Source organism: Ictalurus punctatus, chromosome 4 (genome assembly GCF_001660625.3).
Source record: "Ictalurus punctatus breed USDA103 chromosome 4, Coco_2.0, whole genome shotgun sequence".
NCBI lineage: Eukaryota > Metazoa > Chordata > Actinopteri > Siluriformes > Ictaluridae > Ictalurus > Ictalurus punctatus.
In genome coordinates, this window is record NC_071284.1 from 28,658,559 (window position 1) to 28,730,647 (window position 72,089).

The window sequence follows — 72,089 nt, forward strand, 5'->3', positions numbered from 1 at the left end:
ATATGAGTCTTATAATGGAGTGTGTGCATGTGTGTGCATGTGTGTGCATGTGTGTGCATGTGTGTGCGTGTGTGTGTGTGTGTGTGTGTGTGTGTGAATGTTTGGTTTGTTTCTGTGATGATGCTTCATAGAATGCCTGACTTTTTTTTTGCGTAAGCTTTAGTTAATGCTGTGGGTAAAGCCCGAGCAAACAAATACAAGCCAAGAATTAAATGAAAAAAAAAAAGGAAAAAGGAAAAAAAAATCTGTATCTAAAATATGTATTTGTATTCTATTATATATTTTAGAATTAAACAAGTCATAAACAGAAAAGTATAAGTATGATTTTCTTTGATTAAGGTCATTTACATCTGCGTTTACATCCATGATTAATATTGATTAAGGTCATTAACATCATAAGTTTTTGGGGTTCCAGAGTCCCCAATACAATATGTGTAGAAAAAAAGTTTTCATTTTTTCTCTTGACCTTTTTTATAACCATGTAGATAGAAAATGACTCATGCCATAAAAAATATTTTCTGTGTTAAAGAAGGTGGTGAAATCTGCAAATCTACACCAAATAATTAAATGATTCAAGGTTTATGTGTTACATGGGCTGTATACAGGCAAAGCTGTATTTTATATGTTTGCTAAAAATAATGCATAGAAATGTTTGGCCCCCGAAAGAACGTACTATATTTGCTATATTTGGAAATATGGCAAATCCAATGAGATAATTTGCCTGTCTGACCACTCACAACATTGTTATGTACAAATCTACAAAATACTGTACATACAACTCCCTTGAATTTAATCCTCTGTAGCTGGTGTCTCAGTCATACCAAACAAAACATCACGGAATGAAATATTAGAAAAATAACCTGATAAGACAATGTTAAGTATGTTTTTGAGATATTAAAGCGGGTCTGGGGTGTCCAGAAGCCCCCAAAATTTAAATAGTGTCAAATGTCATAATTACAAATGTATAGATAGACTCTAAAGTAATGTAATCAAGAGCAGAAATAGTCAGAGGGCAAAAAGACATACAGAGAATATTTTCTAAATGATAAAGCAAAAAATCAATAAGAAAATATTTGCAATAAACATCCCAGAAATGTTTGTGTGATCTCTTAGAGATATAATAAACTCGAAGCAGCTGAGTATATATTTTATAAAATAAATAATGATTAATATCATAAAAGAATTTCATAATGATACTCGAAATACATCATGGTGCTGTGATGCTATAGCAATAAAATTGTATTTCATTCTGTATGATACAGTTGTATAACTTGATATTTCCTCAGCTCCTTGATTCATGCTGATGATTTACCAATTCTGGGTTTATTCATGTGTCCGTCCTAAAAGGCCATTGTTTTTTTGTTCTCAACTCATGAGTATATCAGTGCTTTGACGATTGTCTGGGATATTGATTAGATTAAACCTTCATGTTGGGTGGGAGGAGCACCTAGTTTTATTTTCTCTGAGTCCTCGCAAGGCTCCTCAGCCCCCATTTCATTGTACGTTTATCCATAACAATGTACAAATGATGCAGTAATCCACTTCAAGGTTAAAAGCCTTTCTCAAAGGCTCTTGGGATTTGAATTCGTGACCTTCGCCTCACTAGTGCAGAACCTTCACAGCTGACCTGCCCCTTATTCTAGAAGATTTTAGAAGCTTCTTAGCAGTGTGTGTGTGTGTGTGCCAGTATAAATGCCCTCTCAACCGTTGACTGAAAATTGAGCAAAAGTGGAGACTAATAAGCAGCATTGATGGTACAGCAGTTTATAAGCCCAGAACAGATGAAATGTAGGGATGAGCTAGATGTTAATATGTTGTAAGTGTATTAAGGGCATTATGAATGGTTCTGAGAAAACAAAATCTTGTTTTGAGCCTAACCTTACTGTAATCTCGGCATAACAGACTCTCAACAGTAAATTTCAGTGAAAGGTAATATAGCCTACAGTAATAGTACTCCAACCCTAAATAATGACGCTGTTAGGGTATTGTCGAAATATGGAGTTTATTTCTGCTTCCTTTCTAAATTAAACCTGCTATATGGATTAGTTTGGCTGTCAACATTAACACACACTCATGAAAATACATTGTGTTGAAAGATGAAAGCTTTGTTTTGCAGTAATCTGTCTTACATAATAACGTGTGTGTTTGTGTGTGTGTAAACAGATGAAAAGAGTTGGTCTGTGAGCATAAAAGTCATTTTCAGTGTATACTGCCCTTCAAACTTTAATGAGGATTGTGTTTGTCTGCAATGATCTAGGGTAAAGGTTTTCTAGGTTTATTTTGAGGAAAAATATATTCATTCATTCAATTTCTTTAAGCACTACAGTGAATCCGTAGCCTATCTCAGGAACACTGGCCGTCAGTTGGGAATACACCCTGGATGGGACAGTTCAGTAGGAGATTCAGTAGTCAGTCTATTAGAAATGTATTTTGGGAGGTGGGAGGAAGAAGAGAACCCAGAGGAATCCCACATGGACATAGAGTACTGTAGGGAGAACATGTCAAACTCCATATAAACAGTAACCCGTGAATAAGATGGAACCGGGGATGCTGAAGCTGTAAGGCAGCAACGTTACTGACTGAAACAGTGACACATGCAAATATCTGTGGCAATAACTAACATGTTAACCCTTTCATTTCTACGTAAGGGTCTTTTTCAGATTTTGTACAACTTCAGCTAAAGTAATCTAATTAACACCCTTTTAGATGTGTAAATATAACTGAGCCAAAAGATTCGACTTGGTGTCTCTTTCTCTTTCCTTCTCTCTTTGCTGACGTCTTTGCTGACATTAATGCCACGTCTAGATTCCAGAATGTAAATCATGTAGAAAAGACAACTGTTGCGGTCATGTGCAGTACAGTACAAGCTGTCATTGTTAAACTGGACCACAAAAAGAATGTGTATTTAGGGGTAAAATCAAGGCAAACCAGGACTAACCAAAAATAGACCAACATTTTATGGGTTAGACTGACCTAGTTCTGTTTCCATCCTCTCCAAACATCTATTGAGATGTATTTTGGGTTTGTTGTTCATCATTATACTCAATGCACATCCAGATTCAAGTCAGTTATCCAGCACAGGGACACATGTGAAACTCCATACAGTCAGGAACCCAAGCTCAGGATTGAACCGGGGACTCTGGGACTGTGAGGGGGCAATATTACTCACGTTCTCAGCATAATGAAAATGATCTCATCTTTTACCTGAATGTATCTTTGATGTGACTTACTTGATATGTGTTGATTATTTGTGAATGATACAACATCACAAAATATGAGTTTACTGAATGGCATGGCATATCAGGTCATTCTGAATATGGGGGTGGATGTGTGAAAGAGAAAGAGGAGATTAAGATGCAGAGAACATCTCATAACTGAGCTGCTATGTGAAAACAGGCTTGATCTATAATGCTTTATAAACGTGAGTCATGTGGTATCGACATTTCCAGCTTATTGCAGCACATGTCCTTTGCTGCAACACACTCAAAATGTGTGTGTATGCATTTAACCATGTGACAAGTCAGTTAGCAATCAAATCAGAACAGGTTATATTACCAGCTAAAGGAGGAAAGTAATGCTGTGTGTCATTTTCATCCATTAACATTGCTGATACCATTTAGGTAATGACTCTGTGCTGTATGAATGAATCGAGACACAATGACAGCTCAATGCTTGATGACCAATGCTCTCAGTGAAATGTTCAATCTGCTTGATTACAAGATTAAAATAACACACACACAAAATACAAAGCATTCCTGGGGTAGATCAGGTATTGTGGGATCTTTGTGGCTGAGAATGAGCATGGCGTCTGACCAGTGACATGTGACACATCACATGACTTGTTTATTGAACTGTTTGTTGCAGTCACAAACTCCTCTAGTTTCACCAAAAATCTATAAACAAATTGATGTGTGCTGCAGACCCTCTGTGAGTTTTCATCATTGCAATCCAATAAAACTTTAATAAACGTATTGGGGTTATTGCTTTTTTCCGCCTTTTTTATTTTTGCCTGGAAGCAGACCTGTGTTACCGCTCATAGCTTCACTGGAATGTTGTATTATGTATATGATTAATGCAAGGGCTAAAAATGGCTAAGCTTAACTTTCAGCTTTACGCTTTCAGTCTGGCATAGCTGCCATTTTCTTTATCCATCGATTTTCTACTTATGCGCTGATGCTCTGATTCTGTGAATACGCTGGTGTAATAGTAAAAACTAAATTAGAAAGTAATACAAAATACAGCTACATAATCATTTATTGGCAAGATTGAGATGTGAAAATATTGCGGTACCAATGCGTTCATGTTATGGCAGATGGGAACTGTGTTTCACACGGAAATCTGAACTTATTTAGAAGCGAATGTCTGTGCATTGGATAATCAAATAAATATCTGATTATAAAGCACTGTTTTTTTTTGTTATATATATATTTGTGGAATTTATGCAGGCTATATATTTAGGTGTCATTTTCTAACCGTTGCATTATAGTGCTCTATATTCATGTGTTATATTGTGGATTAATCCCCTCTTTCCTTTATAGTGCACTTTTCTTTAATCTTTCTGTCACTTCCATGATCTAACTATCTAGTCTCATCTTCTACCATTACATAATTTATACAGGCACATGGCATGCAGTGCTGCAGGCTGTGTGCATTAGTGTGTGTCAGTGTGTGTGTATGTGTGTGTGTGTGTGTATGTGTGTGTGTGTGTGTATGTGTGGACACATACTGGCAATTTTTAATGAGCTTCTTCATTATTGTCGCTTAAAAAAAAATGCTGGTCTTTGTTTTAGAGAGAGAAAAGACTGGAATAAAGGAATGCTGGGAGGAGGAGAGGGAAAGCCCATGCACTCATTGTATGCTGTTAAATTATTGTGTGGTTTGAAAATTACCGTAGCAACGACATGTAAATTGGCAACCACTTTGGAATTCATCTCTGTAGTGCAGTTTATGTATATGAAAGAGGAGCATCAAGCGCTCTTGAAATCTCACTCCATTACTTTTCCTCTGCAGAGTCGGCATTACTTACTGTACTAAATAACTCGCCACGTGTTATTAAGCTTACAATTATTACATGCTGTTTAATATGGTAAACTGTAGATTAATTGGTTAAATGTTTTGGATGATGAATGTGTAACAGCACAGTGGGTTATGTTTATGATGACTTATAGAGGAGAGAATACACATAGCACATGTGTTCTATGAAATTACTGTCTTGAAACCCTAGATGAAAGTAGGATGAGTCAGCGAATGAGCTTGTACTGGTAGGATGCAGTTGTCATGGTGACAGCTGTTAAAGGTGACCTCACCCTACTTAACAAGACCAAACCCTCTGTGGGATTTTCTGCTAATGGTGTGACATCACCCCTTATCTAGCACCCACTGCCATGGCAACAGCTGATGGCGGGCAACTGATGTTGCATTGCTGAGTGCTGAAAAGGTCCTGCCGACTGTAATAAGGATGGTGTGATAGGAGGTTTCGGCGGTGGGTCACTGCAGGGACTGATTTTAGGGGGGGTTGAGAAGTGAGAATCTACTAAATATCATGTTGTTGTCATATGACACACACACACACACACACACACACACACACACATGTTAGCACACACATTAGATTTTAGCCATTTAGCACAGAAAATTGGGAAGTTATTTTTCTTATGTATGGATCAGTCAGGAAAATTGAACTATGAATAATAGCTAGCTGTGTGCTACCATATGACCAGTAAACTAAACTACCCTGGATGGACCTTATTGATCCATTGATTGATTCATTGATTCTGTAAATAGCTTCTTGAGAGCTAGGCCTGATTTTTTATTTTATTTTACCAAGGTGTATTTCTTAGAGATGTGTGTTCTCTTTTAATATTACGTAGGACTGTTTGTAATGCCGCTGCAACCCGCTTTGAAGGAATTGTGAACAAAATATAAACAATTAGTACCAGGATAAAGTCTTTCCAGAAGATGAATGAATGAACACAGTAATGTATCCTACAGCATCACATTGAGTATGCTCCTATGTTAATGAATGTGGACTTTTGTTGTCCTGCATCTGTATACCTGACAAGTGACAGTAAACATTTCATGAAATAGGTACATGAAATGGGTACTGTTTGCAGCACTGTATATTTTTATATAGGTATATATTGTGGATTTGCTGAAAGATTTTCAGAACACTGCAGCATTTAATAACATGTAGAGGTATGATATAACATGTTAACATGCTTCTTGAAGTATGAATATATTTGGTGTTCTTTAGTCTTAGATTATGTCCTTCAAAAAAAACAAAAAAAACCTAGATACCTAAAGGTTTTTATTTTTTTTATATATTACTTTAGGCTTCAGAGACTTTGGTGGAGGCTTTTGTGATTCAGTTGATGTGATCATTACAAATACTATGGTTGAATTCTTTGACTGAGTAAATATAGGAAGTGATAGCAACTCTGTATTTCTCTTGATTATTTGCCAGTCATGTTTTGGATGCTAAAGTTCATTGTCAGGATGATTTTGGATCATTTGTATGCATCGACCTGCCAAGCAGATTTGGACTTCTGTGGGTTTGAGGTCAGGCTCAGCGGTTTAACTGGTTCCAGGATGTGCAAGTGAAGAGATGAATAACCTGATTACATGCTTGTATACAGTCTAGTAGGCATTTGATTAACCCTTCATGTTCTGCACCTTTACATAGAAACAATAATAGAGATGATTTGTGCATGATTTTATTTTTTAATTGAAAGATATTTTAGGTTGAAAACAATTTGACACCAAAACACTTTATTCAATTTTCTTTTAACTGCCAATCTTGAAATGGAAAGACAAAAGAGATTCCACTAAATAGCAGTCTACTACAGAGATCTTACAATTTCCATGTAATTGATACAGGTATTAATGAAGCTGTGGAGACCATAGCTTCTGTTAGAGATTTCTTTGGAGTGTTGTTAGTGGTGTTCAGGCAACCTGGGCAAAGCCCACCTGGTTGTTTGCACGGTCAAACACAGAGTAGTAGGCCCTGAGGAAGACGTCACCGAAGATCCAGAGAGGCTGGTTGTTCTGAGAGGGCAGGTTGGTGGGAGTGATGTCAACAGTGCAGTAGCCACTCTGGTTCTGTTGTGAAGGTACACACAATATAATCAGGCTTTGGAGTTTCTCACTGTTTATCTCAGTATTTGTCAGATCCTGTTGGTGTATCAATATTTGGAGAGAGGAACTTACCTGGATGTAGGCAGAGGGACCCAGAGGGAAAGCCACTCCACTGATGGTGAAGGTCAGAGTGGGGAGACTGCTGATATTGTTACAGTTCACAAAATACTGTAAAAAGATATGTGGAAGATGTTCAGGCAGATTTGTTCATACATTCTCTAAAGATATTCAGGTCAGCTGTCTGTAATAAGGCATCAGTAACACTGACAGATTAGTACAACTGAAAAGATGCTCTGATGCTCTCACAGGACTAATAACCTCTGGAGAAATATCAGTCATGGAGCAATTTTTTGAACATCTCACAGAGCACCAATAATTTCATTATTTGAAAATGGAAAGAATATGGCAAAATCATGGCTTAGTGGAGGCTGTCCACCAAAATTTAGTGACTGGACAAAGAGGAGATGAGGCAGAGAAGCAAACAAGAGGCCATGGGTAACTCTGGAGGAGCTGGAGTGATCTGCAACTCAGTTGGGAGAAGGTGCTTATAGTACACCTATAGCCCAACTGTTCATTGTACAACTATAGCCCATACATTCTGCAAAGGTGTTCTTTATTACAGAGTGGTGAGCCATATTTAATAATGTTGAAGACTCAGAAAACTTGTAGATTGTCTGGTCTAATGAGACCAAAATTTAAGTGCTTGGTTTGGTGGAAACCCAACAGCGATGGTGGTATTATTAAGTTAAGAGCTACCTTTGGTCTCATTTCTGACTGATGTTCTTCTTACTCATTCACTGACTGTTGGAAGCTGGCCTCATCTAGAGAGAACTGTGGTTGTTACATATTCTCTCCATTTTTAATAATTGATGTAATGGTGCTTATGTTGGATGTTCAAAGTTTGGGATATTTTCATTGATAAGAACTTTGTCCAATTTTACAACAACATAGTGAATATTTACATAATTACCTTATAACGTTTTACCTCATTTTAGCTTTGACATTTTTTTACATTTACATTTTACATTGCAAATAATTTTACTAATGTTACAGATTCCCCCCTCAATTTTATTTAAATTTGTTTATGTGAGTACCTCGCCGTAACTGTCCTGCTGAGCCCCAATGTATTGCATCAGAGAGGACATGACGTTGCTAGGGGCAGTAAGGCTGGGGGTACCGGTGTCCACAATGGCCTGGCAACCACCATACTGAGAGCACCAGCCAGTCTGCTGTCCTGAAACCTGGAACCTGAGCCATATTAATGTTTATGATTAGAAAAACATTCCAAATAATTTTAAACTTGACAGTAGAGATTGATTTAGTGATGAATACTGAGATTTCAGAACTCAGACCATTCTGAAAACTTGTAGTTTTCAGAATGGTCACTAATTATGTTGTTAGTAATTCATAAGAAGCTAATTATGATGAATGGCACTTACTCCTGAATGCCAATCTGCCAGTAGGTCTCAGCAGTTACTGGTGTCCAGGAGATCTGACCCTGATACATGTTGGTGTCCACAGCACCAAAAGCCGCCTCACTGCCAGACCCTCCAACCCTGAACAATCAGAGCCATACAGGTTTAGCTATTAATCCATACCAATGCAACAACAATTAATAAAATTTATGTCTATATATATATATATATATATATATATATATATATATATATATATATATATATATATATATATATGAATGCATGGTCAAATTCACATTTTAGTTATATCATTAATGTTGCGATGCTGTTTCTGTAATTTTTGAATAATAGCTCTTGCTTACGGGCTCAGATAGATCCCAAACAGGTTTTGTTCGAGGAGACCCTGCTGCATCATGTTGTCCATGAGGGGCATGGCATTTCCAACAGCAATAGATTGGTAGGCCAGACCAAGAATTCCATCAAATGGAGCCTGTAGGAAGGGCTGGCTTGGCTCGTTAGTGCTCAGACCGATCTCCTGATTAGGGACTTGGATTCCAGCCAGCTAACAAAAGTAAAAAAGACAAATGCTGTGTTCTAGGAGCTCACACATGATTTACACCAACAAAAGTGCACGTGAACACAGAAATCATATTTGTTGGAATTTATATCAGTCAGCTAAATTCGACCACTTAAATATCAATGATAAAACACGTCATTGCAATAAGGTCACTCTGCCGAATTCTTAAAGTGAACGAGGGAAAATAATTTGATTGGATATCACCTAAACACACCTCTTGATATTGTATTCATTTTAACCCAGACCCTTTATACCATCACAGCAATATTGTGCCCTTTTTTTTTGATAATGGTGAAAATAGGGACTTTCGTCTCTTATAGATGTATACCATATGCAGCATGGAACATAGAATAGTCATAGTCATAGTATATCGTTTAGGTGTATATGTGATAAAATATGAGCTTGAACACTCACAGTGACAGTATCATAACCAAAGACGCCATTGAGAGCTCCAGCTCCGTAGGACAGGTAGAAGGTTTGGTTGGTGCTCTGGTAGGTGGAGGACTGCTGAGGGTTGAACTGTGTTTGTGCCGCTGAGGAGAGAAATGCACAAAGCTATGTTATAAATATATATTTTTGCCTAATTGCACACACAGTATGTCTATAAAACTCCCTGGTGTCAGTGTTTCTAATGCAGTACTGTAGTGGTGTGTATAGATACAGTATGAACTTACTGCATGCCTGGGTGCTGCAGTAATTAGAGTTGACCCACAGATTGGAAGAGCCTGTGTCGAAGAGCACTTGGAAGGACTGGGGTGGTGTGCCTACACTGATCACGCCAAAGTAGTATGACTGAAACACAGGTGTTAAACTTATTAGATTAATGCATCTGCTGGTTTAAGAAGTAAGATTGGGATTGGACTTACATCAGCATAGGTCATGGAAGCAATAGTGGAAGTGGCCAGGACCTCCGGGGGCTGATACTTAAGGGCTGGATCAGTGTAGGGCAGATGGATGCCCTTCTCCCTCAGACGCTCTTTGATGGACTTACCCTTTATCAGGGGAACCCTGCACAGACACACAAAGCCTTGGATAAACGCAACATAAATCCAGCACTATTCACAACTGGAGACTAGTGCATAAAAATTAAAAAGAGAGATGAGAGACAACAACTAAATGGTAAAGACATAGAACTTACCTGATAGCTGCCTCCGAGAGTATGAGGCAAGCCATAAGGATGATTAGGCCCTTCATAGTGATTCTAGTTCTCTCTTTGCCCGAATGAACACACCGACCATTCGCACAACGCAAGCTTTTTATACACACACCAGTCGCATATCATTATGCATATAAACTTTTCTTTACATGCGCCAGCACTTTTCTGTCTGATGGAAACACTCACCTAATGCCAGGCTTTACTGATAAGACACACAAACAAGATTTTTACCAGTAAAGGGATGGAGCCAAATCTAAGATGGAAAGCACTAAAAAAAATGAATCTAAATACATCCTAATTAGCTATATGTATCCTTACGTTGTTTTTTTTTCTAATGTAGTTCCTTTGAAAATATACCCAAAAATCTGAACATTATGTATTGAAGTACTGTATATTATGGTTACTAAGTTCTGGTCCACTGGCAAAAATAATCGTAATTTTACCATTTATTCAGTAAGGAATAAACCATTTCAGGGTGTGCTGTTATAGGAAATTAATCAATCAAATGTTGTATCCTGACACAAAGCAGAGTTCCTGTTACCACCCTGAAGTTTATCATGCTATGTATGTATAACAGCATGTTCTGAATTGTTTCATTTCACTTATACGAATGGTACGTGAAACTATTTAATCATTTATAGTTACAGTTAATATTGTGGAACATGTGTGAGGCAGGTTAGTTCATAACAGTGTATACGAGTAAAGAGTGGCACAAGAAAGTGCCATGCCAACAGCTAGACAAAGGAAAGGGAAAGAATCAACTTTAAAATATCTCATTAATTTTCAAAATATGAAGAAAAATTGAACTGAATGTGTTTTTTTAATTAAATTTTTATGACATGGACCCAGTGCTTTCCAATATGAGGCTATTTTAAAAATTTATTTTATCTTTCATATCTCTGTGGAAAATCATTATATGTTGATCTCTTCTATGAATACATAGAGCTTTATCAAGGTCACTACATCACTACATCATTTCTTAAATGTCTTGCCAAAAGTAAAAAGAATATTATTCTCTTATCTTCATCGTAAGGGAAAATTCTGTCTGTTATCAGAAACAACACGAAATAGAAAGCCCAAGGTTACTGTTGCTTATTTAAATTTCTAGATTTAGCAGGTATTAATGTTACTATAACTGCACAGTTGTAGAATAATTTTTAAAAAGTTTGATAACCAATGGTGGATCATCCATAGTGGTACAGTAGGTGTCCCCTGTATAAAATCAGTCATTCAACAAAATGCTAATCGTCATAAACGCCTCCTTCACAATTCCATACATTTTAAATTTCATCAAAATAATAATCACCCCTTTCGCATGTCCATGCATGCTCACTGCCCCATTTAGCACCATAGATTTATTATTGCACTTACTGGTTAAGAATAGGAACCAATAGCAAAAAGCACTTATAGGGGCCCATTGTGGCAGAAATCATGCTGCCCCATGTGTAGGGGAGAAACAGCGGACAGGAAAGTTTTGCTCGATTCTGTTTGTTTAAAACCACTTTGCAGCTGCCAAGATCTTGTTTTATAGCAAATCGTCAGAATGAAATGTAATTAATTTTGACAAAAGACAAAGTGTAAGTGCAGACAGTGTGTTCATGATGTACAGAACCAAATATATTGTAAGATATGTTGTAAAGATTGGGAGATATGGATGTCCATACAACAGAAATATTGTACATGTGGAAAAAAGTCTTCTTTTCCCAGTGCTCAAATTGTTTAGACAAGTGTCAGGTCTTTTAATGTTGTTTTGGAGCTGCTAGACTGTATGCTTTATGTTCACAAATTTCAACTGCCTCTCACAGGGTTACTATGCACTGATGCTCATCGTTAAGTAATATTATTGGTTATTATACAAATGATGATGAGGGACAAGGACCGTGTGACTCCGTAGTCCGTGTTCGTCTTCGTTGGGATTTCACTGCCAAATATCAGGAATGTTAATAGGCTGAGAAAAGTAAACGTGCATATCCTGGATCACCCAAGCCTGCATCAAACTGACAGTAAACCCTTCATGCACAGTAATTCTTTTTATTCCTGGTGGATTTTTTTTTAGAGCAGTCAAATCGCTAACATGGCATGGGGACTGTTAGTAGCTCGAATTTATGTTTCCTGTATTTGCTGTAAGACTATAACTCTCCAGCATTAAATAAGATGCTAACATGGAAATACTTGGTGTAGTCAGAGTAGACAGAGGAAATGGTAGCAACTCTGTATTTCTCTTGGATGTTTGCCATTCAGGTTTTTGACTTTAAAGGTCATTTTCAAGATGATTTTAGACCAGGAAGCAAAACCTGTGATTTTTAGGTCGGCTAGATTTGGCCGAGATGAAACAATAAATAAAAAAGATGTGGTTCAACTATATCCAGGCCAGTGGAGTCAATATGCAAGTGAAAAGATGAATAGCAAAATCTACTGTGTGTTTGATTAACCGTTTGTATTATAAATGCTTTTACATACAATCAAAACTAGTGACTGTAAGATTTGCTTTGTCGTTTGCTTTATTTGAAAGATTGTGTTATAACACCTAAAGTGGGGCGACATTTTTAAATATGCATTTTCAGTAAAACAATTGAAAAACAAAGTACAGTATCGTGTTTGCTTATAACAGAAAATTTAGAAATGGGGTAAAAAAAAATCAACGGCACACAAATAGAAAACTTTTGGCTAATCATAGTCTACCATAGTGATCTTTCAATGTCCATGTAATTAATACAGGTGTTGATGATGCTAAGGTGACTGATGCTAAGGTGATCTTCCATTAGAGATGCCTTTGGTGTGAGTTTTTGGGAATTTGGTATCACTGGTGGTGTTTATACACCCTGGGTAAAGCCCACCTGGTTGTTATCGTGATCAAACACAGAGTAGTAGACCCAGAGGAAGCCTTCACCAAAGATCCAGAGAGGGTGGTTGATCAGATAGGGCAGGTTGGTGGGGCAGATGTTCACGGTGCAGTAGCAACTCTGGTTGTTCTTTGAACATACAGTATGCACAAGATAATCCATCTTTTGAGTTCCTCACTGTTTATCTCAATATTTCTCGGAACCTGTTGGTGTATCAACAGTTTGAGAGAGGAACTTACTTGGATGTAGTCAGAGGGACCCAAAGGGAAAGTCACTCCATGTTGATGAAGGTCAGAGTGGGGAGACTGCTGATGTGCTTACTGTCCACAACAGATAGATATATATATCTATTTTGTACTCACAGTATGCCTATAAAACCCTCTGGTGTCAGTGTTTCTAATACAGTAATGCATCAGTGTGGTAGAGACAAACTTAATGTTGATTCACAGATTGGAAGAGGCTGTGTCAAAGAGCAGTTAGAAGGAGTGGGGTGGTTTGCTGATGCTGATCACGCCATTGATGGATGACTGAAACACGGGTCTTAAACTGATCACATGAATACTTTGGGTGGTTTAAGAACTAAGGTAGGGATTTGACTTACATCAGCATAGTTTAGAAATGGATCAGTGCAGGGCAGATAGATGCTCTTCTCCCTCACTCTCTCTCACACCCTCTGATGGACTTAACATTTATCAGGGAACCAAATGTTAAAGACATAGAACTTATCTGATAGCTGCTTCTGACAGGATAAGGCAAGCCAAAAGGACAACTAGGCGATCTCCATGGAGATTCATGTGATCCATCTAGCTGAATGTACACACAGATCATTTTCACAGTGTGACCCTTTTATACACGAGGCACATATCTTTATACACTCCTTTTCCTGTGCCAGTGCTTTTTTTACCTCTGATGGCTGTAGGCCTGTAAAAACACCCAGCAAATGCCAGGCTTTACCCATGATAATACTGACAAACAAACAAGATATCACTCCTTAAAAAGAAAGCGCTACAAAGCAATAAATACATCTTAATGAGATAAAAAGTATTACCAAGAATCTAACCATTATACAGTGGTCCCAAAAAGTATTTGGAAACCACAATTACAAATGTATGTAAAAATATATTTCAATGCATTAGAAAAAATGTAAAACCAAGTGGCATTTATTGTAAAGAAATACAATAATATTATACAGTATAAAAATACAATAATACAATATACAAGCACAAACGTCAAGCAAAACATTTCCCAAAAATAGCTTGTTATGTTCAAAAAATAAAAGATATACTGTTCAAAATTAGAGGAAGTGTTTGTACACTTAAGATGATTCAGGTTTTCACAGTTAATCCATAGTTAATGTGATGCACTATATATGTTGTTACTCTGCTAGGGGGGCCTGTAGGAATTAGAAGGTAATTGACTACATACATCCACTGGAAATTACCTTGGGACAGCTGTAAAAGAAACTGAAGAAATGGCTAAGAAGAGGGAAAGAAGTTTTGATAAAAGGTTACTTAGCAACACTTAGCCGAGAGAAAACAGTCAAAGGCTCTCTCAAAGCAAGAGAAAAAAATGGTACATCAGCCTATCAGAATTTAGGACAGGCTTGCTGGACTTCAAGCCCTTCCTAATACTTTTTGAGACACTTTCAGGATGGCAGAGATTAAGGAACATTCTGGGTCAGCGCATTGGTGCAGCGGTCTCGCTGCTGAAGAAGCGCATATGTCCAATAGAGTGGTGATTGCACCACATGGACATAGAGTACTGTAGGGAGAAAATGTGAAACTCCATAGAAACAGTAACCCGTGAATAAGATGGAACCGGGGATGCTGAAGCTGTAAAGCAGCAATGTTACTGACAGAAACAGTGACACATGCAAATATTTGTAGCAATAACTAACACCTTAACCCTTTCATTTCTATGACGTCTTTGCTGACATTAATGCCACGTCTAGATTCTAGAATGTAAAACATCTGTTGCGGTCATATACAGTACAGTACAAGCTGTCAATGTTAAACTGGACCACAAAAAGAATGTGTATTTAGGGGGTAAAATCAAGGCAAACCAGGACTAACCAAAAATACACCAACATTTTATGGGTTAGTCTGACCTAGTTCTGTTTCCATTCACTCCAAAGATCTTTTGAGATGTATTTTTGGTTTGTTGTTCATCATTTTACTCAATGCACATCCAGATTCAAGTCAATTAGCCAAACGAGTATTTCAACAATACTACAACATTGCTTTTTTTTCTTCTGCTGAATGGACGTTAATGAACGTCTGGGTTACGCATGTAACCCTATTCCCTGATAAGGGAACGAGACGTTGCGTTTAGAATAACACTATGGGAAGCACCTCTCGCACGTGGCCGGTATCTGAAGCTTATGTAAAATCATGCATATTTATAGGTCTTCCATGATCTGGTGACATGGCAATTAAGCACATAGACCACTCTGCAGCAGCACACACATCCTGAATATAATCCAGAATATAATCCGGCATATGGTGCAGGAAGGCCTTGGCTAAACCAGGGGCAAAGTCAAGGTAGGAAGGGGCAACAGAGAAAACCTGTAGGCCTCCTACTCGCTTGAGAGATGTCAGGGCCAGCAGAAGAGCTACCTTTAGAGTCAGAAGCTTCTCAGAGGCTGACCCTAAGGGCTCAAATGGGGTCCCTGACAGACCTTCCAGGACCACAGAAAGATCCCAGGAAGGTATGCGCAGCCTGCAGATGGGCCTTAGCCGCCTGACACCATGCATGAACCTTGAAGTTAGAGGATGCTGCCCCACAGAGGCTCCATCAACAGGGGCATGACTGGCCAAAATGGCGGCCACGTAATCCCTGATTGTAGAAGGAGCCCACCCCACTGAGAAACGTTCTTGTAAGAACTCCAGGACTGTAGCTATTGCGCAGTTCACTGGGTCTAGCTGACGTTCCTCAAACCACGAGATAAAAAGCTGCCACTTGAGTGCATACAATTTCCTTGTGGATGGTGCTCTAGCATGTAACATGGTCTCTACAATCTCAGTTGTGAGACCAGAATCTATTAGCTGGTGCCCCTCACGGGCCAGACCCACAGGTTCCATAGTTCTGGCCGATGGTGATAAATCAGCCCTCCGGCTTGAGACAGTAGATCCACTCTAAGGGCTCAAATGGGGCACCTGACAGGCCTTCCAGGACCACAGACGGTCCCAGGAAGGTATGCGCGGCCTGCAGATGGGCCTCAGCCGCCTGACTTCACGCATAAACCTTGAAGTTAGAGGATGTTGCCCAACAGAGGCTCCATCAACAGGGGTGTGGCTGGCTGAAATGGCGGCCACGTAAACCCTGATTGTAGAAGGAGCCCACCCTGCTGAGAAATGTTCTTGTAAGAACTCCAGGACTGTAACTATTGCGCAGTTCACTGGGTCTACAGTGGATCCCTGCAGATGGGAATCTCCCAGGGAGTGCCATCTCGCAGAGATATTATCTCTCAGAACCATATTCGAGCTGGCCAATAAGGTGCTACTAGCAGCACACTGTCTTGGCGAACTCTCGCTAGAACTTGTGGGAGCAGAGCGATGGGGGAACAGTGTACAAATGTGACCTCGGCCACATGTGGACCATGGCGTCCAGCCCTAATTGTGCGGGAGGAGTAAGGGCGAACCACAGCGGGCCGTGTGTTGTCTCCTTGGAGGCGAACACATGCAATCCCGCTTGGCCAAACCTCGCCATATGGACTCCACCACTTGTGGATGGAGCCACCCTGCTCCAGATGAGGGCTGCACCAGAGACCGTGAGCTGGACAGCTGTCTAAGACCGCGCTCGAGCCCATGAGGGAGGTGTCTGTTATTACCATCTTGCGCTAAGGAGACACCCCTAGAGTGTGACCCAAGGCTAGACACCGGGGACACTCAAATTCTCAGAGCACGTAGACATTGCCCCGTGACACTGAATATTCTCCGAGGTTTCGTCTTTGGACGAAACCCCCTATTTCTCATCCACCACTGAACGGTCTCCTGTGCAATAGGCCCATAAGTGCCAATAGTCTCCCAAGATCCAGCTTTATCTTGCACAGTGTTGATAGAATTGACCCTACACATGTTGTGGATAGAAACGCCCTCATCGTAGTAGAATCCTTATAACCCCTAGAAAAGTTGTCCACTGCACTGGGGAAAGCATACTTTTCTGAGATTCAACCTGAGCCCGAAGCTCTTCATGTGGGCGAGACACAACATCTCGAAGTTGAACCGTCAGTTCCCTGGATCATGCTAGAATTAACCAGTCGTCCAGGTAGTTTAGTACATGGATGCCCTGGAGTCACAATGGAGCCAGCGTGACATCCATGCACTTTGTGAAAGTGCGAGGGAATAAAGCTAGTGATACTTCTATGTGGAAATATGCACCTTTTAGATCTATCATCAAAAACCAGTCCTCAAATCGAATCTGTGAAACGATAAGTTTGGGCTTCAGCATCTTGAACCTGTATGTCCGAAGAGTACAGTTCAGATAATGCAGATCTAAAATTGCCCGCATACTTCTATTTTTTGCGGACCAGGAAATAACAGCTGTAAAAACCTCCCTCCCTCAGGGAACGAGGTACATGTTCTATGGCCCCTTTGTCCAAGAGGGATCTTATTTCCTGTGCTAACGTCGTGCTCTGGTCTGTGATGACTACTGTGGTGAGCACACCTCTGGACCTGCGGGGGGTCGAGCTATAAACTGGACCCGGTAACCCTTTTCTACGGTAGACAGAACCCATGGAGACACTTTGGCAGTAGTTTCCACGCTGCCAGATGGTCTTTTAGTGACATTCACTATTCCATATTCTATTGGAGGGAAAGTATCAGATTTTCGTTGCCCTGTGACAGCTCGCTGACCAGAGAACACTGAAAACTTGGGGACCCCCTTTGCTAGGGGAGGCCCTACGGTAGCACTGGGGGCTACCTGCCCTAACAACCTCATGTCCCCTGATACGTCCCTCCACGGCCCCTCAGGACTGCTCTTCTTTGCCTGCTTGGCCTTTATGATCATTCTCAGATCAGGCCTAGTAGCAGGCCGCGACTGTGGCCGCCCAGTTCCCCTGGCTGTCTGCGGGGGTTGGCGGGCTGCCATACTCGCCTTCTGGGTCTCCCTCGCACTAGTGCTGGCTCAAGACAACAGGGAAGGAACTGGCTGAATGCCGCCATATGTTGCCGCCATATCTTTGTCTGCAGTGACCCACAAGCAAGACTACTACTGCATAGGCCTCGTCCACCAATGCCACAGTGGCCTCACACGGTGGTTTGGATGGCAAAGCCGGCCCCCTGATTACCTGCCATCGATGGAGAGAGGTAGCTCGCAAGCACCTCCTCCACCTTCAGCCTAGATAAATAGCCATGCCGTTCATTCCCCACAATGGCCGAATAATCCAACATCGTGGGGTTATAAATACGATTTTTGCAGGGTTTTCCCCCAGAAGCCTGATATTTTGTCATGCACTTCTTGAAGAAAGGGGAGTTTCTGCAGTGTGAGGGATTTACTTTCACTGGGGAGAAAAAGCAGCTCTTTATATGCTGCTTTCAGTTTTTAGCACATCCTTCTGGCTCTTCGGAGTCAGAGAGGAATTATTACTACTATTTTTGTGTGTGTGTGTTTTTTTTTTTACGCGAGCGACGCGAGCTCCAAAATCCAGCGGAGAGCCGAAACCGGAAGGCAGAGCAAGAGATAGAGCAGCACTCGTCTCCAGCTTCTCTTCTGGATCCATAAGAGATCCCCCGAACCTGAGATGGCTAGCTGCCTCTGCAGTGGCCGGCCCAAATCCGCGAAGCACCGAAACCCAATTCGGTTCAGCTTCCGAGAAGAGCGCGAGTTGCGAGCTGAGCTGCATAATGTAGGCATTACCAGGTGCAGCCTCTCGAGGCTGCCATCGCATGCTACACTCCTAAACACTTCACCCAGAAAGTATGCAGTATTCCCTGTGATGAAATGGGAGCAAGCCGTAACACACTTCCTGAATTCTCTCACTCATATTTTTCTCTCTCGCTCATTCCTTTTTTTTCCTCTCTTTTTTTAGAGGGATAGAAAAGTTCTGAGATTTAGAGAAAAGATAGCGAGGAAATGAAGCGTCTTTTTGTTTCTTTACACAAACAACTGACATGCAGTCTTTCGCTGAAGATAATAAAGGCTGATGGCATGGTTCACAAGTGCCATATTTATATCACGCGACGTGCTTAATTGCCACGTACCTCATCATGGCAGGCCTATAAATAGGCATGATTTTACACAAGCTTCAAATACCGGTCACACGTGAGAGGCGCTTCCCATAGTGTTATGCTAAATGCAACGTCGAAGTTCCCTTTGGCAGGGAACAGTAAGCCTGTGTGTTGCTGTTTTTGGCACAGCAGTAGGCTAACTAAAGCAGTTTAGTTTCAGTTTTAGCTGTTAAATGACGTGTGTGATTTTGTCTGTACATCTTGGGACGGTGCAATTGGTAGAATGTAGAAAGTAGGAAGGTCTCTTTGTCTATGCAGGAAGGACATCAAACTATCTGTATGTGCACTGATTCACACCAGGCATAACCATTCCACATACCAGCATGTTTTTGGAGGTGGAAAGAAACCAGAGAACCTGCAGGAAACATAGAGGGACACAGGGAGAACATGTGAAACTCCATACAGTCAGGAACCCAAGTTCAGGACTGAACCTGGGACTCTGGGACTATGAGGTGGCAATATTACTCACGCTCTCAGCATAATGAAAATGATCTCATCTTTTACCTGAACATATCTTTGATGTGACTGACTTGATGTGTTGATTATTTGTGAATGATTCACCTCACAAAATATGAGTTTACTTAATGGCATGGCATATTAGGTCATTCTGAATATGGGGGTGGATGTGTGAAAGAGAAAGAGGAGATTAAGATGCAGAGAACATCTCATAACTGAGCTGCTATGTGAAAACAGACTTGATCTATAATGCTTTATAAGCATGAGCCTTGTGGTATCGTCATTTCAAGCTTATTGCAGCACATGTCCTTTGCTGCAACACTCTAAAAATGTGCGTGTATGCATTTAACCATGTGACAAGTCAGTTAGCAATCAAATCAGAACAGGTTATATTACCAGCTAAAGGATTAAAGTAACACTGTGTGTCATTTTCATCCATTAAAGTTGCTGATACCATTTAGGTAATGACTCTGTGCTGTATGAATGAATCGAGACACAATGACAGCTCAATGGTTGATGCCCAATGCTCTCATTGAAATGTTCAATCTGCTTGATTACAACATTAAAATAACACACACACACACACACACACACACACACACACAAAATACAAAGCAGTTCTGGGGTAGATCAGGTATTGTGCCCCTACCTACACTGGAGAGATATGCTGGAGAGCCGGAACGATGTAAGGGTTTCCGGCTACAGTGTTCGCTGTTTTTTGAGAGCTACCCTGACATGCCGGATCTCCTCACCGGACGCTCCCTTGCATGGGCTACGGCGGTGTGGGAGCAAGGGGGCGGTACCAGACCCTCACTCGCGGACTTCCTCTCCCGCTTCCAGCGTGCCTTTGATCATTCCCCTGACAGTTGGGAGACCGGCCAGGAGCTCAGGAAGATCACGCAAGACTCTCGTTATGCGGTGGAGTACGCATTGGAGTTCCGCACCATCGCTGCACGGAGCGGGTGGAATGAGCCAGCTCTCAAGACTGCATTCAGTCAGGGGCTGAATCCCGAGTTGGTGAGAGTGTTGGCATGTCGGGGTGAACAGCTCACCCTCAACGCCCTCATTGACCTTGCAATACTGCTGGACTGTCTGCGCCGAACCAACTGCCCCGCACTGTGGGGTCCTCTGCCACCAGAGTCAGCAACCCCAGCCGAGCCCATGCAGCTCGGCCGGACCCGGATCTGCGAGGAGGAGAGGGAGAGGCGACGTCGTGAATCTTGCTGCTTTTATTGCGGCGAGGGCACCCACCTCGTCCGTCAGTGCCGCCACAAGACGCCACGACCAGCTGAGGGTAGTGCGGAACGCTGACATCGTCACCAAACGGTGAGTTCAATCTGAAAACACACTCCACATATATTCGTGTTACCCATTAAAATAGAGCAGTCAGGGCAGTCTTTTGTGCTTTCAGCGCTAATCGACTCCAGAGTGGCTGGGAACTTCATAGATCAGAAGACGACGCAGAACCTCGGCCTCCCCGTATGTCCCCTGCTCCAGCCATGTCAAATCCAGTCCATTGACATCCTGGGGGAGTCATATCCCACTGCACACTGCCACTGAGACTGCAAGTTAGTGCCCTCCACCACGAAACCATAGTCCTGTACATCATTGTCTCCGCCCGGCACCCTGTCATTCTAGGCCTACCTTGGCTGGAGCTTCACAACCCCCAGGTCTCTTGGACGGACAAGCAGGTTACCCAATGGTCCCCGTACTGCCTGAGCAAATGCCTAAATGGCCCCGCGGTCCCTTTGGCATCCATGACAGTGGAGAGCCCCATGTCTCATGTTCTAGTCACGGTCCGTCCCGAATATCTGGACCTCAGTGAGGTATTCAGCAATGAGAAAGCAAGCGGTTTACCACCACACTGATCCTATGACTGTGCCATTGACCTCCTTCCCGGAGCCATGTATACCCTCTCTCCCAAGCTGAACACCGAGCCATGGAGGAATACCTTCAGGAGGCCCTCCAAAAGGGGTACATTAGACCCTCCACGTCCCCCGCGTCTGCCGGGTTCTTCTTCATGGAAAAGAAAGGAGGAGGCCTACGACCGTGTATCGACTATCAGGGCCTAAACCAAGTGACCAGTCAAGTACCGGTATCCCCTGCCACTAGTTCCTGCAGCCCTTGAACAGTTAAGATCCGGGACCATTTTCACAAAGCTAGACTTGCGTAGCGCGTACAACCTGGTCCACATCCGGGAGGAGGATGAGTGAAAGACGGTGTTTAGCACCACCTCCGGGCACTACAAATACTCGGTCATGCTGTATGGGGTCGCTAACGCCCCCTCAGTGTTCCAGAGTCTAATTAATGTTGGGGAGGAGCATCATCACATACACCGATGACATCCTGGTGTATTTGGTGTCCCTGGAGGAGCATATTGGCCATGTCCAGCAGGTGTTGCACTGCCTGTTGCAACATCAGCTTTATGTAAAGGCTGAGAAGTGTTAGTTCCATCAACACATGATCTCCTTCCTAGGATACATCATAAGACAGAAGGGGGTCACCATGGACCAGCGCAAGATCCAAGCGGTGGTGGAATGCCCACACCCCGAAACATCAGGGATTTGCAACAGTTCCTTGGCTTCATGAGCTTTTACTGACGGGTCATTCGAGACTTCAGTAAGATAGCACAACCCCTGATGTCCCTCTTGTGTGGCAAGCCCAGGCGGCTCCTTTGGACCCCAGCCGTCCAGGAGGCGCTGGACAAGCTCAAGCGGGCCTTCACCACGGCCCCCATTCTTAGACACCCGGATCCCTCCAGACCCTTCGTTGTGGAAGTTGATGCCTCTGAGGCAGGGTTAGGGGCCATTCTCTCACAGAGGCTAGGAGATAAGCCCAAGCTGCACCCCATAGCATTCTTCTCCCACAAGTTGTCACCAGCGGAATGCAATTATGATGTGGGGAACCAAGAACTCCTGGCAGTTAAACTGGCCCTGGAGGAGTTTAGGCACTGGTTGGAGGCTGCCACCCACCCATTCATTATCTATACAGACCAAAAAATCTTGAGCACCTGAGGACGGCCAAACGTCTCACGCCCCGCCAGGCCTGCTGGTCCCTGTTCTTCTCCAGGTTCCAGTTTACCTTATCATACAGGCCAGGAGCAAAGAACACTAAGGCTGACTCTCTGTCACGAATCCACTGCCCTGAGAGCCGAGCAGACCACGGAGATTATATCCTGCCCCCCTCTTGTATTGTTAGCACCATAGAGTGGACTCTGGACCAGGCCTTAACACGCTTCCCCAGGTCATGAATCCCGGCAGCATGTCCTCCCGGCAAGCAATTTGTCCCAAAGCGATACCGACTGGAGCTCATCACCTGGGCCCACACGGCACCAGCGACGGGCCACCCGTGAATACATTGCATCCACCGACTACTGGTCGAGAAATACTAGTGGCTCCACATGTCTAGGGAAGTACAGCGCGTCGTATCCTTGTGCTCCACATGCGCCCAGGCTAAGGTACCGCGTATTCTCCCAGCTGGTAAGCTGGTGCCCCTACCTATCCCCGTACGCCCGTGGTCCCACTTGGCCCTAGACTTCATCACTGACTTGCCGGAGTTGCAGGGGAACACTGTGACACTAGTGATCATCGATCGTTTTTCAAAGTCCCTGTGCCTCATTCCACTGCCCGCCATCCTGTCTGCCTTTGCCACAGCTGAACTACTATTCCAACATGTGTTCAGATACTTCGGTATATCAGAAGAGATCGTGAGTGACAGGGGGCCGCAATTCACGTCTCGAGCCTGGGCCAGCTTCATGGAGAAGATGGGTGTCACCGTTAATCTCACCTCTGGTTACCACCCCCAGGCCAACAGACAGGTAGAACGGGTTAACCAAGAAGTTGCTAGATTCCTCCGAACCTTTTATGCCACCAACCAGGAGGACTGGGGCCAATTCCTCCCGTTGTGGACGGAGTACGCACAGAACACCCTGTGACACTCCGCAACGCAGCTCACCCCTTTTCAGTGTGTCTTGGGCTACCAGCCGCCTCTATTTATCTGGAACGCCAACCCCACCGACTCGCCAGTGGTGGATGAATGGTTCCACAGGAGTGAGCAGGTCTGGGAATGCGCACATCAACATTTGGTGCAGGCCTTATGCACCGCCAAAGAAAAGTCGGACCGTCACCGGAGGGATCATCCCAACTACCAACCCGGGGACAGGGTGTGGCTTTCCACGAGAGACCTAAAACAGGTATATCGGCCCCTTTTGAATCCTGAAACAAATTAACAAGGTCACGTACCGCCTGGACTTGCCCAAGCATAGCTGCATCGCCCCGTCATTCCATGTCTCTCTCCTTAAGCTAGTGATACCGGGTCCCTTGGCCACGGCGGTGCCAGGTGACTACCCACCAGAACCGTTAGAGATTGAAGGCCGCCCAGCCTACCGCGTCCACAACATCTTAAACTCCAGACCTAGGAGATGTAAACTCAAGTATCTGGTGGACTGGGAGGGGTATGGCCCAGAGGAGCAGTGCTGGATCCTGTCCCAGGACATTCTGGACCCAGACCTGCACAGGGACTTCCATGCCGCTCACCCAGCTAAACCGAGACCATGGAGGAGACCATGGGGGGGCTCTGTCAGGTTGCGGTGAACTCGTAACTACAGTTCCCAGAATGCAGTGCCAACTACAAACATGGCCGACGAGAACTACATTTCCTGGCCATGCACGTGCTCACGTACGCCGGAGTACTGAGTGTGAACACCTGTGCTTCATCATAGGTTATAATTGACCTAGTTAACTTCAGTGCCTCGCGAAGTAAACGCTCAGAATTCTTTCCTCTGTCGTTCACCAAGTCTTTGTCTGTGTTTCGGATTTCTACGGTTTTTGGATTTACTGCTTTTATTTGGATTACGTTTCCCTGCCTAGCCCAGTCTGGATTGTTTGCCCTATCGCCTGACCTACTGCTGTCTTCCGTGTTTCGTCTTCCGCCTGATCCTCACACTCTAGTCCCGTTCGTCCGTGCTTGCGTCCAACCAGGTATCGTAACATGAATGTCTGTGCACTGGATAATCAAATAAATATCTGATTATAAAGCATTATTTTAATTTTTTTTGTTTAAAAAAAAAAAAATATATATTTGTGGAATTTACGCAGGCTATATATTTAGGTGCCATTTTCTAACTGTTGCATTATAGTGCTATATATTCATCCATTATATTGGGGATTAATCCCCTCTTTCCTTCATAGTGCACTTTTCTTTAATCTTTCTGTCTCTTCCATGATCTAACTATCTAGTCTCATCTTCTACCATTACATAATTTATACAGGCACATGGCGTGCAGTGCTACAGGCTGTGTGCATTAGTGTGTGTCAATGTGTGTGTGTGTGTGTGTTTGTGTGTGTGTGTGAACACATACTGGCAATTTTTAATGAGCTTCTTCATTATTGTTGCTTAAAAAAAATGCCCGTCTTTGTTTTAGAGAGAGAAAAGACTGGAATAAAGGAATGAAGGCAGGATGCTGGGAGGAGGAGAGGGAAAACCCGTGTACGCATTGTATGTTGTTAAAATATTGTGTGGTTTTAAAATTACCGTAGCATTCCCTCTGAGCAACGACATGTAAATTGGCAACCACTTTGGAATTCATCTCTGTAGTGCAGTTTATGTATATGTGTCATATCTCAGCCCAGCCATGACTCGGTTTCCCGAGAAGCAACACCTACTTCTAACATGGCCGCTGAGGACTACACTTCCCACACACGCATGCGCTCACCTTCCCTGGAGTACTGATCACACACACCTGCAGCCAATCACTTCGCCCTCTCACCACAGCTTAAAAGAGACTTTGGATGCATACAAACCTTGCGAAGTAAACGTTCAGCTGACTAGTTTCTCTGTCGTTATCCAACCTTCTACCATGTTTATTGCAAAGTGACTTTGACCATTGTTTACGTTCCCAACCTCGATTTCTGCCTTGCCCCGTTTTGTTTTGTTTGCATGATCGCCTGACCCTTGCCTGTTTCTTGATTACGAACTTTGTTTACTCCTCTGGATTATACTGCCTGAATCTACCGCCCACATCTGCTTCCGTATTCCCCACAGTATGTGACAGATTACTTTGCCTCCAAATGGAAGCAGCAGGGGATCCACGGTGGCATCAAGCCATTGAAGGCCACGGTCGGATTATTAGCGACCAGAGACAACAGCTAGCCAACCTGATGGAGCATGTGTCTAGGTTAGCTCAAGCCGCGCCGGTCACTACACCGACGACTACGCATTTTCCTCCCATAACGGCACTGGAGAAATATGACAGAGATCCGGCATGCTGCCAGGGTTTCCTCCTCCAGTGCTCCCTGTTTTTCTCCAGCTAGCTGGCATGCCGGAGAGTCCTAAAATGATCCATTTCATGGAGCTATTGATCAGGAGAGCTCTGCTCTGGGCCATGGCGGAATGGGAACAGGGAGACAGCACCATCACTACCATGGATCAACTGATGGAGCGATTTCGGATCATCTTTGATCACTCTCCAGTCAACAGGGAGACCGGGGAGGAACTACTGACCCTGAAGCAAGGGACACGCTGCATTGCAGATTATGCTTTAGAGTTTCGTACTGTAGCGGCCAGGAGCGGATGGAATCAACCCACCCTCAAGACTATGTTTCGCCAGGGATTGAATCCGGACATAGTAACAGGACTGGCATGTCGTGATGATCAGCTTACTCTTGACTCACTCATTAGCCTGTCTATTCGCCTAGACCGCCTGCTACAGAGCCGCCGCCCAGTACGCAGCGAGGCGGATGTTGCAGTGCAAAGTCTCCCCGCTGAACCCATGCAGCGGGTCAGGCCCGGATTAACACAGAGGAGAGAGAGGGAGACTGTGTCGCGAGCTTTGTTGTTTCTACTGCGGTGAGGAGAAGCACTTCATCCAACAATGCCCTCTCAAGCAACGCCGTGACATAGGAGACAACGGAGTGGCTAAGCTACATCAGCCAGAGGTGAGTTTGGGTCCTTTAACCCAGAGCGCATTTCAATCTGCATTCTTGCTGCTGGTCATAGTAGAATACTCAGGACTATGTTGTACTTTAGAAGCGCTGGTTGACTCAGGAGAATTTCATCAACCAGACCACCATATAGCAGCACAACATCCCCATTCGTCCACTAATCACACCACGCCAGACTCAAGCCATTAATGGGGCCCCCATGGCGGGGTTTCATCACGCATTGTACTGAACCACTCAACCTCCAGACCAGCGCACTCCATCAGGAGAGCATGGTTTTCTACATCACAGTGTCCGCCAGACATCCAGTTGTCCTAGGCCTCCCCTGGTTAGAACATTATAACCCGGGTATTTCCTGGACTCACAAGGAGATCACGCACTGGTCCCCCCATTGAATCAAACATTGTCTTCAGACACCCGTGATCATTCTAGCGACCCCTTACATCGAGACCCCAACCAAGACTACCACAGTCCACATTCCCACTGAATACCAGGACCTCAGTGAGGCATTTATCAAAGAAAAGGCCAGTGGATTACCACCTCATCGGCCCTACGACTGCGCTATCAATCTGCTTCTGGGCACTATGCCACCCCGAGGAAGGGTTTATCCACTATCACAGACTGAACAGAGAGCTATGGAGGAATACATCCAAGAGGCTCTACAACAGGGCTACATATGACCCTCTATGTCCTCAGCCACCGCAGGATTCTTCTTTGTTGAGAAAAAGGGAGGAGGGTTACGACCATGCATAGACTACAGGGGTCTAAACCAATGCCTTATCAAGTATCGTTACCGTCTTCCGTTAGTACCAGTCGCTCTAGAACAACTACGCGCTGCTACCATCTTCACAAAGCTGGACCTCCGTGAGTTCCATAAAATGTGAGTTCCATAAAGACACCATTTCATTTCTGGGGTACATCATCAGCCTTGAGGGGGTTACCATGGATCAAGTAAAAGTAAAGGCAGTAGTAGACTGGCCTAAGCCTGCAACCGTGAAGGAGCTACAGAGATTCTTGGGTTTTGCCAATTTCTACAGAAGGTTCATCTGAAATTTCAGCTCCATAGCAAACCCACTGATGTCCTTGTTAAAAGGAAAGCCCAAACACCTGCCATGGAACCCAGCTGCCCAAGCAGCACTAGATCAGCTCAAGAAGGCCTTCACCACCGCTCCCATTATCAAGCACCCAGACCCATCCAAACCATTTGTGGTGGAGGTCGACGCATCAGAGTCAGGCGTAGGAGCTGTTCTCTCACAGCGTTTCAGAGAGGGGCCCAAACTCCATCCTGTGGCATTCTTCTCACGAAAACTATCACCTGCCGAAAGAAACTACGATGTGGGCAATAGAGAACTTTTGGCCGTTAAGATAACCCTGGAAGAATGACGACACTGGCTGGAGGGAGATACACACCCTTTCGTCATATTCACTGACGACAAAAACTTAGAATATCTATGTACTATTGTTTACGTTTCCGACCTCAATTTCGGCCATGTCCCGTTTTGTTATGTTTGCATGATCGCCTGACCCTTGCCTGTTTCTCGACTACGAACTTTGTTTACTCCTCTGGATTATACTGCCTGAATCTGCCGCCCGCATCTGCTTCCGTATTACCCCAGGTACATGATGATATGAAAGAGGAGCGTCAAGCGCTCTTGAAATCTCACTCCATTAGTGTTCCTCTCCAGAGTTGGCATTACTTACTGTACTAAATAACTCGCCATGTGTTATTAAGCTTACAATTATTGCATGCTGTTTAATATGGTAAGCTGTAGATTAATTGGTTAATTGTTTTGGATGATGAACGTGTAAGAGCACAATGGGTATATTTATGATGACTTAAAGAGAAATTGCTGACTTGAAACCCTAGATGTAAGTAGGATGAATCAGTGAATGAGCTTGTACTGGTAGGATGCAGTTGTCATGGTGACAGCTGTTAAAGGTGACCTCACCCTACTTAACAAGACCAAACCCTCTGGGGGTTTTTCTGCTAATGGTGTGACATCACCCCTTATCTAGCACCCACTGCCACGGCAACAGCCGATGACTGGCAACTGATGTTACATTGCTGAGTGCTGAAAAGGTCCTGCCGACTGTAATAAGGATGGTGTGATAGGAGGTTTCGGCGGTGGATCGCTGCAGGGACTGATTTCAGGGTGGGGTTGAGAAGTGAGAATCTACTAAATATCATGTTGTTGTCATATGACACACACAGACGTTAGAACACACATTAGATTTTAGCCATTTAGCACAGAAAATTTGGAAAGTTATTTTTCTTATGTCTAGTTTGGATCAGTCAGGAAAATTGAACTATGGGTAATAGCTAGCTGTGTGCTGCCATATGACCAGTAAACTAAACTACCCTGGATGGACCTTATTGATACATTGATTGATTCATTGATTCTGTAAATAGCTTCTTGAGAGCTAGGCCTAATTTTTTATTTTATTTTACCACAGTGTATTACCTAGAGTTCTCTTTTAACCCCTTTCGCCCCGACAATAGCGTTCATTCCAGTGGCGGAATGGAAAACGACTTAAGACATTTTCAATTAGTATAAACAAATTAATTATTGTATCGCCGCAGTTCTGGTACAAGATTAGTCAGGACACTTGTGGCTTTCTGTGTGTACAGTTTTATGTCTGTGTGCTTAACTGCTGGTGAGCAGGAGGATGGGAAAGGGGCGGAGTTTGAGCTGTCTGCTGGGCAAACAATTCACACCTCTCCACGAAAACATTGAGCCAGAGATAAATCGGAGAGCACGACTAAAGCTTTTTTGATAGTAAAACACCGTATATAACTGCTACAATATTATAACATTTAAACCAAAGATCGGACTTGTATAAACATTTACTACCTTACATGACCTACATAGACGAAAATCCAGTTCGCTCGCAGTTTTATAAATCATACATATTTCCATCTGTATAAAGTCCATCAGCTTTATTGAAGAAAACAAATGCAATGCTCCATATATAGTCACAAATGTCCTCTTCAAAATGCATTAAGTGTTTTGGTATCCCACCCCTCTGGAAATTAGTAATTAGCCATAAACTAAACTGAGACAACATCTAAAAAAAGCTAATCTGCTTTGGCTATGCTGAACAACCTGCCTCCTAAATTATAATCGGGCAGTCTAACTTGATTGACACCCACTTGGACTTGGACACCCAATTGTAGATACTTCTAGCTTTCAAACAAGCCCAAACTCGACATGATTGACCACTCAGAGGCTGAGAAAATCAAACGCGTAATCAGCACAAACAAACCTTTTACGCGTGCGTCTTGAGTTGTGTGTCAGCAGTACAGGCCAATCAGCAGAGCGCTACAGGGCCATGCAGAGAAATGGCATCAGGAAATGGCAGCTAATGGCAGCGGTCTTCCTGCAAAACTTTATATAGCAGGTTTTTGCATGTTTGGCAGTTTTTTCTGATCGCTAGTTTTCTACTGGTTTTCGCACCGCGTGTGATTTATCGGCGTCTTATAGCGGCGACGTGCTCCCGAAAAAGCCTGAATGCGTCACAGCTTCTGGAGCAGTTACTTCCGAGTGGCTCTTTTTTTTTTTTTTTTGGAGGAAGACTATGTGGATTGAGTTGAGGGGCTCTATTTACACCCCCCCCCCCCCCCCCCCCCCCCGAGAAGTCAGAGGAGAGGGGTCACTCGTGTGTCTATCATTTGAGCCATTCGGAGAGCAAGTGCTCCTTCACCTGGGGCTCTGGCACTATTTTTAATAAACATTATATTTTATAAGTATGTTTCAGACGTTTTTGTATGTGTTAAATTACACATTGTGTAACAGAGTTCATGCTACTGCCATTTGTTTTCATTTTGTGCCATTTGGAGAGGTTTGGTGCCATTTGGAGACATTTGGTGCCATTTGGAGAGGTTATTTTGTGCCTTTAAAAAAAAAATTGCTATTTCTAGAAGTCTGCAATATTTAAAGGCTTTGTGCCATTTTTATAAGCTTTGTGCCATTTAGAGAGGTTTTATGTCATATAGAGATGTTTGGTGCCATTTGGAGAGGTTTTTACCTGTGTTTGGATAACCTTATACACAACTTTAGTGGTTAGAGATAACTTCCTCATATTTTGGGTGTTCATGGACAAGTACTTGGGGCATCTTTGAGACCAGGAATGGGGTTGATATCAACATTTGCTGTGAAGATATAACATTTGTGTTAAAAGTGAATATTTTATAGTAAATATTTTTTAAATAATTAAAAAAAAAAATCTGAATGTATTGCCCCAGGTAGGCTAGGTCAATGAAGAAATACTTGAAATAACTGCTTCTTAAACATATAAGGCTTAAGTGTCTACTTTCATATGAGCCATTAACCCCTACTGTGGTGTGTGAGATCACAAAACAAATCAATGCTGAACACAGGTACCCCCAAAACAGACAAAAATGCAATTTTTTGGCTAACGGTAAAAGAGGTTAATATTACGTAGGACTGTTTGTAATGCCGCTGCAACCCGCTTTGAAGGAATTGTGAACAAAATATAAACAATTAGTACCAGGATAAAGTCTTTCCAGAAGATGAATGAATGAACACAGTAATGTATCCTACAGCATCACATTGAGTATGCTCCTATGTTAATGAATGTGGACTTTTGTTGTCCTGCATCTGTATAACTGACAAGTGACAGTAAACATTTCATGAAATAGGTACATGAAATGGGTACTGTTTGCAGCACTGTATATTTGTATATTTTCAGAACACTACAGCATTTAATAACATGTCGAAGTATGATATAACATGTTAACATACTTGTTGAAGTATGAATATATTTGGTGTTCTTTATTCTTAGATCATGTCCTTCAAAAAAACAACAACAAAAAAAACCTTGATACCTAAAGGCTTCAGAGGCTTTGGTGGAGGCTTTTTTGATTGTTTGCCAATCATGTTTTGGATGCTAAAGTTCATTGTCAAGATGATTTTGGATCATTTGTATGCATCGACCTGCCAAGCAGATTTGGACTTCTGTGGGTTTGAGGTCAGGCTCAGCGGTTTAACTGATTCCAGGATGTGCAAGTGAAGAGATGAATAACCTGATTACATGCTTGTATACAGTCCAGTAGGCATTTGATTAACCCTTCATGTTCTGCGCCTTTACATAGAAACAATAATAGAGATGATTTTTGCATGATTTTATTTTTTAATTGAAAGATATTTTAGGTTGAAAACAATTTAACACCAAAACACATTATTCAATTTTCTTATAACTGGCAATCTTGAAATGGAAAGACAAGAGATTCCACTAAATAGCAGTCTACCACAGAGATCTTCCAATTTACATGTAATTAATACAGGTATTAATGATGCTATGGAGACCATAGCTTCTGTTAGAGATTTCTTTGGAGTGTTGGTAGTGGTGTTCAGGCAACTTGGGCAAAGCCCACCTGGTTGTTTGCACGGTCAAACACAGAGTAGTAGGCCCTGAGGAAGACGTCACCGAAGATCCAGAGAGGCTGGTTGTTCTGAGAGGGCAGGTAGGTGGGAGTAATGTCAACGGTGCAGTAGCCACTCTGGTTCTCCTGTGAAGGTACAAACAATATAATCAGGCTTACAAGTTCCTCACTGTTTATCTCAGTATTTGTCAGATCCTGTTGGTGTATCAACATTTGGATAGAGGAACTTACCTGGATGTAGGCAGAGGGACCCAGAGGGAAAGCCACTCCACTGATGGTGAAGGTCAGAGTTGGGAGACTGCTGATATTGTTACAGTTCACGACATACTGTAAAAAGATATGTGGAAGATGTTCAGGCAGATTTGTTCGTACATTCTCTAAAGATATTCAGGTCAGCTGTCTGTAATAAGGCATCAGTAACACTGACAGATTAGTACAACTGAAAAGATGCTCTGATGCTCTCACAGGACTAATAACCTCTGGAGAAATATTAGTAATGGAGCAATTTTTTGAACATCTCACAGAGCACCAATAATTTCATTATTTGAAAATGGAAAGAATATGGCACAATCATGGCTTAGTGGAGGCTGTCCACCAAAAGTTAGTGACTGGACAAAGAGGAGATGAGGCAGAGAAGCAAACAAGAGGCCATGGGTAACTCTGGAGGAGCTGGAGTGATCTGCAACTCAGTTGGGAGAAGGTGCTTATAGTACACCTATAGCCCAACTGTTCATTGTACAACTATAGCCCATACATTCTGCAAAGGTGTTCTTTATTACAGAGTGGTGAGCCATATTTAATAATGTTGAAGAGTCAGAAAACTTGTAGATTGTCTGGTCTAATGAGACTATTTAAGTGCTTGGTTTGGTGGAAACCCAACAGCGATGGTGGTATTATTAAGTTAAGAGCTACCTTTGGTCTCATTTCTGACTGATGTTCTTCTTACTCACTCACTGACTGTTGGAAGCTGGCCTCATCTAGAGAGAACTGTGGTTGTTACATATTCTCTCCATTTTTAATAATTGATGTAATGGTGCTTATGCTGGATGTTCAAAGTTTGGGATATTTTCATTGATAAGAACTTTATCCAATTTTACAACATGGTGAATACTTACATACTTACCTTATAACTTTTAACCTTATTCAAACTTTGACATTTTTTTACATTTACATTTTACATTGCAAATAATTTTACTAATGTTACAGATTCCCCCCTCAATTTTATTAATTTTTTTATGTGAGTACCTCGCCGTAACTGTCCTGCTGAGCCCCAATGTACTGCATCAGAGAGGACATGACGTTGCTAGGGGCGGTAAGGCTGGGGGTACCGGTGTCCACAATGGCCTGACAGCCACCATACTGAGAGCACCAGCCAGTCTGCTGTCCTGAAACCTGGAACCTGAGCCATATTAATGTTTATGATTAGAAAAACATTCCAAATAATTATAAGCTTGACAGTAGAGATTGTTTCAGTGATGAATACTGAGATGTATGAGTAGTTTTCAGAATTGTCACTAATTATGTTGTTAGTAATTCATAAGAAGCTAATTATGATGAATGGCACTTACTCCTGAATGCCAATCTGCCAGTAGGTCTCAGCAGTTACTGGTGTCCAGGAGATCTGACCCTGATACATGTTGGTGTCCACAGCACCAAAAGCCGCCTCACTGCCAGACCCTCCAACCCTGAACAATCAGAGCCATACAGGTTTAGCTAGTAATCCATACCATTGCAACAACAATTAATAAAATTTATATATATATATATATATATATATATATATATATATATATATATATATATATATATATATGTGTGTGTGTGTATATATATATATATATATATATATATATATATATATATATATATATATATATATATATGTGTGTGTATATATATATATATATGTGTGTATATATATGTATATGTATATATATGTATATGTATATGTATATGTGTGTATATATATATATATATATATATATATATGTATATATAATATGCATGGTCAAGTTCACATAAGAGTTATATCATTAATGTTACGATGCTGTTTCTGTAATTTTTGAATAATAGCTCTTGCTTACGGGCTCAGATAGATCCCAAACAGGTTTTGTTCGAGGAGACCCTGCTGCATCATGTTGTCCATGAGGGGCATGGCATTTCCGACAGCAAGAGATGGGTAGGCCAGACCAAGAATTCCATCAAATGGAGCCTGTAGGAAGGGCTGGCTTGGCTCGTTAGTGCTCAGACCGATCTCCTGATTAGGGACTTGGATTCCAGCCAGCTAACAAAAGTAAAAAAGACAAATGCTGTGTTCTAGGAGCTCACACATGATTTACACCAACAAAAGTGCACGTGAACACAGAAATCATATTTGTTGGAATTTATATCAGTCAGCTAAATTCGACCACTTAAATATCAATGATAAAACACGTCATTGCAATAAGGTCATTCTGCCGAATTCTTAAAGTGAACGAGGGAAAATAATTTGACTGGATATCACCTAAACACACCTCTTGATATTGTATTCATTTTAACCCAGACCCTTTATACCATCACAGCAATATTGTTTTTTTTTTTTTTTGATAATGGTGAAAATAGGGACTTTCCTCTCTTATAAATGTATACCATATGCAGCATGGAACATAGAATAGTCATAGTCATAGTATATCGTTTAGGTTTATATGTGATAAAATATGAGCTTGAACACTCACAGTGACAGTATCATAACCAAAGACGCCATTGAGAGCTCCAGCTCCATAGGGCAGGTAGAAGGTTTGGTTGGTGCTCTGGTAGGTGGAGGACTGCTGAGGGTTGAACTGTGTTTGTGCAGCTGATGAGAGAATTGCACAAAGCTATGTTATAAATATATTTTTTTGCCTAATTGCACACACAGGATGTCTATAAAACTCCCTGGTGTCAGTGTTTCTAATGCAGTACTGTAGTGGTGTGTATAGATACAGTATGAACTTACTGCATGCCTGGGTGCTGCAGTAATTAGAGTTGACCCACAGATTGGAAGAGCCTGTGTCGAAGAGCACTTGGAAGGACTGGGGTGGTGTGCCTACACTGATCACGCCAAAGTAGTATGACTGAAACACAGGTGTTGAACTTATTAGATTAATGCATCTGCTGGTTTAAGAAGTAAGATTGGGATTGGACTTACATCAGCATAGGTCATGGAAGCAATAGTGGAAGTGGCCAGGACCTCTGGGGGCTGATACTTAAGGGCTGGATCAGTGTAGGGCAGATGGATGCCCTTCTCCCTCAGACGCTCTTTGATGGACTTACCCTTTATCAGGGGAACCCTGCACAGACACACAAAGCCTTGGATAAACGCAACATAAATCCAGCACTATTCACAACTGAAGACTAGTGCATAAAAATTAAAAAGAGAGATGAGAGTCTAAAGACATAGACCTTACCTGATAGCTGCCTCCGAGAGGACGAGGCAAGCCATAAGGATGATTAGGCCCTTCATAGTGATTCTTGTTCTCTCTTTGCCCGAATGAACACACCGACCATTCGCACAACGCAAGCTTTTTATACACACACCAGTCGCATATCATTATGCATATAAACTTTTCTTTACATGCGCCAGCACTTTTCTGTCTGATGGAAACACTCACCTAATGCCAGGCTTTACTGATAAGACACACAAACAAGATTTTTACCAGTAAAGGGATGGAGCCAAATCTAAGATGGAAAGCACTAAAAAAAATGAATCTAAATACATCCTAATTAGCTATATGTATCCTTACGTTGTTTTTTTTTCTAATGTAGTTCCTTTGAAAATATACCCAAAAATCTGAACATTATGTATTGAAGTACTGTATATTATGGTTACTAAGTTCTGGTCCACTGGCAAAAATAATCGTAATTTTACCATTTATTCAGTAAGGAATAAACCATTTCAGGGTGTGCTGTTATAGGAAATTAATCAATCAAATGATGTATCCTGACACAAAGCAGAGTTCCTGTTACCACCCTGAAGTTTATCATGCTATGTATGTATAACAGCATGTTCTGAAGTTTTTCATTTCACTTATATGAATGGTAGGTCAAATTATTTAATCATTTATAGTTACAGTTAATGTTGTGGAACATCTGTGAGGCAGGTTAGTTCATAACAGTGCATACGAGTATAGAGTAAAGAGTGGCACAAGAAAGTGCCATGCCAACAGCTAGACAAAGGAAAGGGAAAGAATCAACTTTAAAATATCAAATTAATTTTCAAAATATGAAGAAAAATTTAACTGAATGTGGTTTTTTTTTTTTTTTTTTTTTTTTAAATAAATTTTTTATGACATGGACCCAGTGCTTTCCAATATAAGGCTATTTTAAAAACTTATTTTATCTTCCATATCTCTGTGGAAAATCATTATATGTTGATCTCTTCTATGAATACATAGAGCTTTATCAAGGTCACTACATCACTACATCGTTTCTTAAATGTCTTGCCAAAAGTAAAAATAATAATATTCTCTTATCTTCATCGTAAGGGAAAATTCTGTCTGTTATCAGAAACAGCACAAAATAGAAAGCCCAAGGTTACTGTTGCTTATTTAAATTTCTAGATTTAGCAGGTATTAATGTTACTATAACTGCACAGTTGTAGAATAATTTTTAAAAAGTTTGATAACCAATGGTGGATCATCCATAGTGGTACAGTAGGTGTCTCTTGTATAAATATCAGTCATTCAACAAAATCCTAATCATCATAAACGCCTCCTTCACAATTCCATACATTTTAAATTTCATCAAAATAATAATCACATCTTTAGCGTGGCCATGCATGCTCACTGCCCCATTTAGCACTATAGAGTTATTATTGCACTTACTGGTTAAAAATAGGAACCAATATCAAAAAGCACTTATAGGGGACCATTGTGACAGAAATCATGCTGCCCCATGTGTAGGGGAGAAACAGCGGACGGGAAAGTTTTGCTCGATTCTGTTTGTTTAAAACCACTTTGCAGCTGCCAAGATCTTGTTTTATAGCAAATCGTCAGAATGAAATGTAATTAATTTCCACAAAAGACAAAGTGTAAGTGCAGACAGTGTGTTCATGATGTACAGAACTGAATATAATGTAAGATATGTTGCAAAGATTGGGAGATATGGATGTCCATACAACGGAAATATTGTACATGTGGAAAAAAAGTCTTCTTTTCCCAGTGCTCAAATTGTTTAGACAAGTGTCAGATCTTTTATGTTGTTTTGGAGCTGCTAGACTGCATGCTTTATGTTCACAAATTTCAACTGCCTCTCACAGGGTTACTCTATGCTCTGATGCTCATTGGTAAGTAATATTATTAGTTATAATAGAAATGATGATGAGGGACAAGGACCGTGTGATGTGACGCTGTAGTCCGTGTTCGTCTTCATTGGGATTTCACTGCCAAATATCAGGAATGTTAATAGGCTGAGGAAAGTAAACGTGCATATCCTGGATCACCCGAGCCTGCATCAAACTGACAGTAAACCCTTTCATGCACTTTTTATTCTTGGTGTATTTTTTTTAGAGCAGTCAAATTGCTAACATGGCATGGGGACTATTAGTAGGTCAAATTTATGTATCTTGTATTTGCTGTAAGACTATAACTCTCCAGCATTAAATAAGATGCTAACATGGAAATACTTGGTGTAGTCAGAGTAAACAGAGGTAGCAACTCTGTATTTAGAGGTAGCAACTCTGTATTTCTCTTGGATGTTTGCCATTCAGATTTTTTACTTTAAAGGTCATTTTGAAGATGATTTTGGACCAGGATGCAAAACCTGTGATTTTTAGGTCAGCTAGATTTGGCCGAGATGAAACAATAAATAAAAAAGATGTGGTTCAACAATATCCAGGCCAGTGGAGTCAATATGCAAGTGAAAAGATGAATAGCCAAATCTACTGTGTGTTTGATTAACCGTTTATATTATACATGCTTTTACGTACAATGAAAACTAGTGACTGTAAGATTTGCTTTGTCGTTTGCTTTATTTGAAAGATTGTGTTATAACACCTAAAGTGGGGCGACATTTTTAAATATGCATCTTCAGTAAAACAATTGAACAGCAAAATACAGTACTGTGTTTGCATATAACAGAAAATTTTGAAATGGGGTAAAAAAAACAAAACAACAACAACACATAAATAGAAAACTTTTGGCTAATCATAGTCTACCATAGTGATCTTTCAATGTCCATGTAATTAATACAGGTGTTGATGATGCTAAGGTGACTGATGCTAAGGTGATCTTCCATTAGAGATGCCTTTGGTGTGAGTTTTTGGGAATTTGGTATCACTGGTGGTGTATATACACCCTGGGTAAAGCCCACCTGGTTGTTATCGTGATCAAACACAGAGTAGTAGACCTAGAGGAAGCCTTCACCAAAGATCCAGAGAGGGTGGTTGATCAGATAGGGCAGGTTGGTGGGGCAGATGTTCATGGTGCAGTAGCAACTCTGGTTGTTCTTTGAACATACAGTATGCACAAGATAATCAGGCTTTTGAGTTCCTCACTGTTTATCTCAATATTTCTCGGAACCTGTTGGTGTATCAACAGTTTGAGAGAGAAACTTACTTGGATGTAGTCACACACGATCTCCTTCCTAGGATACATCATCAGACAGATGGGGGTCACCATGGACCAGCGCAAGATCCAAGTGGTGGTGGAATGGCCCACACCCCGAACCGTCAGGGATTTGCAACGGTTCATTGGCTTTGCAAACTTTTACCGACGGTTCTTTCGAGACTTCAGTAAGATAGCACAGCCCCTGACGTCCCTATTGCGTGGCAAGCCCAGGCAGCTCCTTTGGACCCCAGCCGCCCAGGAGGCGCTGGACAACCTCAAGCGTGCCTTCACCATGGCCCCTATTCTTAGACACCCTCTAGACCCTCCGTTGTGGAGGTTGATGCCTCTGAGGCAGGGTTAGGGGCCATTCTCTCATAGAGGCTCAGAGATAAGCTCAAGCTGCACCCCATAGCATTCTTCTCCCACAAGTTGTCACCAGCAGAACGCAGTTATTATGTGGGGAACCAAGAACTCCTGGCAGTTAAACTGGCCCTGGAGGAGTTTAGGCACTGGTTGGAGGGTGCCACCCACCCGTTCGTTATCTATACAGACCAAAAAGTCTTAAGTAGCCGAGGACAGCCAAATGTCTTACGCCCTGCCAGGCCTGCTGGTCCCTGTTCTTCTCCAGGTTCCAGTTTACCTTATCATACAGGCCAGGAGCAAAGAACACTAACACTCTGTCATGAATCCACTGCCCTGAGAGCCGAACTGACCACGGAGATTATGTCCTTCCCCCCTCCTGTATTGTTAGCGCCATAGAGTGGACTCTGGACCAGGCCTTAGCACGCTTCCCCAGGTCATGAATCCCGGCAGCATGTCCTCCCGGCAAGCAGTTTGTCCTGAAGCAATACCGACTGGAGCTCATCACATGGGCCCACACTGCACTAGTGATGGGCCACGCATGAATACATCGTACCCACCGACTACTGGCTGAGAAATACTGGTGGCTCCACATGTCTAGGGAGTACAGCATGTTGTATCCTCGTGCTCCACATGCGCCCAGGCTAAGGTACCGCGTACTATCCCAGCCGGTAAGCTGGTGCGCCTACCTATCCCCGTACGCCCGTGGTCCCACTTGGCCCTAGACTTTATCACTGACTTGCCAGACTCGCAGGGGAACACCGCGACACTAGTGATCATCGATTGTTTTTCAAAGTCCCTGTGCCTCATTCCACTGCCCGCCATCCCATCTGCCTTTGCCACGGCCGAACTACTATTTCAACATGTGTTCAGATACTTCGTTATCCCGTAAGAGATCGTGAGTGACAGGGGGCCACAATTCACGTCTCGAGTCTGGGCAAGCTTCATAGAGAAGATGGTTGTCATCGTTAATCTTACCTCTGGTTACCACCCCCAGGCCAACAGACAGGTAGAACGGGCTAACCAAGAAGTTGCTAGGTTCCTCTGAACCTTTTATGCCACCAACCAGGAGGACTGGGGCCAATTCCTCCCGTGGGTGGAGTACGCATAGAACTCCTTGCGACACTCCACAACCCAGCTCACCCCTTTTCAGTGTGTCTTGGGCTACCAACCACCTCTATTTCCCTGGAACGCCGGATGAATGGTTCCAGTGGAGTGAGCAGGTCTGGGAATGCGCACATCAACATTTGGTGCAGGCCTCATGCACCGCCAAACAAAAGGCGGACCGTCACCGGAGGGATCATCCCAACTACCAACCTGGGGACAGGGTGTGGCTTTCCACGAGAGACCTAAAACAGCCACTCCCGGGCAGGAAACTTACCCCTAGGTATATCGGCCCCTTTCGAATCCAGAAACAAATTAACAAGGTCACATACCGCCTGAACTTGCCCAAGCATAGCCGCATCGCCCCTTCATTCCATGTCTCTCTCCTTAAACCAGTATTACCGGGTCCCTTGGCCACGGTGGTGCCAGGTGACTCCCCACCCGGAACCGTTAGAGATCGAAGGCCGCCCAGCCTACCGCGTCCGCAACATCTTAAACTCCAGATGTAGGGGAAGTAATCTCGAGTATCTGGTGGACTGGGAGGGGCATGGCCCAGACGAGCAGTGCTGGATCCCGTCCCAGGACATTCTGGACCCAAACCTGCGCAGGGACTTCCATGCCGCTCACCCAGCTAAACTGAGACCATGGAGGAGAGGGAGGCCTCAGAAGGATTCGGCTCCCGGAGTGAGCCCTTTGGGGGGGGCTCTGTCACGTTGTGGTGAACTCATAACTACAGTTCCCAGAATGCAGTGCCAACTACAAACATGGCAGACGAGATCTACACTTACCGGCCACGCACGTGCTCACGTTCGCCAGAGTACTGAGTGTGAACACCTGTGCTTCATCATAGGTTATAAAAGGCCTTGTTAACTTCAGTGCCTCGCGAAGTAAACGCTCAGTAATCTTTCCTCTGTCGTTCACCAAGCCTTTTTCTATGTTTCGGATTTCTACGGTTTTCGGATTCACCACCTGTATTTGGATTACGTTCCCCTGCCTAGCCCAGTCTGGATTGTTTGCCTGATCGCCTGACCTACTGCTGTCTTCCGTGTTTCATCTTCCGCCTGATCCTCACACTCTAGTCCCGTCCGTCCGCGCTTGCTCCAACCAGGTATCGTAACACGAATGTCTGTGCTCTGGATAATCAAATAAATATCTCATTATAAAGCATTATTTTTTTTGTTTGTTTTTAAAATATATATATATATATTTGTGGAATTTACGCAGGCTATATATTTAGGTGCAATTTTCTAACCGTTGCTTTATAGTGCTGTATATTCATGCATTATATTGTGGATTAATCCCCTCTTTCCTTTATAGTGCACTTTTCTTTAATCTTTCTGTCCCTTCCATGATCTAACTATCTAGTCTCATCTTCTACCATTACATAATTTATGCAGGCACATGGCGTGCAGTGCTGCATGTTGTGTGCGTTAGTGTGTGTGTGTGCGTGTGTGTGTGTTTGTGTGTGTGAACTCATATCTCTCTGTAGTTCAGTTTATGTATATGTGTCATATCTCAGCCCAGCCATGACTCGGTTTCCCAAGAAGCAACACCTACTTCTAACATGGCCGCTGAGAACTACACTTCCCACACACGCATGCGCTCACCTTCCCCGGAGTTCTGATCACACACACCTGCAGCCAATCACTTCGCACTCTCACCACAGCTTATAAGAGACTTTGGTACATACAAACCTTGCGAAGTAAAGGTTCAGCTGATTAGTTTCTCTGTCGTTATCCAATCCTTCTACCGTGTTTATGCAAAGTGACTTTGACCATTGTTTACGTTCCTGACCTCGATTTCTGCCTTGCCCCGTTTTGTTTTGTTTGCATGATTGCCTGACCCTTGCCTGTTTCTTGACTACGAACTTTGTTTACTCCTCTGGATTATACTGCCCGAATCTGCCGCCTGCATCTGCTTCTGTGTTCCCCACGGTACGAGAGAGATTACTTTGCCTTCAAATGGAAGCAGCGGGGGATCCACGGTGGCATCAAGCCGTTGAAGGCCACAGTCGGATTATTAGCAACCAGAGACAACAGCTAGCCTAGCTGACGGAGCAGGTGTCTAGGCTAGCTCAAGCCGCGCCGGTTGCTACACTGACGACTGCTCATTTTCCTCCCATACCGGCACCAGAGAAATACGACGGAAATCCGGCACGCTGCCAGGGTTTCCTCCTCCAGTGCTCTCTGTTTTTCTCCAGCTAGCAAGGCATGCCGGAGAGTCAGAAAATGATCCATTTCATGGAGCTATTGACCGGGAGAGCTCTGCTCTGGAATGGGAACAGGGAGACAGCACCATCACTACCATGGATCAACTGACGGAGCAATTTTGGCACGTCTTTGATCACTCTCCCAACAACAGGGAGACCGGGGAGGAACTACTGACCCTGAAGCAAGGGACATGCTGTGTTGCAGATTATGCTTTAGAGTTTCGTACTGTAGTGGCCAGGAGCGGATGGAATCAACCCACCCTCAAGACTATGTTTTGTCAGGGATTGAATCCAGACATAGTGACAGAACTGGCATGTCACGATGATCAGTAACTCTTGACTCACTCATTAGCCTGGCTAATCACCTAGACCGCCTGCTACAGAGCCGCCGCCCAGTATGCAGCGAGGCAGATCTTGCGGTGGAAAGTCTCCCTGCTGAAACCATGCAGCTGGGTCAGGCGCGGGCTAACACAGAGGAGAGAGAGACGGCATCGCGAACTTCGTTGTTTCTACTGCAGTGAGGAGAAGCACTTCGTCTGACAATGCCCTCTCAAGCAACGCCGTGACGTAGAAGACAACGGAGCGGCTAAGCTACATCAGCCAGGGGTGAGTTTGGGTCCTTTAACCCAGAGCGCATTTCAGTCTGCATTCTTGCTGCCGGTCATAGTAGAATACTCAGGACTATGTTGTACTTTAGAAGCGCTGATTGACTCAGGAGCGGTGGGGAATTTCATCGACCAGACCACCATACAGCAGCATAATATCCCCGTTCAACCACTAATCACACCACGCTGGATTCAAGCCATTGATGGGGCCCCCATTCGGGGGGTTCATCACGCATTGTACTGAACCACTCAACCTCCAGACCAGCGCACTCCATCAGGAGAGCATGGTTTTCTAAGTCACAGTGTCCGCCGAACATCCGGTGGTCCTAGGCCTCCCCTGGTTAGCACACCACAACCTGCGTATTTCCTGGACTCACAAGGAGATCACATACTGGTCCCCCCATTGCATTACACATGGTCTCCAGACACCCGTGATCATTCTAGTGACCACCTCCATCGAGAGCCTAATCAAGACTACCACAGTCCACATTCCCACTGAATACCAGGACCATGAATATATTTGGTGTTCTTTAGTCTTAGATCATGTCCTTCAAAAAAAGACCCTAGATACCTAAAGGTGTTTTTTTTGTTTTTGTTTTTTTAACTTTAGGCTTCAGAGGCTTTGGTGGAGGCTTTTGTGATTCAGTTGATGTGATCATTACAAATACTATGGTTGAATTGTTTGCCTGAGTAAATATAGGAAGTGATAGCAACTCTGTATTTCTCTTGATTGTTTGCCAATCATGTTTTGGATGCTAAAGTTCATTGTCAGGATGATTTCGGATCGTTTGTATGCATCGACCTGCCAAGCAGATTTGGACTTCTGTGAGTTTGAGGTCAGGCTCAGCGGTTTAACTGGTTCCAGGATGTGCAAGTGAAGAGATGAATAACCTGATTACATGCTTGTATACAGTCTAGTAGGCATTTGATTAACCTTTCATGTTCTGAAACAATAATAGAGATGATTTGTGCATGATTTTATTTTTTAATTGAAAGATTGAGATTCAACATATGGTATAGGGAGATATATTTAAAAAGATATTTTAGTCTGAAAACAACTTAACACCAAAACACATTATTCAATTTTCTTATAATTGCCAATCTTGAAATGGAAAGACAAAAGAGGTTCCACTAAATAGCAGTCTACCACAGAGATCTTCCAATTTCCATGTAATTAATACAAGTATTAATGATGCTATGGAGACCATAGCTTCCGTTAGAGATTTCTTTGGAGTGTTGGTAGTGGTGTTCAGGCAACCTGGGCAAAGCCCACCTGGTTGTTGGCACGGTCATACACAGAGTAGTAGGCCCTGAGGAAGACGTCACCGAAGATCCAGAGAGGCTGGTTGTTCTGAGAGGGCAGGTAGGTGGGAGTGATGTCAACGGTGCAGTAGCCACTCTGGTTCTCCTGTGAACGTACACACAATATAATCAGGCTTTTGAGTTCCTCACTGTTTATCTCAGTATTTGTCAGATCCTGTTGGTGTATCAATATTTGGAGAGAGGAACTTACCTGGATGTAGGCAGAGGGACCCAGAGGGAAAGCCACTCCACTGATGGTGAAGGTCAGAGTGGGGAGACTGCTGATATCGTTACAGTTCACGACATACTGTAAAAAGATATGTGGAAGATGTTCAGGCAGATTTGTTCGTACATTCTCTAAAGATATTCAGGTCAGCTGTCTGTAATAAGGCATCAGTAACACTGACAGATTAGTACAACTGTAAAGATGCTCTGATGCTCTCACAGGACTAATAACCTCTGGAGAAATATCAGTCATGGAGCAATTTTTTGAACATCTCACAGAGCACCAATAATTTCATTATTTGAAAATGGAAAGAATATGGCAAAATCATGGCTTAGTGGAGGCTGTCCACCAAAAGTTAGTGACTAGACAAAGGGGAGATGAGGCAGAGAAGCAAACAAGAGGCCATGGGTAACTCTGGAGGAGCTGGAGTGATCTGCAACTCAGTTGGGAGAAGGTGCTTATAGTACACCTATAGCCCACCTGTTCATTGTACAACTATAGCCCATACATTCGGCAAAGGTGTTCTTTATTACAGAGTGGTGAGCCATATTTAATAATGTTGAAGACTCAGAAAACTTGTAGATTGTCTGGTCTAATGAGACTACAATTTAAGTGCTTGGTTTGGTGGAAACCCAACAGCGATGGTGGTATTATTAAGTTAAGAGCTACCTTTGGTCTCATTTCTGACTGATGTTCTTCTTACTCATTCACTGACTGTTGGAAGCTGGCCTCATCTAGAGAGAACTGTGGTTGTTACATATTCTCTCCATTTTTAATAATTGATGTAATGGTGCTTATGCTGGATGTTCAAAGTTTGGGATATTTTCATTGATAAGAACTTTGTCCAATTTTACAACAACATGGTGAATACTTACATACTTACCTTATAACTTTTAACCTTATTCTAACTTTGACATTTTTTTACATTTACATTTTACATTGCAAATAATTTTACTAATGTTACAGATTCCCCCCTCAATTTTATTTAAATTTTTTTATGTGAGTACCTCGCCATAACTGTTCTGCTGAGCCCCAATGTACTGCATCAGAGAGGACATGACGTTGCTAGGGGCGGTAAGGCTGGGGGTACCGGTGTCCACAATGGCCTGGCAGCCACCATACTGAGAGCACCAGCCAGTCTGCTGTCCTGAAACCTGGAACCTGAGCCATATTAATGTTTATGATTAGAAAAACATTCCAAATAATTATAAGCTTGACAGTAGAAATTGGTTTAGTGATAAATACTGAGATGTATGAGTAGTTTTCAGAATGGTCACTAATTATGTTGTTAGTAATTCATAAGAAGCTAATTATGATGAATGGCACTTACTCCTGAATGCCAATCTGCCAGTAGGTCTCAGCAGTTACTGGTGTCCAGTAGATCTGACCCTGATACATGTTGGTGTCAACAGCACCGAAAGCCGCCTCACTGCCAGACCCTCCAACCCTGAACAATCAGAGCCATACAGGTTTAGCTATTAATCCATACCAATGCAACAACAATTCACATAAGAGTTATATCATAAATGTTGCAATGCTGTTTCTGTAATTTTTGAATAATAGCTCTTGCTTACGGGCTCAGATAGATCCCAAACAGGTTTTGTTCAAGGAGACCCTGCTGCATCATGTTGTCCATGAGGGGCATGGCATTTCCAGCAGCAATAGATGGGTAGGCCAGACCAAGAATTCCATCAAATGGAGCCTGTAGGAAGGGCTGGCTTGGCTCATTAGTGCTCAGACCGATCTCCTGATTAGGGACTTGGATTCCAGCCAGCTAACAAAAGTAAAAAAGACAAATGCTGTGTTCTAGGAGCTCACACATGATTTACACCAACAAAAGTGCACGTGAACACAGAAATCATATTTGTTGGAATTTATATCAGTCAGCTAAATTCGACCACTTAAATATCAATGATAAAACACGTCATTGCAATAAGGTCATTCTGCCGAATTCTTAAAGTGAACGAGGGAAAATAATTTGATTGGATATCACCTAAACACACCCCTTGATATTGTATTCATTTGAACCCAGACCCTTTATTCCATCACAGCAATATTGTGCCCTTTTTTTTTTGATAATGGTGAAAATAGGGACTTTCGTCTCTTATATATGTATACCATATGCAGCATGGAACATAGAATATCAAGTTTAGGTTTATATGTGATAAAATATGAGCTTGAACACTCACAGTGACAGTATCATAACCAAAGACGCCATTGAGAGCTCCAGCTCCATAGGGCAGGTAGAAGGTTTGGGAGGTGCTCTGGTAGGTGGAGGACTGCTGAGGGTTGAACTGTGCTTGTGCCGCTGAGGAGAGAAATGCACAAAGCTATGTTATAGATATATATTTTTGCCTAATTGCACACAAAGTATGTCTATAAAACTCCCCGGTGTCAGTGTTTCTAATGCAGTACTGTAGTGGTGTGTATAGATACAGTATGAACTTACTGCATGCCTGGGTGCTGCAGTAATTAGAGTTGACCCACAGATTGGAAGAGCCTGTGTCGAAGAGCACTTGGAAGGACTGGGGTGGTGTGCCTACACTGATCACGCCAAAGTAGTATGACTGAAACACAGGTGTTGAACTTATTAGATTAATGCATCTGCTGGTTTAAGAAGTAAGATTGGGATTGGACTTACATCAGCATAGGTCATGGAAGCAATAGTGGAAGTGGCCAGGACCTCTGGGGGCTGATACTTAAGGGCTGGATCAGTGTAGGGCAGATGGATGCCCTTCTCCCTCAGACGCTCTTTGATGGACTTACCCTTTATCAGGGGAACCCTGCACAGACACACAAAGCCTTGGATAAACGCAACATAAATCCAGCACTATTCACAACTGAAGACTAGTGCATAAAAATGTAAAAGAGTGATGAGAGTCTAAAGACATAGACCTTACCTGATAGCTGCCTCCGAGAGGACGAGGCAAGCCATAAGGATGATTAGGCCCTTCATAGTGATTCTAGTTCTCTCTTTGCCCGAATGAACACACCGACCATTCGCACAACGCAAGCTTTTTATACACACACCAGTCGCATATCATTATGCATATAAACTTTTCTTTACATGCGCCAGCACTTTTCTGTCTGATGGAAACACTCACCTAATGCCAGGCTTTACTGATAAGACACACAAACAAGATTTGTACCAGTAAAGGTATGGAGCCAAATCTCAGATGGAAAGTACTAAAAAGAAATTAATCTAAAGTCATCCTAATTAGATATATGTATCCTTACTTTGTTTTTTTCCCAATGTAGTCTCTTTGAAAATGTACCCAAAAATCTAAACATTATGTATTTAAGTATTTATTCTGGTTACTAAGTTCTGTTGTCTAACATCTGTGAGTCAGGTTAGTTCATAACAGTGTATACGAGTAAAGAGTAAAGAGTGGCACAAGAACGTGCCATGCCAACAGCTAGCGAAAGGAAAGGGACTTCAACTTTAAAATATCTCATTAATTTTCAAAATATTAAGAAAAATTTAACTGAATGTGTTTTTTTAAATTAAATTTTTATGACATGGACCCAGTGCTTTCCAATATAAGGCTATTTTAAAAACTTATTTTATCTTCCATATCTCTATGGAAAATCATTATATGTTAATCTCTTCTATGAATACATAGAGCTTTATCAAGGTCACTGCTATCACTACATCGTTTCTTAAATGTCTTGCCAAAAGTAAAAAGAATATTATTCTCTTATCTTCACCGTAAGGGAAAATTCTGTCTGTTATCAGAAACAACACGTAATAGAAAGCCCAAGGTTACTGTTGCTTATTTAAATTTCTAGATTTAGCAGGTATTAATGTTACTATAACTGCACAGTTGTAGAATAATTTTTAAAAAGTTTGATAACCAATGGTGGATCATCCATAGTGGTACAGTAGGTGTCTCTTGTATAAATATCAGTCATTCAACAAAATCCTAATCGTCATAAACGCCTCCTTCACAATTCCATACATTTTAAATTTCACTGAAATAATAATCACCTCTTTAGCATGTCCATGCGTGCTCACTGCCCCATTTACCACCACAGAGTTATTATTGCACTTACTGGTTAAGAATAGGAACCAATATCAAAAAGCACTTATAGGGGCCCATTGTGGCAGAAATCATGCTGCCCCATGTGTAGGGGAGAAACAGCGGACGGGAAAGTTTTGCTCGATTCTGTTTGTTTAAAACCACTTTGCAGCTGCCAAGATCTTGTTTTATAGCAAATCATCAGAATGAAATGTAATTAATTTCCACAAAAGACAAAGTGTAAGTGCAGACAGTGTGTTCATGATGTACAGAACCGAATATATTGTAAGATATGTTGTAAAGATTGGGAGATATGGATGTCCATACAACAGAAATATTGTACATGTGGAAAAAAGTCTTCTTTTCCCAGTGCTCAAATGGTTTAGACAAGTGTCAGGTCTTTTAATGTTGTTTTGGAGCTGCTAGACTGCATGCTTTATGTTCACAAATTTCAACTGCCTCTCACAGGGTTGCTATGCACTGATGCTCATCGTTAAGTAATATTATTGGTTATTATACAAATGATGATGAAGGACAAGGACCGTGTGACTCCGTAGTCCGTGTTCGTCTTCGTTGGGATTTCACTGCCAAATATCAGGAATGTTAATAGGCTGAGGAAAGTAAACGTGCATATCCTGGATCACCCGAGCCTGCATCAAACTGACAGTAAACCCTTTCATGCACTTTTTATTCTTGGTGTATTTTTTTTAAAGCAGTCAAATCGCTAACATGGCATGGGGACTGTTAGTAGCTCAAATTTATGTACCTTGTATTTGCTGTAAGACTATAACTCTCCAGCATTAAATAAGATGCTAACATGGAAATACTTGGTGTAGTCAGAGTAGACAGAGGTAGCAACTCTGTATTTAGAGGTAGCAACTCTGTATTTCTCTTGGATGTTTGCCATTCAGGTTTTTGACTTTAAAGGTCATTTTGAAGATGATTTTGGACCAGGATGCAAAACCTGTGATTTTTAGGTCAGCTAGATTTGGCCGAGATGAAACAATAAATAAAAAAAGATGTGGTTCAACTATATCCAGGCCAGTGGAGTCAATATGCAAGTGAAAAGATGAATAGCCAAATCTACTGTGTTTGATTAACCGTTTATATTATACATGCTTTTACATACAATCAAAACTAGTGACTGTAAGATTTGCTTTGTCGTCTGCTTTATTTGAAAGATTGTGTTATAACACCTAAAGTGGGGTGACATTTTTTAAATATGCATTTTCAGTAAAACAATTGAACAACAAAATGCTTATAACAGAAAATTTTGAAATGGGGTAAAAAAAAATCAACACACAAATAGAAAACTTTTGGCTAATCATAGTCTACCATAGTGATCTTTCAATCTCCATGCAATTAATACAGGTGTTGATGATGCTAAGGTGACTGATGCTAAGGTGATCTTCCATTAGAGATGCCTTTGGTGTGAGTTTTTGGGAATTTGGTATCACTGGTGGTGTTTATACACCCTGGGTGAAGCCCACCTGGTTGTTATCGTGATCAAACACAGAGTAGTAGACCCAGAGGAAGCCTTCACCAAAGATCCAGAGAGGGTGGTTGATCAGATAGGGCAGGTTGGTGGGGCAGATGTTCACGGTGCAGTAGCAACTCTGGTTGTTCTTTGAACATACAGTATGCACAAGATAATCCATCTTTTGAGTTCCTCACTGTTTATCTCAATATTTCTCAGAACCTGTCGGTGTATCAACAGTTTGAGAGAGGAACTTACTTGGATGTAGTCAGAGGGACCCAAAGGGAAAGTCACTCCATGTTGATGAAGGTCAGAGTGGGGAGACTGCTGATGTGCTTACTGTCCACAACAGATAGATATATATATCTATTTTGTACTCACAGTATGCCTATAAAACCCTCTGGTGTCAGTGTTTCTAATACAGTAATGCATCAGTGTGGTAGAGACAAACATAATGTTGATTCACAGATTGGAAGAGGCTGTGTCAAAGAGCAGTTAGAAGGAGTGGGGTGGTTTGCTGATGCTGATCACGCCATTGATGGATGACTGAAACACAGGTCTTAAACTGATCACATGAATACTTTGGAGCAAGTTCGCCTCACACCTCCAGGGTCGGGGGTTCGATTCCCACCGTGGCCCTGTGTGTGCGGAGTTTACATGTTCTCCCTGTGCTGCGGGGGTTTCCTCCCCTAGTCCGAAGACATGCATGGTAGGCTGAAGAAAAAAGAAAGAAAGAAAGCAGTACAAAGCAATAAATACATCTTAATGAGATAAAATGTATTACCAAGGATCTAACCATTATACTGTGGCCCCAAAAAGTATTTGGAAACCACAATTACAAATGTATGTAAAAATATATTTCAATGCATTAGAAAAAATATAAACCCAAGTGGCATTTATTGTAAAGAAATACAATAATATTATACAGTATAATGATACAATAATACAATATACCAGCACAAATGTCAAGCGAAACATTTCCCAAAAATACCTTGAATATGTTAAAAAAAATATGTTAACAAAAATATGTTAAAAAAATAAAAGATATACTGTTCAAAATTAGATGAAGTATTTGGACGCTTAAGATGATTCAGGTTGTCACAGTTAATCCATAGTTAATGTGATGCACTATATATGTTGTTACTCTGCTAGGGGGGCCTGTAGGAATTAGAAGGTAATTGACTACATACATCCGCTGTAAATTACCTTGGGACCAGCTGTAAAAGTAATTGAAGAAATGGCTAAGAAGAGGGAAAGAAGTTTTGAGAAAAGGATATTTAGCAACACTAAGCCAAGAAAACAGTCAAAGACTCTCTCAAAGCAAGAGAAAAAAAATAGTACATCAGCCCATCAGAATTTAAGACAGACTTGCTGGACCTCAAGCCCTTCCTAATACTTTTTGAGACACTTTCAGGATGGCAGAGATTAAGGAACATTCTGGGTCAGCGCATTGGTGCAGTGGTCTCGTTGCTGAAGAAGCGCATATGCTCAACAGAGTGGTGATTGCACTCTGGGGTGGTACTGCAGACCTGGGCAGTTGTTCAGTGGTTAAAGCTTTGGCTTACTTATTAGATGGTCAGGGGTTCAATCCCTAACACCTCTCAGCTGCCACTGTTAGGCCCTAGAGCAAGGCCTATCCTATCCGCTCCAAGGGTGCTGTACTGTGGGTGACTGTCTACTAACAAGCTGAGTGATGCCAAGAAAATAATTTGACTGTAATGTGTATGTGACTAATAAAGCTGTTCTTCTTATTTTCCTCTTCTATTGTATGTATTCCCACATCAGTCACTGACTCTGCTGACTGATGCTTTCCAGGAGTCTTTGGAAATTCCTCACTTGTGTTGGAGTCCGTTGGAAACCCAGACAGTATATTTGCCTGGAAGGTGTATTATTATAGACATATTTTTTTAGTACCTGAGAAAGAAACCCCAGAAATTGGCCATTTTAGCCGATTTTGGAGCTCTAATTCTGGCTAAAAATGATACCTCAGGCACTACCACAGAACGTTTTATGTTTCAACTGATCATTGATCAAGTCCCCAGGTAATAGACTTTATTAATTTAATTGATAAATTTAATATATATTTTTTTAACTATTGCTTCAGATCAGACAGTGTAGTACAGAGCAGAGGTGGTAAGAAGTGCTTTCATACCGTCTTATGGAAACATTGTGTTATTTTTATTTCTTTTTTGGTTTAAATTGTCAAAAACCTGCCGTCACTGCACCACTGTACTGTTGCTGTATGATTTCACATCTGCCCAAATATGAGACTAAATAGCTTGCATTTTAGACTGATACCACTGCCTTTCTAGCTAGTATGTTACGTAGCTGTAAAGTAGGTAGTACCAACAGGCTAGTATTTGTAAAATTAAAAAATATAAAATTTCTCTTTATCAGCTTGCATTTATTGTAATTAGCCATGATTAGCCATCATGTGTATATTTTTTTTCTAGCATTAATATTACTGGATTGAAGCAATAGAGCCAGTAAACTGCATTTTAGTGCAGCATTTTATTTGGAATCTAGGGATAGAAGATAAGTTGATACGGCATGCATAAAGAAACTCCACCTTTAAGTTATTGACCTTTTTGTCTCAGCCAAAAGAAGTCAGCTAGCAGTCAGGAGGAGACTGTGGGCAGTGGAGTAGTGATATGAGCAGGGTATGAGACAAAGAGGCTTACCTTTGAGAAATTGTTTTTGTATTTCAGCAACGATCAGATAATATACAAATAAAGCAGTACAACCCTGAATGAAATAGGTTATACATGCCATATAAGCAAAACTTTCCTTAAAACATATTTGTATTTTTCATCTTTTTGTTGTTCATTTTAGACAGGCCAAGCAATGAGGTTGATGGCAGTCAGACAAGGCATCAGCTTTCCACAGGTAGTCTACATTTAAAACAAGGTAATTGGTAAATCTGTGTATATGGACTGTTGACAGACGAACAAGTTTTATCTAATTTGTAGGCAGTTGTACTGTTTTAGCCTTATTAAAGGAAATAAATTGATTAATGTCCTTGTATTTGACCAAGCTAAACATAGGCAACAAGCTTTTAAAAGCTTAAATGGCTACAGCCTTGTCCATTTATAGAAGTGCTCAAAAATACTATACTCCAGAATAGCCAAAGTGTCATGTTTAGACAACATAGCTTTCTCGAATCAAGAGTATCTTTCCTCGTTTTCTAATCAAGTATTATTGATTTGTTATTTAGCAGGTAGTCCACGTTTAAGACCAGGTTATTGGTAAATGTGTTTATATCTATATAATCTATAAACTGTTGCACTGTTTCAACATCCATCCATTTTCCATACCGCTTATCCTACACAGGGTCGCAGGGAGCCTGGAGCCTATCCGAGGGAGCTCAGGGTGCAAGGCGGTGGACTCCCTGGATGTGGTGTCAACCCATCGCAGGGCACAATTGCACACACACTCATTCACACACTACCAATCAGTGCCAATCAGCCTACAACGCATGTCTTTGGACTGGGGGAGGAAAACAGAGGAAACCCCTGAAGCACGGGGAGAACATGCAACCTCACACACACAGGGCGGAGGTGGGAATCGAGCTCCCAACCCCGGAAGTGCAAAGCAAACATACTAACCACTAAGACTGTGACTATCCCTCGTTTCAACATTAACACAGGAATTATTTGATTCATGCACTTATTAATGTAAGTATACAAAACTACTAGCAATGACAGGTGGGAGGGTTGTATGGAAAGTGGTGGCTTAGCAGACCTTTCCTGTCAGTGTAGCTGCCTGTAGTACCATCAGTCTGACAAAAAATAGCATAGACATGGAGAAACCCAATGAATTCAGTTGATCCTGATATTCACGCATAAGGGTTTGCCATGATTAAACCATGACGACACCATTATGAAAATATTTTAGGGCATTTTAGACAGGTTGAAACAAACACAGGTTAGGCCTCTATGAGCTGAGACCCTCATACCTTCTAGAAACGCCCCTTTTACTTCTAGAAACGCCCCTGTTTTCAGCTATTTTGATTTAGTCACATAACCTTCATTGTCTACTGCATGCTTTCACACTCATACAAATACACTTCTTTTACATTGGCTTTCCTAACAATAGAAGTGAAGTGCATCTTTTTATTAAGATGTGTTTACTGTCACGTCAGTCAACATGTGTAAGAATAATTATAGTAATATGTGCTGCTCATGGCATGTTCAAAAACTATAGTTCTTAAAGTCCAGGTTAGACTAGCATTAATTCCACTTAATTCCAATACAGTACTCAAATTCTAGCTTATGGTAAATGTTGCAAACTTGGAGAGATTGAATGATTTCAGGTAAAATGGTGTAGTTGCTTTAAGTACATCTTTTGTCTGGATGCTTCCACTTTTATTTGAGTAAGATTTTGACATATTATGTGTTGATATTTTGACTTAAGTATAATTTCTCAGTAGTTTGTCCACCCATGGGCACTAGGTGGCATTCCCCATTCCTTTTTCATTAATGCGACTAAATAATGAGCTATCGTCTACAATAATGTCCATACATGACTAAGTATTCTTGGACCCTGACGGTCGCTTCTTTCAACTGTATTTCTTTTTTTTTTTTTGTGGTTTAGAGAGGCCAAACTGCTAACAAGAAATGGATATTGTCAGCTCTATGTATTCTGGATTGTTATAAAATTTTAAAAGTAAGAACACTCTAGCATTTAATAACATGCTTACATGTTGAGTTATGGATACATTTGGTGTTTTTGGTGAAATTTGTAGAAGTAGTAGGCTTTTATATTAAGTTTAAGACTTTCTGAGTCTGAGTATTTTTTTTATTATTCTCTACCTGATCAACTTGATAAACAGATTTGGACCAGGATGCATAACCTTTCAGGTTTAGATCAAAACTCAGCTAGATTTGTCTGTATTTACCAACAAACACACAATTAAAAAATATCAGCTAGTGAAGTGATGAATACTCGCTTGTATAAAATCTACTTGGTGTTTGAGCAACGCTTCATGTTATACAAATGCATAGAATTAGAACTATAGAAGATGTGTTTGTATGGTGGCATTGCCCCATCCTCAGAGTTTGAAGTTCAAATAATGATAATGAGTCTTTTTAAATCACATATACTTTACAGCACAGTGAAATTCTTTTCTTCACATATCAGGAAGCTTGGGTCAGAGATACACACGATACAGCACCTCTGGCGCAGAGGGTTAAGTGCCTTGCTCAAGTTGCAACAGTGGCAGCTTGGCAGTGCTGGGGCTCAAAACCCTGACCTTCCCATCAGTAACCCAGAGCCTTAACCACCAAGCCACTACTGCCCGTTGAGAAGCTCAGTGATGTTGCAGCCATCCATGGCCCGGAGTCTTAAGAGCAAATTTGGCTGTGCTCTCTGAGTGGGAGGGATGGGATTACTTTTTCTTCCCTGTCAATCAGAGTAACACCAACCAAACGTGGGCATCTGTGAGCTCATGTATGTGATAGATGGCAGTTAGATCTTTCCTCTGAGTGTGTCACACTGTCCTGTGATGCAGCATGAGCAGAAACATGAAAAGATGTGTCCTTCATTTGTCTTGGAGGAAGCACATGTTTACCCTCACCTTTTCTGGCTGGTAGCAATTGTGTAAAAAAAAGAACCAGAGACAAGTTTTGCATGATTTTTCACTTTAATTGAAAGGTTAGGAATTTTAAATCAGTGTAATATAATTTAATATGATAAATTGATACGAGTATCGATGATTCTAAGGAGACTGTGGATTCCGTTAGAGATGTCTGTGGAGTGTTGGTAGTGGTTTTCAGACAACCCAGGCAAAACCCACCTGGTTGTTTTCGCGATCGTACACAGAGTAGTAGGCCCTGAGGAAGACATCACCAAAGATCCAGAGAGGCTGGTTGTTCTGAGCGGGCAGGTAGGTCGGGTAGATATCAACGATGCAGTAACCACTCTGGGTCTCCTATGAACATACAGTACACACAAGATATTTAGGCTATGGAGTCCCTAGCTTTTGGTATATCATCAGATGCAGAAAGGAACTCACTTGGATGTAGGCAGAAGGAGCCAGAGGGAAATTCACCTCACTGATGATAAAGGCCAGAGTGGGGAGATTGCCAACTTGGCTACAGTCCACAATATACTGTAAAACAGAGTGATACAGATGTTCAGGCAGAGATAGAAGATTTGTTGGAGGTGTAGGTACGGTCTGTGATGATATTCAGGTCACCTGGCTGTAGTAAGCCAGCAATGGTACTGACAGTTTGGTACAACTATAAAGAGGAAAAGTCCTCTTGTTTGTTTCCTTGACTAATGTCCCGCAACACACTCACTGACCAAAAGGTACCTTTTCTAGATAGACTTGCTAATTTTTTCCCCATGTTTTATAATGGACGTGGATTTATTGTTGCTCCACAGAGTGATCTATGTTTGGGATTTTTTTAAATGACTAAATTCATACTTTGTTTTGATAGCTCCTTGGTTGACATGATGCTGTTTATTTAGGTATGTTCTCTAACAAACTCTTCCAGCAACAGATGTTTTTATTTTGAGATGACATGTTAATTGCACACGTGGACTCTATTCAACTAATTGTGCGATTTCTTATGGCAGAAGCAACAGGATGAATTCTTACATAATTGTGATTGTTGTGTTTCATTTGTAAATAATTTTGCAAACTACATAGACACCCTGCCCTTTAATATTATGTAGATCCATGACATGTAATCCCAAATAAGTCAGGTTTTAACAGCACAAAAAGTGAATACATATGCAATGCACCGTATAGTCTGTGAGTGTGTGTGAGTACCTCGCCGTAACTGTTCTGTTGTGCCCCAATGTACTGCATCAGAGAGGATATGATTGCGCCAGGGGCAGTGAGGCTTGGGGTGCCGGTGTCCACAATGGCCTGGCAGCCGCCATACTGAGAGCACCAACCAGTCTGCTTTCCTTCAATCTGGAACCTGAGCCATATTAATGTTCATGATTAGAAAAAGAAACCCATTATATTGTGACTATCAACTTGAGACATGGCAGGAGAGATTAGAACAGCGAGTGCTAACATGGAAGTATTATACAAGTAATGTACAGAGACTGGTCACTGATTATATAGTTAGTAATTAATTAGAAGCTAATTATGATGAACGGCACTTACTCCTGAATGCCAATCTGCCAGTAGGTCTCAGCAGTTACTGGTGTCCAGTAGATCTGACCCTGATACCTGTTGGTGTCCACAGCACCAAATGTCACCTCACTGCTGTTCTGTCCGTAGCTAAACAATCAGAGTCATGCAGGTTTAGCTGTCAATCTATATCATCACAACACTGAACAAAATCACTATATGCTGTAACTGTATGTATTGTTAGAATCACATATCAGTCACATGATTAATCTTGCAATGTTTTTTTTTTTCTCGTTTATGTAGAAGATTTCTTGCTTACATGCTCAGATAGATTCCAAATAGGTTTTGTTCGAGGAGACCCTGCTGCATCATGTTGTCCATGAGGGGCATGGCATTGTCGACAGAAATAGATTGGTAGGCCAGACCAAGAATTCCATCAAATGGGGCCATCAAAAAGGTGTCGTTTGGCTCATTGGTGCTCAGACCGATCACCTGATTAGGGACTTGGATGCCAGATAGCTAATGAAGGTAACAAAAATAAAGGATCTGTCCTAGATGCTGTGTTTAAGAGGCTTACACATGATTTACACCAACAAATGGGCATGAAAAGTCAGCCGGATCACATTTACCACCATCAGTGCAAAATGTATGAACAGATGTAACAATATACATCATAATGAAAATGTCACTCTGTTGAGTCCCTGGTGCCTACACTCAATTCTTAAAGGGAATGCAAGAAGGTAATTTGATTGAATATCACCTAAACACACCTTTTGATATTGTACACATTTTAACACAGACCCTTTATACCATCACACTGCTCGTCATCAGGTTACTATCTGTGCAGATGGTAACGAAAATACCAAGAATCTATAAAAGTACTCTGCCATATTTTTGATAATGATGTAAATAGACCCTATGAAACATAAACCTGGCGTAGAGTTTAGGTTTATATATCTAACAAAATATAAAACTCACAGTGACAGTGTCATAACCGAAGACAATACTGATAGATCCAAATCCGTATCGCAGGTAGGCGGTTTGGGAGGTGCTCTGGAAGGTGGAGGACTGCTGAGGATTGAACTTGGTGTGTGCAGCTGAGGAGAGAAAAGCCACAGCATTGTTGTAAATGTCTCTCTTGCACTGTCTACAAAGCTCATGGCTATGAACCTTGGTATTAGTATTTCTAATGCACTAATGCACCACTGTTATAGAGTTTAATAGAGACAAACTTACCACATACCTGGGTGCTGCAGTACACAGAATCGACCCACAGATTGGAAGAGCCTGTGTCGAAGAGCAATTGGAAGGACTGGGGTGGTGTGCCTACACTGATCACGCCATAGTAGTATGACTGAAACACAGGTGTTAAACTTATTAGATTAACGCGTCGGCTGGTTTAAGAAATAAGCTTGGGATTTAACTTACATCAGCATAGTTTGTAATGGGCGTTATGGTTGAAGTGGCCAGGACCTCAGGAGGCTGATACTTAAGGCCTGGATCAGTGTAGGGCAAATGGATGCCCTTCTCCCTTAGATGCTCTCTGATGGACTTACCCTTTATCAGGGGAACCCTGCACAGAGGATGACAAAACATTGGCTAAACATCACATTAAATCAACACTATTCACATCCTTAAACACATGTACAACTGTAGACCAGTGGGTAAAAATGAAAAGGTTGTGTCATTAACCAAAATTCAAAAACATAGCGCTTACCTGATGGCTGCCTCTGAGAGGATGAGGCAAGCCATTAGGAAGATCAAGCTCTTCATGGTGATTCCTGTCCTCCGTTTACTTGAATGAAAACGTAGACAATTCACATGCCGTTGCCCTTTTATACATGCACCAGCTGCATATCATTCTATCCATAATGTTTACACACTTTCCAAATAAAAGGCTTTATCCATGATAATACTGATAAGACGCACAAGCAAAATACATACCAGTAAAGTGATTAAAATTAACCCTTGAAAAGAAAGCACAAAAACAATAAATCAGATGCATCTTAGGTAAATGGATCCTTACTGTTTTTCCCGCCAATGCAGTCTCAATCTGAACATTATGTATAAGTATTTTGTAGTAGAGTCTGATCCACTGAAAGTCTGATCCACTGCAAAGAACTATTTAAAATTGACCGTTTATTAAAAATTACTAATTTATTAAGCTGTTATAGGAAAATGATCAATGATCAATGCAAAGTAGAGGTACATTTACCACCCTGATGATCATTTTCCAATAACAGTACGTCCTGAAGTGTTTCTTTCCTCATATTCTGCAGTCAATGTTTAAATGTCTAATTTATTAATAAATGACACATCTTGCTTTTTTAACCATTTATATTTACATCGAATTTCTCCAACGTTATAACGTCGATCATTAAACATATATATTTAACCTTTTATTAATATTAGTCCATATTAATAGATTATGTGGAGCATCTGCTATACAAGTCCCTGTGAATTAGCTGTTACTATAGAAAGAATAATTTATTTGAATTAATATAAACATGTGATTTACCATACATTTGCCACAGCAAATTGTTGTGAGACAGTAAATTTAATTCAAATGTTACCGTGCAGTATTAATGAACAGTTAGTGTTCATCTGCGATCCGTTATATGTTATTGCCCATATTGCTTTCAGTAAATAACAACATCAATGAATAATGATGTAATCTTTTTTTGGCATGATTCTATTCGATTTTTATTCTTGATGAAACAAAATCAGTGTCTTGTAGTAGACTCTAAATAAAACAGTGTATATTTGTATAGAGTAAACATTGATGAAAGAAAATGTCATGGCAAGATCTAGAGCAAGGAAAGGGTGAGAGTAAACTTTATTTCAAAAAGTGAAGAAACATGGAAATGACCGTGCTTTTTGTTTTTATTTTTATGACACACGAGAACCGCTTGTTATTCTAGCGTATCACAGGAAGAGAGCAAGCTATGCACCCAGCACTTCTCAGTGCGAGGTCATTTTAAAAATGTCCATATCTCAGTGGAAAATAGTTTCATTAATCTCTCCTAGGATTACGTACGAGCTTTATCCAGCTCACTGCTATCAATGTATCATTTCTTAGCTGAGATTAAACATCAATATTGTTTATTGTTTATCTACAACATAAGGGAAAATCGTAGCAACACAAAAACAAAAACCCCAAGGTTATTTTAGTTTATTAACATTTCTGTTATATATTTTTTTTATTGCCAATTATTTTTTATCAATCCCCTATCACACAACAGCTACACATGTTTCCGCCGAGACACATTGCTGAGAACCACTTGTTTGAACCACTCATGCTGTGTCACAGGCTAGCTGAACACACAACACACTTGGAAGACACTATCTACCCTCTGCTGCATACATAAATTATACACAGAGGCCTACGATTGGCTAGTTTTACTGTGATTGACAGGGCAGAGAGAGTAATGTCATCCCTCCGACCCAGAGACCAGGGTTAATTATGTTCTTCTGAACTCCATGGATGGCTATGGCATCATCAGGATTCAAACTTTTATAACTTTATTTATAATAGTAATACTACTACTACTACTACTACTATTACTAATTATTATTATTATTAGTAGTAGTAGTAGTAGTAGTAGTATTTATTTATCTATTTATTTTAGGTTTATTTAAGCACTAATTATCAGAATAATGATTATATAAACATTGCAGTTTACTTTTTAAAATTTTAAGCCAGAGAAATTTTACTTGCATTAAAGTGAGTGACCAGTGAGTAAAGTGTGAGTGACGGTGGTGAGTAAGGGCAAAGGAAGTAGAAGTACACAGTGGAGCTCAGTATCTGTGTTTCTGGAAAAGTTTAATCTCTGCCCGGTACAATAAATGTGATATTAGGATGTAGGATATCATAATATCACATTACCCAACGTGTATAAAAGGTCACTTATGTTCACTTGTGGGAATACTAGTGTCTTGCTATGATTAGCATGACATAAGAAAAAAATGAAATAACCTTTTTTAAAAGAAGTTTTTATTGTCACTGGAGATCTACTTCTCTGTGAGTTATATCATTAGGGTTTCAAGCACAAGGTGCTGGAACACTATTGTTTTATCGGCTTCTTCTTCCTTAATATGAATCATGTATGTCAAACCATGTAGAGGGAGGTGTAAGGAGAGAGGAAGATGTTTTGAGCTATATCTTGTGAAGTCATACCATGAAAAGTCATTTCTGATAACTCGTGTTCTACCGGACAAAAAAGCCTCAAGAAGGATTTAGCTCTACTCATTTCCACTTTGAGCGATTGTACATAATATGCAAAATCTGCTACATTTGAAAACTAGTCCTATGATTATTTGGTATATCTTCACAAAATTGATGTCAAAATACTCAGCAGAGTCTGAACCGCAATAGGTCCATCTAGGGAGATTTGTAAACAATATTGCTGCCACATGCCAAACAGTTCTATTGGGTGGAGCCTAATTTACTCAAAGATCTGCAGCTTGTGATTGGTTGCATGGATTTGCACACAACTTAGGTACATAGCATATTCAGAACACAATTCTGCAGAGTTTGAGGTGTGGTTATCAATAAGGCCAGTGTTAAATTCAGATAAAGTTCAGATTCAGTCTCTTGGGAAAAGTCTGATCAAGCTGAAATTTGGGATATAGAATCTCAGCGCCAATATGTGAAATGACATTTTTAATGACCTGGTAACAAAAAAAGGTCTCCATTTATGTCTCCATTTGCTAATCAGAATTCAGCAGGCATTTGAAAGGGTTAAAACTGAGCTATCTTCACAAAACTTCAATGCTAGGTCCATCTAGGGACTTGGTAGTAACCTATGCAGCAGTGCTAATCTGTAAGTGGACAATCTGGTTACATACAACTATGGCCACCATCAGCCAATCAGATTTCTGCAGTGATTTTACATGGTTACCATTGTGATACTATCATGAAATTTGAACAGTATGTTCATTTGTGGAATCTTTATTGTTCTATGTAATTTGGCAAGACCTAGCTGCTGAGTGTGATATTGGCAAAAAATGCTCAGTCCATTTGCTTGTATTACATCATTTGTAAGTCGCTTTGGATAAAAGCGTCTGATAAATGAATAAATGTAAATGTAAATACAGATTGCTGCATTATTATGGGAATGAGGATAAGGTGCAAGGATGAAAGAACCTTTGACAGTTCTGTAATTGTCTAACTCAATGTGGTGATTTCACTACAAATATTACATAGGTACATATTCTGGACCAGGATGAAGAATGTCTAGGATGGACCTCTTATGTCTAGGTCACATCTCAGCCAGATTTGACTTGACTTTGACAAAAACCCCCAGCATATTATTCAGCTGAATCAAGGCCAGCCTGATGAAAAGCCAGATAAACACTTGTATCCCTTCCGTGTGAAATCAAACACCAAATCACATCATTGTACATGCTCATAATTGACAACTGATTTAAAATTGAGACATAAGGGAAAAACACTGCCACAAACTTATTTTTGGCTAGACACAGTCTACCCTAGAGCTCTTCCAATGTCCATGTAATTAATACAGGTATTGATGATGCTAAGGAGACTGTGGGCTTCCATTAGAGATGTCTGTGGAGTGTTGGTAGTGATGTTTGGACAGCCTTGGCAAAGCCCACACAGTTGTTTTTGCAATCGAGCACAAAATAGTAGACCATGAGGAAGACATTGCCGAGGATCCAGAGAGGCTGGTTGTTGTGAGCAGGCACATAGGTGCGGTAGCTTTTGTCCTTCTCTTAATACATGCACAAAATAATTATAATTCCTCATTGTTGTAATATACAGTATTTCTTAGAACTTTTTGGTGTATCAAAAGCTGGAGAAAGTCACCTAGATGTAGTCAGAGAGACCCACAGGGAAACTCACTCCACTGATGGTGAAGGTCAGAGTAGAGAGAATGCAGACCTGGCTACAGTCCACAACATACTGCAAAACAGAGTGAGACAGATGTTCAGGCAGAGATTGAAGAATTGTTGGAGGTGTGGGACAATCAGGTCACATGGCTGTAATAAACCAGCAACTGTACTGACATGCAACTGAAAAGGATTTGTTTGAAACTCTCACAAGACTAAGATCTTGCAATTTGAGCTCAATAGCTGCCATCTATTGTTACCAATAATCTTAAATTATGTAACACCTGGTATTTGCTGGTGGCCATGAGGCTGGAGGTCTCATCCTAAGAGCACTAGTCAGTCTGCTGTTCTCCAATCCAGATCCTGAGCCAGATTAGTGTTCATGATTAGAAAAACATGCCAACTACGTATATAGTCAATCTTAAGACACAACACGAAAGCAAGGTATTGCTATTGTGACAGGTAGGAGTAGTTTTGAGAATGGTCAGTAATTATGTAGTTACTAAGTCTTGTTAATCATGTCTTCATGGACTTCACTTTGTACACAAAGGCATTGCCATTGTGCTGGTTTGGGCTCCTTAGATCCACTCAATGGAAATCTTAGTGCTACAGCATACAAAGACATTTTAGATAATTCTGTACTTCCAACTTTGTGGCAAAAGTTTAGAGAAGGTCCCCATATGGGTGTGATGATTAGGTGGCCACATATTTTTGGCCATGTAGCATATATACTGTATATTCACTGGCTACTTTTTTTTTCAACACCATGCTAATAGTGGGTAGGACACCGCTTTGCTCTCAGAACAGCTTCAGTGATTCATGGCCTGGATTCCACGAGGAGTTAAAGGATCTTAAACGTTCCTTTAAGATTCTGGTCCATTTGTTCACGAGTGCATCACGTAATTGCTATAGATTTGTCAGTTGCATATTCATGCTGCCATTCTCTCCTTCTACCACATCCCTTCAGTGATTTATTGGATTCAGATCTGGTGACTGGTGCATGGGACTCATTGCCATGTTCTATAATAGGTGGCGGCCTTCAAGCAATGTTTGATTGCTATTAAGGGACTGACTTTGTGCCAAGAAAACATTCCCCCAACATTTCACCACAACTAGCAGCCTGAACTGTCCATGGATTAATGCTGTTAATGCCAGATTCTGACCATACAATCTGCATGTCACAGTTTTGCTGAACCTGTGAACCTGTTATTGGCTGACAGGACTGGAATCCGGTATGCTTTTCTGCTGTTGTAGCCCATCCGCCTCAAGGTTCTATGTTTTGTGCGTTCTGAGATGCTTTTCTGCTTACCACAGTTGTAAACAGTGGTTATTTGCATTACCCTAGCCTTTCTGTACACTCGAACCAGCGAGGCTATTCTCTTCTGACCTCTCTTATCAACAAGGCACTCACTGGATGTTTTTTGTTTTTCACACCAGTCTGTGTAAACTGTAGAGACTGCTTTGCATGTAAATCCTAGGAGATTAGCAATTCCTGAGACTGAGCTCACTTTTTTCCCATTACGATATTTGACATGAATACTGACTGAAGCTCTTGACCTGTATCTGAATGATTTTATGCATTGCGTTGCTACCACATGATTGGCACACATTTGCATGAATTGCGCTGGTGAGTGTATGTTATGGTTAGAAAGTCCGATCCATTGACAAAAATCCATTTCCAATTTTATTTTTTTTTTTTTTTATTAAAAAACGAAAAATTTATTAAAGACTATACAAAAAAAAAATTCAGTCGATGCATAATATTCAAGAATATATTGTTCAAGCTAATTATTTTTGAAAATCTTCATTTAAAATTTAAATATGTCTCTTTGTACCCATCCATCCATCCATCTTCTATACCGCTTATCCTTCCTTCAGGGTCACGGGGAAACCAGGAGCCTATTCCAGGGAGCATCGGGCACAAGGCGGGGTACACCCTGGACAGGGTGCCAATCCATCGCAGGGCACACTCACATACACATTCACAGACCCATTCATACACTATGGACACTTTGTACATGCCAATCAGCCTACCATGCATGTCTTTGGACTGGGGGAGGAAACCGGAGTACCCGGAGGAAACCCCCACAGCACAGGGAGAACATGCAAACTCCGCACACACACAGGGCCATGGCAGGAATCGAACCCCCGACCCTGGAGGTGTGTGGCGAACATGCTAACCACTAAGCCACCATGCGCCTCTTTGTACCCCATTTGCCTAATTAAAAAAAAAATATTTAAATTTTTTTTTTTTTTTTTTTACAAATCATTGTGGGACTATAAATTTCATTAATATATTAACATCTGTGTTACTATTTAACAATTAGTGTTAACTGTTAGTGTCTGTGAGTATGCATGATATAAACTCAGTATGATCTGCAATGCATTATATGGTATTGTCCATATTGCGTTCAGTAAATAACAACATAGCGACCTAAAATAGTGAATAATGATGTAATCACTTTTTGTGAATTTTATTTTGACACAGTTCTTTTAGATTTATATCCCTTATCAAATAAAATCAGTTTCTGGCAGTAGACTCGAATTTTAAATAGAACATGAGTAAACAGTGACACAAGCAAGATTAACTTTTAAATAAATAATTGAAAAGGTTTCAAAGTGTGCCAGGAAATTGAAATAACCTTTTCTGACATGATAAAAGTCAGAATTGTGGGAGTTATACATGAGAGCCGCGTGTCATTCTCGTGTATCACAAGAATAGAGTTAGATATTGGAGTGCTTACAAGTACAAAGTCATTTTAAAATCCTTTTCCATATCTCAGTGGAAAATACATTAAACTCTCTTAGGATTGCATAATAGCTTTAAAAGTTCACTGCTTTCATTTCTTAGCTGTGATGAAAGATATATATCTACAATATCAGGGAAAAATTTAATATCCACGGTTACTGTTATTTATATATTTATGCTCATTTTATTCCTGCATAATCGTAATGACAATTTAAATATCATCAGTTATCGGCACTATTAATCAACAACTCGAAAAGAAAAGAAAAAACACTGTCAGTTAATGGTGAGTCACTCTTCATGTAGAAGAGATGGTGGGAATCTGACAATAATTGGCTTTTTGTTTTATATTTACAAACAATACATTTTTAGTTTGGGGAAAAAATGAAACTTAAGGGTTGTCTGACTTGGGCTTTACACTGAAATCTTGTATAATATGAAATAATTAAATGGGTATAGACAAGGAAAGGTATAGAAAGTGCACTCTTTTTAATAGCATTGTCAATAAACCATCATGATTTATCAATATGTATGAATATATACAGTATATATCCCTCTATCTGTTGATGGAAGGAGTCGTTTGGGGTGTGAAAAGCTGCATTGCAGCATTCCTCTCACCGGAGTGGAGTAGAAATGATGTGATCTGTATAAGAGCAGTTACTATAGCTCAGTGCTTCCTGCTATTGCCCCAAGCCATCACCGAGATGCTGTCCTCGTTTAACAACATGCTCACCCATATAGCCATCACCTAACAGTAACCCTGAATGAGTGAGACTTCTGAAAACTGCCTGGATTCCTAGTAATAGATATTTGATAGGGTGAAATGAGGGACAAGTCATGTTCTTAGCCTCAGTCCTGTATGCTTAGTTTGGCTTTGACCTGAGTGTATGTGTATCCGGACTATTTCAGTGAGTGGTTAAGTGACTTTGGAATTGTTGCTAGGTTGTCATAGTTGAGCTATTGTGATACCAATCCTTCCAAGGACAAATGCACAGAATATTAGTAGATTAGTTTATTTTATGCTACAGTATACAAATGGTGTATATTCTGTAATATAGTGAGAATATGTAATGTAACCCTAACGCTAAGTGCCCTGTTCTGAGTTGTATATGTAGATTGTAAATGTAATTTTTGTGATGTGTACTTTAAAAAAAAACAGTCAAGAAACGGACCATATTTTTCTTTTCACCCTTCTGCAGGGCAGCACATGACATCAGTCTGGAGGAGTTTGATGATGAAGATCTATCTGAGATCACAGATGACTGTGGCATCGGTCTCAACTATGACTCTGATCCTTATGAAAAGGTAAATCACATTCTATCCTATTCAATTCTATTCCTCATAATGTTGTAGTAATAATAATAATAATAATAATAATAACAGTAATAATAAACCATGAAAGGGTCTGCTCTTGCCATTCTTTTTTTTTACACCTTTTCCTCTGACCATTATGAAACACTGAAACTGGAGACTCCTTCCATAAATACTAATTAAACTTCTTATAGAAACAGTATAAAGAAATAGATCACCATATAAAGTTGTGTGTAAATTATTACTATTCATTAAATGAATTGAATTAAATATCTGAAATTGTTCTTTTTTATAGTAATAATTATGCTACATATGGCATGAGTCTTATGCACAAAAAATGATTTCTATACAAGATACGACTTGATGATAGTTGCATTAGCAAGATAAGAAATAGTAATAATTTGCCTATTATCTGAAGAAAAACTGATAGCTCAAATAAAGCGAATCATTTGATTGTTTGTAGAACTCATTTGAGAGAAACACACGGTTAAAACACACAAAGATTAATAATAAAGAGAAAGGTAAAGAGCATTCGAATACGAATTGTATGAGAATGGAAAATATATAGATGTACTGAAAAACAAGACATAAGCAGATTTGCTGAACGCCTTGCTTTGGCAGTGAGTCTGCTGGTCCAGACATCGCAGAGAAAATCTTATGTATGGACAGATTTCAGCAGGAAATACACCGAAGGTCCAGTTGTAGCCTCGGTTGAGTCAACTTGTCCGGTCAGCTTGTCCAGCAGCAGAGACAGTGGAGAAAGCCTTGTGACTCAGTGTGCACAATTGTTCAGTCTAGATAGCACCGAAACTCTGAAGTTCTCTAATGTGTCTTGTGATGATAGAAACTGGATGAGATCGACATGGGTTACAATCAAATACTCTGAAGGTAGATGATGGGCAGAGATCCAGGTGGATAGATGGATATGAGCTTCTTGGATTAAATACTGTGGAATGTAGAGGAGTGTCCTTTTTTGTGACGCTTTTCATTTGGTATTGCTGATTGGTCAGTTGTCCAAAGGGATATCCTGGGGTGCAGTCCAATTCATACCCTTCTAAAGCCTTGAAAATAACTTTATATTTGTTCATAAGATGTCCAGATCACAAAACTGAAGTACTGACCATTCACAGAACTCCACAGTTCCAAGCATGATTTTTACAATGCATTTAAGACCACATGACAGACTTTGATGAGGTCCCTGTTCATTTCAGATTTCAAGATTACGGATTGCATTTTACTGACATAACAATGTGGACATCTAACTACGACCATTTGGGGAGAATAAGTATGAATAAGTATGAATAAGTACAAGTTAAATAATAAAAAAAAGCTTTTGCTGAGCACTCATTCCCTCTCTCTTACACTTCAATTGTTCTGTTTTGTCAGCTTTAGATAAGAGGCAGCTGTCTGTTCTGTACTGTAGAATATTAAATGAGTTGTGCACCTAGCTGCTATTTATATGCTTTTCTGTTTAGTCTCCTGGTGCTGTGTTCATCAAAATGCACCACAGGAGTGCATCTCAGTTGCCGCATTTACCTGTAAATAACCTTCTTTTAAATGAGGATTTAAAATGTGCATGGTTTGACTGTTTGCTGTTTAATGGTACAGTTACATTTATATAGCACTTTTCTAGACACTCAAAGCACTTTACATAGTATGGGGGTGTGGGGAGGGGATCTCTTCAACTACCACTAGTGTGTAGCATCCACCTGGATGATGCGATGGCAGCCATAGTGCACCAGAACACCCACCACACACCAGCTATTAGTGGAGAAGAGATGAAAGAGTGATGTAGCCAATTCAGAGATGGAGATTATTAGGGGGCTATGATAGAGAAGGGCCGATGGGGGAATTTCACCAGGACACCGGGGTTATACCCCTAATCTTTTACGAGAAGCGTCCTGGGATTTTTAATGACCACAGAGAGTCCGGACCTCGGCTTAACGTCTCATCCGAACGACCATGCTGTTTTTACAGTACAGTATAGTGTCCCCATCACTATACTGGGGCATTAAGACCCACTTAGACCACAAGATGAGCACCCCCTGCTGGCCTCGCTAATACCACTTCCAGCAGCAACCTTAGTTTTCTCCAAGAGGACTAGACCCAGGTACTAGCCAGGCTCAACCCTGCTTAGCTTCAGTGGCAAACCAAGCGAGAACTGCTGGGAGATATGGCTCGGATGTCATATGTCATGGTAGAAGGAATAGAATTGAGCAGGAGTCTCAACTAATGTGTGAGCCTCATCTGTAGCCGAATTGTCAGTGAAGCTAGCTCAGTTATGACCCAAATATGACCCAAATAAAAAAAACAAAAAACAACCACCAACAAACCTGGCAACCCTGGTTGTACATACACATATCCTACAGATTTTTAAAAACTATTTTCTTAAATATATATAATCATTACTGCTAACTTTTTTTTTAATGAATGAAGGATCAATTAATTATCTTCACAGCTAATACTGTAGCTGCTAATGCTCACATGAGCTAGTGACCATGGGCAGCATAATGCATACTGGATACAAGCAGGAAATTAGCAAGGTCATGCTAGATTGCAAGGTTATGCACGAAGGCCAGCTTTACCAGAAAGGTTTTGATGTTGAACTGGCTATGTCCCAATTAGCAAACAAGGTCTTTGCAACATTACTGATGTATGTTTGCTCTCTGGGTTAGGGTGTTTGAGTGTGGCTTTTTGTTTAATAAAAGAAAAACCAATTAGCATCAAATAATAAGTAGCCTTAACCAGATATTTCAGGTTGGATCTTAGATTATGTTAGATTATTGCTCTCTCCTCTCCCTTTTCCCTCTCACCCTCCTTCTATCATCCCCTGAAACTGAACACCATAACCAAAATGCAAATAATGTCCGAAATGAGACATAATATATATCTGGGTGGATGTCATAGTATAACCTATGAATAAGAAACAGTAAGCCTGCCTTGTTTTTCGGTTGTATGTTGTCGGTAACTACAACAATGTTTCATTTCAGACATAACAGTATGTGTGTACTGACTGTATCTAGAGGGTGTTTAAATGTTTCATCGCAGTGGCTGTGTGCCATGGCTGCCGCAGTGAAGGAGTGTGATGATCCAGTGAAATCTCCTCTCCTCTCCTCTTTTCACCTCTCCTCTCCTCTTTTCACCTCTCCTCTCCTCTTTTCTCCTCTCCTCTTTTCACCTCTCCTCTCCTCTTTTCACATCTCCTCTCCTCTTTTCACCTCTCCTCTCCTCTTTTCACATCTCCTCTCCTCTTTTCACATCTCCTCTCCTCTTTTCACCTCTCCTCTCCTCTTTTCACATCTCCTCTCCTCTTTTCACCTCTCCTCTCCTCTTTTCACATCTCCTCTCCTCTTTTCTCCTCTCCTCTTTTCACCTCTCCTCTCCTCTTTTCTCCTCTCCTCTTTTCACCTCTCCTCTCCTCTTTTCACCTCTCCTCTCCTCTTTTCACATCTCCTCTCCTCTTTTCTCCTCTCCTCTTTTCTCCTCTCCTCTCCTCTTTTATCCCCTCTGGTTTTCTTCTCTTTTCTCCTCATCTTCTCTCCTCAAGAGGCATTTACTGCCCTAGGGTTCTGTTCTGTCTCTTTTGCTTCCCTCGAAGCCATATGTCTGATTAAGTGTGATGACTTTATGCACGTAATTGCGTAAGCCTTAGTGTAATGCCATAATCCTGATGATTATTCACTTGACTCTGGCTGATGATTGGTTGCTTATCAGATGGCTTGCTTGGTTTATGAAAACCACATTACATTTAACTGAAGATAGAGACAGTAATCCCCCTACCCCGCAACTCACACACACACACACACACACACACACACACACACACACACACACACACACACACATATCTGCTGTGCAGATTATTAATCTTTGTGACTCACAGTATTCACAGCTCACCTCAGCTTTATCTCAGCTTAGCTTCTTTTCAGTGCCAGTATTACATAACTGCGTATTGAGGCCAAAATCCAAAGCTAGCTTTCCCTCCTCCATCAGCTGAAAGCAGTGTAGGTTTGTGGGATTTTAATGACACCACTATGGAGCACACAGTACATGTGCATATGCACAGTAATCCTACATCAACCGCAGTTGTACTATATCATGGGTAGTAGGTGAGAAATTAGCTATGAGGTTTTAAACATTGATGAGTGAATATATGAAGACTGATTAATCATTTTAAAGTCCATATTCTACATTAAATAAAAAAGAGATCTGAGGACAAAATGTAACAGAATGTATCTCTGTCCTTTCTGCTTTTTTCTGGGTGATATATTATAGCACAATGAATATATTTTGGCATGAATGTCTTGGACAGTTTTTATGTTTTTGAGTTCTTGTGAAAGCCTTTTGTGCTTGAACTGCAGTTGCTCACGTGTGCGTGTGGGTGTATTTGCGATTTACGTTGTTTTTTTTCCCTTCTGAAATGAAAAATATATAGCAAAAAAGCCATCCTCTGTAGGCATGGGATTCCTTGTATGTAATGTTTGTGTACTAAAAGTTTAGTGAACTATACAAGTTTCTAGAGGACACTATACTTTTAACACACTTGTATCTGCAACAAGCTTATAACAAAATACAAGGCTATACCCCATCCCTCACTTAATTCAGTCCCTGCTTTCATGATTTATTCATTCAGTCTGCCGTTTCTAACTCCTGCTGACTTGCTGAGACCCCAGAAGGTATGGACTAAGAGTGAGCTTCAGGTTTAAATCAGTTGTTCGTTGTTAGACATTGATGAGGCACAGCTTTGGACAAAAATTTCCAAACAGCTTTATAAGAATATTGATGTGTGCTAGTGAATAAATCTGTTTTACAGCTGTGCATTTTGGTGAGTAATTGTGTATTAAGATGTGCAGTGTGTAATCTGGGGTATTAGTTTCCAGCCAAGCTGCATGTCTTAATCAGAGATCTGAGGCTGAGCTGCTTTTGCCATAAACCTGTATGTAGAGAGAGAGAGAGAGAGAGAAAGAGAGAGGGAGGGAGAGAGAACGAACATCATAGATATATGTATAACAATGTAGCACATATACTGCAGTATTGGCGCTGAATAGCGTGTGCCTTTGTACAGTGACAGCTATTC

At 41.2% G+C, this 72,089-nt stretch overlaps 3 protein-coding genes across 3 annotated transcripts; all 3 read right to left on the reverse strand.

Moving 5' to 3' along the window:
- Nucleotides 1-6,691: 6,691 nt before the first annotated feature.
- On the reverse strand, nt 6,692-10,375 carry LOC108264670 (gastricsin). The gene is made up of 9 exons (XM_017466420.3): nt 10,268-10,375; nt 9,996-10,137; nt 9,804-9,921; nt 9,544-9,662; nt 8,915-9,114; nt 8,574-8,690; nt 8,229-8,382; nt 7,207-7,302; nt 6,692-7,098 (listed from the first exon to the last, which is right to left on the reverse strand). Exons 1-9 carry the CDS (start codon nt 10,321-10,323, stop codon nt 6,943-6,945), a joined length of 1,158 nt encoding a protein of 385 aa, XP_017321909.1. The 5' UTR covers nt 10,324-10,375; the 3' UTR covers nt 6,692-6,942.
- Nucleotides 10,376-31,877: 21,502 nt separating this feature from the next.
- LOC124628081 (gastricsin) lies at nt 31,878-35,684 on the reverse strand. Its single transcript, XM_053678125.1, has 9 exons — nt 35,579-35,684; nt 35,320-35,461; nt 35,128-35,245; nt 34,868-34,986; nt 34,238-34,437; nt 33,722-33,838; nt 33,399-33,552; nt 32,385-32,480; nt 31,878-32,279 (listed from the first exon to the last, which is right to left on the reverse strand). Exons 1-9 carry the CDS (start codon nt 35,632-35,634, stop codon nt 32,121-32,123), a joined length of 1,161 nt encoding a protein of 386 aa, XP_053534100.1. The 5' UTR covers nt 35,635-35,684; the 3' UTR covers nt 31,878-32,120.
- Nucleotides 35,685-43,950: 8,266 nt separating this feature from the next.
- Nucleotides 43,951-58,916, reverse strand: LOC108264667 (uncharacterized). Its single transcript, XM_017466416.3, has 19 exons — nt 58,823-58,916; nt 58,534-58,678; nt 58,342-58,459; nt 58,084-58,202; nt 57,425-57,624; nt 57,139-57,255; nt 56,794-56,947; nt 56,032-56,127; nt 55,798-55,947; nt 50,032-50,166; nt 47,423-47,553; nt 47,164-47,305; nt 46,972-47,089; nt 46,712-46,830; nt 46,097-46,296; nt 45,853-45,969; nt 45,530-45,683; nt 44,508-44,603; nt 43,951-44,402 (listed from the first exon to the last, which is right to left on the reverse strand). Exons 1-19 carry the CDS (start codon nt 58,876-58,878, stop codon nt 44,244-44,246), a joined length of 2,526 nt encoding a protein of 841 aa, XP_017321905.2. The 5' UTR covers nt 58,879-58,916; the 3' UTR covers nt 43,951-44,243.
- Between the last annotated feature and the right edge of the window lie 13,173 nt (nt 58,917-72,089).

Coding starts and splice junctions, on each gene's coding strand:
- LOC124628081 (XM_053678125.1), bottom strand. CDS start 35,634: ATGAAGGGCCTAATCATCCTTATGGCTTGCCTCGTCCTCTCGGAGGCA. Junction 34,987..35,127: donor CTGCAGCACCCAGGCATGCA/GTAAGTTCATAC, acceptor TTCTCTCATCAG/CTGCACAAACACAGTTCAAC. Junction 33,553..33,721: donor TGGCAGATTGGCATTCAGGA/GTAAGTGCCATT, acceptor AATATGGCTCAG/GTTCCAGGTTTCAGGACAGC.
- LOC108264667 (XM_017466416.3), bottom strand. CDS start 58,878: ATGAAGAGCTTGATCTTCCTAATGGCTTGCCTCATCCTCTCAGAGGCA. Junction 58,460..58,533: donor CCATTACAAACTATGCTGAT/GTAAGTTAAATC, acceptor CCTGTGTTTCAG/TCATACTACTATGGCGTGAT. Junction 47,306..47,422: donor CTCTCGGAGGCAGCTATCAG/GTAAGGTCTATG, acceptor GTGTCTGTGCAG/GGTTCCCCTGATAAAGGGTA.
- LOC108264670 (XM_017466420.3), bottom strand. CDS start 10,323: ATGAAGGGCCTAATCATCCTTATGGCTTGCCTCATACTCTCGGAGGCA. Junction 9,663..9,803: donor CTGCAGCACCCAGGCATGCA/GTAAGTTCATAC, acceptor TTCTCTCCTCAG/CGGCACAAACACAGTTCAAC. Junction 9,115..9,543: donor TTGGTTATGATACTGTCACT/GTGAGTGTTCAA, acceptor TACTTTTGTTAG/CTGGCTGGAATCCAAGTCCC.